The sequence below is a fragment of the Vigna unguiculata genome, chromosome 7 (genome assembly GCF_037176805.1).
Source record: "Vigna unguiculata cultivar grain cowpea cultivar isolate G323 ecotype 2 chromosome 7, ASM3717680v1, whole genome shotgun sequence".
In the NCBI taxonomy this organism is placed as follows: domain Eukaryota; kingdom Viridiplantae; phylum Streptophyta; class Magnoliopsida; order Fabales; family Fabaceae; genus Vigna; species Vigna unguiculata.
The window spans coordinates 6,019,787-6,074,647 of NC_140798.1; the positions used below are offsets into that span (position 1 = coordinate 6,019,787).

The following is a 54,861-nucleotide window of genomic DNA, read 5'->3' on the forward strand; positions in this document are numbered from 1 at the left end:
GAATTGTTAAATATTTAAAATTATTTTTAAAATATTTATTTTAAAATTAGTAATTATTATTAATGTTTAGTATCAATATTTTAAATTAAAAAAATGCTTTAAAATAAAATTAATTACTTTATCTAAGGAAATTGAAATGTTAACTATTTAAACTAAGTAAAATCTTTAAAAATAATAATAATACTCAATTGCAAGTACTTTAAGTATTATCATTTTTAATTTATATTTAAATCCAATTTTATTCCCTGTAAGTGTGAACTTTTAATATTTATAAACACATTCAATAATTCAGTTTCTCAAAATTAAGTGATTTTAATTATTTGATTGTTAATATATCATTTAATAGTTAGAGTTGTTACTCATAATATAATAGGTGGCCCATTACTAGAGTTTATTGATAAACTTGCAATAAATATGGTTAGGTTGACACACACACACACACACACATATATATATATATATATATATATATATATATATATATATATATATATATATATATATATATATTAGTTTCGATTAGTAATTGCATGAACATATATCAATAAAAGATCCTATAATTAAAACTTTATAAAAAGATTAAAATTACATATGAAATAAAAGTTAATTTGAAATGTTTATTTATTGAATGGTTAAAATTTCCAGTTATTTTTTTATTAGGATGGAAAAAATATCCTGGCTTAAAACTTTTTGCCTCAGCCCTCTCCATCATTTGATCACATGCATATCTCCTAAGAATATCATTGTGGTTCAATTTCCTGCATTTGGAAATATTTTGTTTGTTTTTATTTAATTTAATAACTTTCTTATTCTTTAAACGCTTAATAGTTTCACTGTTTTTAATATACCACTAAATGTTGGTTTGACTATGAAACTGTGATATAATTTAAGTAGACTTTTAAAAATAAATATCAAATCCAATAACACTACATCTGCCTTTTTATTTTCTCTTAAAAATTAGAAATCAAAGTAAAAAGGTTTTGCAAAAAAAAATATAATGTGTTTGATAACTTTATTAGTTAACTTTTTTTATTTTATTCACGCGATTGGTTAGTTTTTTAAGAAGTATTTTTTTTTCAATATTACAAAATATATAATGTGTTTGATAATTTTAATTGACTTTTTTACAAATTCAATTATTAATATTTTGATGTTACTTTTTCCCATAGATCTTATCTAATTTCTAATAAAAAAAAACGAAAACACAGGCTAAGCTTAAGAATGTTAAGAATCTCTAAGATGTGTTAATTTAAACCGATTTTTTTTTTTTTTTGCGAATAATATTTAATTAAAATATTTTTGGTATTTTCTTCTTAATGTGATTGTTGACCTATGTACGATTACAATGATTGATTATTATTTTTTTCTTTAAAAGTCATATTTTCTAAATCATATTCTTTTATATTAACAATATCAAGAAAGAAAGAACAGATAACAAAAAAATTATCATAGATCTTGATAAAAAGAAAAGAAAAAAAAAGAATATATATATATATATATATATAATCTTACACGTTTCTGCCAACATAAACGCAAGCTGGCATGCATGTGAATTATGAAGCATGTCAAGTTTAGAATGATAATTTTGAACCACTTTGGGAGACATACCATTTCTAAGAATATTTGCTGTTTGTGAGGCAATAAATAAAGGAATGGGAAATAACTTTTTTTATGTACATCATAATTAATATTAGTATTTCAATTTGTTATTCACAAATGGTAGTTATTAATATGCATGATTGGTCTGTTATCGCAATATAAAAATCAGAACTAAAATGATAAACATAAAACTCTACAAAAATTATATATTAAGCTTCACAAATAGCTTTAGCTCATGAGGACTTTATATTGTTTCTTGGAAGAATATGAGTTGAGTAGATTATTGTTTACACTTTGAAGAAACTAATGATGATCCTAAGAAGAAGTAATAGTCAAAAGAGAATCTCCAAGAGTTAATACAAGTAATGCATTTTAAGTCACAAAAGCACTTTTAGTTTAATGTGAGTGCATATGAAAACACCTTATACCGGGAACTTTTTAATTCAGTTTAATTTTGAATTAATATCATTTAAAATGTTTGTTTTGGGATAATATTATTTAAATTTGGTGAATTTAAATTTTATTATTTGGATAAAGTATTCTAATTATTTAAATATTAAATAAATGTTACAAATTAAATAATATTAATGTTGATGTTTTTGTATAATTGATTGATTGATATTATTTTTTATCAAGGTTTTTAATATTCTTTTATTTTATATTTGTACATTTTTTTCTTAATTTATGTCAAACAAAATAGTAAAATGATTTTAAAGTTATGAAATGTTAAATCGGACTAGATCCAAGAAAGATAACATCATGTTAGACTTTCGTAAGGCTAAACCGTGTCAATTCAAGTTAAAGTCAAGGCAAGTTGATTTGAGTTCAGGTCGAGTCAAGTCAATATGTGTCCAGTTTGAGCCAAGTAGACTCATGTCCTGGTTGTGTTGAGTTGGCTTAGACCCAAGTTAAGTTAAGTATGTTTGGGTCTAGATTGAGTTGAGTTGGCTTAAGGATGTGTTGAATTGAGTTGGCTCGTGCCCAGGTTGAGCCAAGTTTGTTTGGGCCTAGATCAAGTTAATTAAGCCAGTCCAACCCAAGTAAGTTGAGTCAGTTCAAATTCAGGTTTATCTGAGACTAGGTTAAGTTGAGTTGAGCCATCCCACATTCAGTCAAGTTAGGACGAGTCTAACTGCATTCAAGTTAGGTTGATCCCACATCTAGTCAATTGTGGCTAGGCCTAGGTCTATTATAGTTCAATCAATACCAAGTCCAACCTAACCTAATAAAGACCAAGTTAAGTCGAGCATGCTTGATCCCAAGTTGAGTCAAGTTCATCCAAGCGAGCTTAGTTAAGCCAAGTCAGCTCAAACCTAGGTTAAGTAGAGTTGATGTGGGCCTAAATTAACTTAGGTCAGGGTGGGTCCACATCCATTCGAATCAGGGCCAACCTATATTCATTAGATTTGGACTAGGTTTGGATGGGTCCTAGTTTGAACAAGCACTAGTGTGGTTTTGACTATTTAACTCGCGTTATAGGCCTTGGTTATCAGGAAACCGAAGCATATAATGGCGCAATGAAATTTTTGCAATTCTCGCCACTTTTCGGCCTCAGTTCCCTCAATACCCGAAGCGGAATATACTTTCCTGTCTCGGTTGCGGTAGACCCGCTACCATAAAGCCCTTTAGGCTTCGGTTTCCCTGACTTAAAGCAAAAAATTAATTGGGAGAGGGACATTTGGCCTCGGTTAAAATTGAACCGAAGTCAAAAATCACTATTTTACCTTAGTTAAAATTGAATCGAGGCCAAAAATCACTATTTTACCTCGGTTAAAAATTGAACCGAGGCCATATACCAAATTAGGGATTCAAAACGCGAAGCACTGTTCTTCGTCTCCCACAACGCAACATTCGCGTTTTCTCTCCTCTATCGTGCCTCCTCAGTCCACAACCATCGTCGTCCAGCCTCTATTCACGTTGTCAACCACCGTCGAGCCTCCTTCCACGTTGTTGCAATCATTTGGGTTCCACAATAGCCGCTGGTTCGTCCCATGCAGTCATTGGTTCGTCCCATGCAGTCATTGGTTCATCTCATGCAGCCACCGCGCCAGCCTCCGTCGTGCCACCATTCTATGTCGTCAACAACTCTTTGTTTTCCCCAAACAAAGCTTCTCCACCGTTGCTCCCGTTCCGGCAAGCCACTGTCGCGCTCTGCCACATTCTCCCTACGTGTGGTGGTTAGTTGAAATTCAAAAAATTACGTGATTTCCTTTTTTTTATTTTGTGTTTTATATAATTGTTTTTGCAATTTAGGTTGTTGTTTTTGCATTTTGTTGGGATTTTCTTGGTTTCTATTTTTTTCTCCTATTTTTTTGTATTGTTCCTTGTGTTTTTATGGTTGTGTTCTTTATCAAGTATTGTTGCATTGTGGTGGGACTGTGTAGCTTTCAGGAACGTGAGTACTTTTGCATCCTCCCATTGTTATTCGCTTCACTTTTCATGCTCTCAGGTTCTTATTTTTGTAATATGAGTCTATGAATTTGTAGTATATTGTGTATTAGTTTTATTGTATGTATATGTGATTAATTACTTGTTTAAGTTAATGTCTTATTTTGCAGACATTCAAGAGTACTACACCAATTCCCGCAAAGTCCATCAAGTTTGGTAGGATAACATGTGCAAAATTTATAATTTAGTTGTACAATAATATTGATTAGGATATTAACTTGTGGTTACAAGACACTTTTAAATGTATTTGGATTGTCGATGATGTTATGTTTCATAAAATGTATAGTTTTGTTTTTGGTTTGATATGGTCTGGTTTTCTGAAAAAATATGCAGGTTAAAAAATGTGGGAATAACAAAAAACAAAAAAATTATTTAAAAAGTTAACAGGACATACAGTCTCGGTTCTCATTAGAACCGAGGCAAAAAGTGGGAGTATATGGCCTCGGTTCTCATTAGAACCGAGACATAAAGGTGAGTTTCTGCCTCAGGTAATACCTGAAGCCAAAAGTTGACCCTTTTTGGCCTCGACCTTATATGCCTCAGTTTTGAAACCGAGGTAGAATAGCAAAAATAATTGCTGCTAAATACTCTTTCTGCACTGGTGAAGATCATGTTGGACCTAGCTTGATTAAGTTCAAGTCAAGTTGAGCCAATGTTAGGTTGAGTTGGCCTGGGTCTAGGTCAATCATGTTTGATTAAGTTGAGTTGGAATAAGACACATGTTATGGACATGTCAAACTAAGTTGGGACAGTCTCATGTGAGGTCGAACCAAGTCTATTTGAGCTAAGTCAAGCTGAATTGACCCGAACCTAAATTGACAAAACTAAAAGACCAAATTATGAATTTGAGAATTCAAAAATTTTAGTTCTTACTTTTGTTTAATTGAAATTTGAATTTTTTTAATATTAAATAATTCAATTACTCTAATGAAATTATAAAAATTTCAATTCTTTTAGAACTATTTATCCAAAAACATATTTTTTTTCATAATTTATTTCAAATTCTTTAAAAAAATAAATTACCTTCTTAAATACCTTATCCATATACAAGGTAAGAGTATGACAACAACCTGATGATGTAAATTAAGAGAACATGACAATAATTGGCTTAGAAAAATCACTCTATAGTATATAATAAGTTTAATGTGTGTTAAGTAAATCAACAAGCTTTATGTGGGATGAAGGTTCAAATATAGGATCGTTAAACTCTTTATATTATAGAAATATTATTACGGATCCTAATAGTTCAAGAATTTTTTCATGTGATGACACCATTAACATTTATTCACGTGAATTGTTTATATATTTAGTTTGAAGCCTAAATCCAAGAGCTGAAAATGATATTCCAATTCAAATTAACTACGTTGAAGTCAAATTCAAATGGTGCATATAAACGTGAAACATGTGCTTTGAATAAATGCATTTGGTGTAATCATGAACATGTGTGTGAAACGAACTCATTCATGGATAAAGTTTTGAATCAACAAATTGTTGCCGGATAAATTGCACCATTAATTGGTTATATATAAATATCTACATTTAACAAGGTCTAATTAAAATTGAGTCTTTTGTACTATATTTGTTTTTTTCTTTTGCATATTTTAACTTTGAATTTAAGTTATGTTGTCATTATTTTTTCTTAATTTTAATTCATTATTTTGTATAAGTTATGTTGTCATTATTTATAAAATATAGTATTATGAGATAAATCATAAAAATAATCCTACTCTTTTGAGATAAATTTTCAATTATATAATATAGGTATGTATTTGTTTTTGTGTTTGCTTGTATGTAATAAATAGTTAAATTCTCTTTAGGGTATTAAATAAACTTTTGATTCTTATATTTTAATTTATAATTAAGTTGACAATTTTTTCTCTTATGATTGTGATGTCTTCGTCTCTTTTGATTCTCCCACATTTTTTATGTTTCTAACTATTCAATTGAACTTTTCAAAAATTTTGATCTTCCTAATCTTTGGTATTTAATAAATATAGTTTCTAAATATTTTGTTATGTTGTTTTAGGTGAAAACAAGGGGTAATGTTCAAACAAGTAGAAATCTTACAGATGATTTGATCATAAGTTTTAATAACACTTAAGATCTTATATTGTGTGTTAAAATTATATTTCTTAGTTGTGTTACATACTATAAATGTGTGAATTTAAGTTAAATAAAACGAAACTTATATAACCTCAAGTGATTTGCAAAAAATGTTTTAAAAAGATTTTATAAAGAAATTCAAGAATATGTTAATTGATTATATTGTGTAATAATCAATTATCATCAGGAAAGTAATTGATTATCATTAATATTAATTATTTAATTACTCTTCGATCAAAACAATATACTTTAAAGTCATTGTAAATAATCCATTATCTTTCTAATTAATCTATAAAATGTTTATTTGTTCTATTTCTAAAAAGTTATTGGTTGCATGTTTAATCAATTATCACTTAACATAATTGATTATTTTTTATGAATTGTTTTGTCATGCTTATGTAGATACCTGATTGGGAGGAATGTAATCAATTAGATTTTTTCAATTGTGTTTCAAAGATCAACTAAAAACAAAATAATGAATTATCACTGAACATAATCAATTAAGTCAAAAACTAAAATGTCTTTATGAGAATTCATTAAAAAATTATTTCAAAAGGTTGTCTATCCAACATTTTGTGGTGAAGTATTGACTAATTCAATCCCTAGTATCCATCATAAACAAATGATATATATTTTTATTTCTTTTGTCGATTTTTGTTTAACCTTGTATTGGTGTGTTTATAATAAGATTTTACAAAAGAAAAAAAGGTATGCACTATCTCTTAAGGGTTGTTCTAGGGGTTCTTAGTTGCATTATTTGAAATTGTGATTGCATGTTTCACAAGAGTGTTGTAGTTGTAATTTAAGCATTACTAAATAGTAAAAATAGTTATTATAAGGTTGAGTGATTTATATTGAATGTATAATTGAGAGATTCAAACAAGTTTAAAAGGTATTCTGCAATATCTTTAACCCCCTTCACCTTTATATTTATTGCTTTTTTAAGTTGTAGAAAAATCTACTCTCTTATCAAGTGTTTAACAAAATATTTTGTTAATAGCTAAAAATTAAGAGATACATGTTTTGTTTGTTGATTTGTTGATTAAGTTTCTTTGTTTGTTTTTTATTTATATGTTGTTGTGAGTTAAATTCATTAATGTTTTTGTTTCTACTATTTTTATGCTTTTATATTAAATCATGATTGTAATAACTTTTTGAATGTTAATGAAATGAAAGTTTTACTTTTTTCTAATGCCTAAAGAGGGAGAAGTGTGCATTTTTTTTTTATGTTCACAAAATGTAGAATTTTAATTAAACGACATTAATTAGACCTAAGAGAAACAAATAGGATTAGAAAAATGTTGTCATAAAAATGAAAGAGATTATTCAAAATAGGGAGAGATGCTTAATCAAGTTGAAGCCTGAAAGAGATTTTGATGATGAGTCTCTTATCATAGAAAAAAGAGAGAGTTTGTTGAAAATAGAGAAAGATGCTCAAGCAAGTTGAAGTCTTCAAGATGTTTTTACGATGAGTTTGTAATACATATAAAAAAGATTGTTCAAAATAGGGGAGAAATGATTAACAAGTTGAAGTCCTAAAAATATTTTAATAATGAGCCTTGATGACACTGAGGATTTTATAAGGCGTATTAGAATTACATTTCTTCATTGTATGTTTGTGTTGCATATAGAAAAAAAAATGGATTTAAGATCGAAGAAGCAAAACTTATACAACCTCCGTAGATTTGTAAAAAAGTTTTTGCAAAGTGTTTCACGGATATTTTAAACAAATATATTCACTAGTGCAAAATTGCAGTTTTACCTCGTCTTATAGGTCTCGGTTGGTAAGGAACCGAAGCATATAACGGCACGGTGACATTTTTGCAATTCCAGGCAACTTTTATGCCTCGGTTCAAGAAAAGCCCGAAGCCAAAAGGGGTTATAGGCTTCGGTTCAAAAAAAACCGGTGCCAAAAGGTCCTTATATGCTTCGGTTGAATAGACCCGAAGCCAAAAAGGTGGCTAGAAATTTCAAAAATGCCACTAGCGGTTACGTCTTTGGCCTCGGGTGGCACTGAACCGGGACCAAATAGGGCTATATGCCTCGGTTATTAATTGAACCGAGACCATATAATTTAATTAGGGCACGAACTCGTCTACTTCTTCCTCGCGCGCCGCTGCTCCATCTCTCTCTACGACAACACTCTCCTCACTCTTCCCCTCTGCGCGCACTCTCTATCTCTGAAACTTTTTGTTTTTTTGCCATTGGATTTTTATTGACGAGTTCCACCACCACCCCACACTCGCGTTGCTCGAGAGGCGTGCCGACGGAAGAACTAGTTTACGAAGAGGAGAACAACGCAACATAGAGTCTCCGTCACCCTCGGAACCGTCGCCGCTACAGTCTTCACGAAGTGTTTGAGGGACTCCAAGATCGACAAGAGTCACGTCCACGACGTTGTCATCGTTGGTGGATCCACCAAGATCCCAAAAGTGCAACAACTGTTGCAGGATTTCTTCAACGGGAAAGAGCTTTGCAAGAGCATTAACCCCAACGAGGCTGTGGCATACGGTGCTGTAGTGCAGGCTGCTATTTTGAGCGGCGAGGGGAACGAGAAGGTTAAGGACTTGCTTCTTCTTGATGTTACTCCTCTTAGCCTCGGCATTGAAACTGCAGGGGGCGTGATGACAGTGTTGATTCCGAGGAACACGACAATTGGTCCGCGAGCACCAAGGAAACCAGCCCTCCGGCCGCCGCGACAACGACCGCTCCTGTCCGAGACTCCGACTCTCTGTTTCTCTATTTCTGATTTGTTCTTGGGTGTGAACGTTTGGGGAAGATGAAATGTGAGAGCTTTGTGCTGGGACGGGGGTTCTGATTCGGTGTGATGTTGTATTGCAGGGAAGCTCTTGCAGTTGGTGACAGACTTTTCCGGCGAAGAGGAAAAGGAGGGGGAGGCGGAGGAGGAGGAAGAAGATAAGGAGAATGAGGCGGATGATGGTGGTGACGCGGAGGTCCGTTAAACCTATCATCAAGAACGTGCAGAGGGACATGTCTCGCGAAAAATTTAATTAAAAAAAAATATTTTTACCTATGGCTTCGGTTCATTTAAAACCGAGGCATAAAAGAGACTTTATGGTTTCGGGTAACAACCGAGGCCAAAAGAGGTACATTTTGGCCTCACCCCAATATGCCTCGGTTCCAGACCCGAGGCAAAATGAGGAAAATGACCGGGACAAAAAGCCCTTACTCCACTGGTGATTGTTTAATAATTGATGATAATCAATTATCATTATTAACAATAAATTATTCTTTGATCAACATAGTATACTTCAATAGCCTGTTTTCTCAAATAATAAACTATTTTTCTAGATAGTTGGTTACGTATTAACTTACTCTTTCTCATAAAAGGTTATTTGTTGTGCATTTAATAGATTATCCTTTATTTGTTCTTTCGTGGTGGTGCACATAAACATTAATTGAGTAAATTGTTCTTAAATATGTTTCTAAAAACTACTAAAAACAAAATAATTGATTACCACTTAACATCATTGATTAAGTCAAAATTGAAATGACGTTACAAACACTTCTCAAGATTGTCTTTAAGTGAGAAATATTTTAAGAAGTTCATACTCGTTAACATGTTTATTATCCTTACATAGTACTGAGATGGTTTTTCAATTATATTTGTCAATCACCAAAATTATTTTGCAATTTACTAAACAATGCCTAAAACGTGAGTTATCTAAGAGGTTTACTTATAAAAGGTTTTCTAAAGCTTAAATTAGTGTATCTTGTGTTATTGGGTAATCAATGCTACAACAAAAAGTTATGAAACTTGTGTAATGTCAATGTATTTGTGGGCTTTGAATAGGCTTTCACATGATGGGTCTTTAGTAGCACAATCATATTACATAAATGGGTGATTATTGTTTAATTTGTTTAATTAATGAGTACAGTCAATGTAACATCATTTATTAACATACTTAACCAAGCTTTTTATATTTCATTGGTGGAACATGTCTAACACCTTGATTCTTTTTATACCCCTTCGATTTATGGTGTCCAAGATAATATCGACTTCATGTAGTACATTTATAGACATTGTTGAGAAATGTTCCAAGAACATCATTTTATAATAATTCATTAAAAAAAAATACTTTAGAGGGTTGTCTACTCAATATTTTGCTAAGTATTGACCAACTCAATCCTTAATATCCATCACAAACAAGTGATATATATCTTGATTATTTTGTTTATTTTTATTCAACATTGTATTAATGCGTATGCAAATAGATTTTATGAAAATGTTTGTAATATTTCTTGAGGGTAGTTAAGGGGTTGTTAATTGTATTATTTATAACTGTGATTGCATGTTTAAAAAGACCGTTGTGGTTGTGATATAAACATTTATAAATAACCTTAAAATTTATACTCAATATAGAATTAGTGAGATTCAAACTAGTCTAAAATAAAATATATTATGTAATCTGTTATCCTTGACTTTTATTATTTTTATGTATTCAAATGATAAAAAAAACCCACAAACTCATTAAGTGTTTGAAAAAATATCTATAAAAAAATTTCTTAATAATTAAAAATATTTCAAGGAACTAATTCATCCTCTCTGTCAATTACTAATTTAGTGTTATCTTTTAACAACTTTTAGCAGACATTTTTAAATATTGTTGACAAAACTATCTTTCTTCATTAATATTATTATCTCTTATTTATTTTAATATTATCTAATTTTTGATTAAAAACAAAGAAGAATAATAATATAAGAAATGTTAGTTTTATAAACATAGTTCAAGAAAGGCGACTTGAATTATCACATATTTAAAAAAAAAAAAACTAGAATGAGAATATTATTAAATATATTAATTTTAGAATATTGTTACTTCTAATTAATGCATACAAAGAAATAGGACAAATAAAAAATCCAAGACATAAACAAAGAGAAAAAAAATTGAAACAACATATTTTCATATTGATTCACTATATAAAGTCATACCTAGTTATTCAACCACACCAATTAAGATCACACTATGATTTCAAAATTTTTACAAAACAAACAACCAAATAGTGAAAATAAAAGTAAACAACTAAAACAAACCAAATATTCAATTCTACACAACTTATTACTCTCTTAGTAATACCTATTACTACATTACACTTGGAAACCCTATTCAAGAACATATAAAGGCTAAAATTTAATTGAGAGATAAGAACAATATCACCTAGAACTAAGTCATCACATCAATGAAGAAAAAACTTAGCTAAATCTCCATGTTTTCAAATCAAGATAGTGATTACACAAATGCACAAAAAAAAAAAAGTCTAAAAAACAATTTCCAACATAGTTTGGATTCTTTCTGTAAGTGATTTTAAAAAGAATAATTTTGATTTCATGTGAATTGATTTTAAAATAAGAGATTATATAAAATTCAATTTGTCAAATGGATTAAAATTACAATTCATTTTATTAGTTTTACTTATTAGTTAAAATGTTAAAATTACAATTCATTCTATTAACTTGTCATTTTAATTAGAACATAAGTGTACAAAATAAATGTTTAATATATTAAAAACCCGTTTTAATAGATTAAAAAAAATAGATTTGCATATGATTTTTAATGATTCAAATAGATTAAAATATTACCTAATCAATGACAATACTTCATAAATCCAAACCAACAAAATTTTAATAAATTAAAAACACCTCTAAAACGATTAAAAAAAAAAAACTACCTATCACTAATAAAAACTCCAATAAATAAAAAAAAAGTTGTACAGGTGTAACGAATGATCAAATAATTAAAAAGTAAACTTACATTAAGTCCTAATAATAAAAACAACTTAAAATACTTCTAAGTATTCAAGAATTTTCAAAAAAGTTATGTGAATGGTTGGATTCGTTAAATATACAAATTATAACTCTAAGACGAAAAATCCTTTTAATATTTGATTTTTTATTATTATTATTGGCAAATATAAAAGAAAAGATATTATAATGCAAATCTTGACAAACTAGTATTCTTATCATCCTTATCGATTTTTGTTGTCTTAGAAAAAAAAATAATTGTAAGGATTTATGTGAATTATCATATTTTTTCATTGACATAATTATTTTTCAAACAATTTTTTATTTAAAAAATATCAATAAAACAACTTACTAAAATAAACAATAAGTTTTGTAAACATCAAAGTTGGAAAAAAAAATATTTACGATGAAAACAGTATGTAAACATTTATTTGGGATAAAAAGAACTACCTTATCACTTACAATAAGCTACGAATGAATCGTATTATTTAATGTACATCAATAACAGAACATAGTAGAAATTACTTTTTTATTAAATACTACAATAATAAAAAAATTAATTAAGGTTCATATGTAAAATATAATTTTTGAGGAACAAAAAGTTATTTTAGACAAAATAATAATACAAAAGTAGTGAGAGATTCGCTTCCGCGCTCATCGGATATCCGTTACCTGTTTCATTTTCCTTTTACAATTATTTATTTATTTTTCTATTTTATTTTACTTAATTTTTATTTTTTGTTTTTTTTCTCTCTCCTCTCTTTCTATCTCTGCGATTAAAACCCTAATTTTGCTCTCTCTTAACTTCTTCTTCTCTCGAATTCGAAGCTCTCTCTTTTTCTCTCATGGCGCCGGCGCATGAAGAGAACCCTTACGAAGGCGGCGGCGGGGGGTTTGGCAAGTTCCGTAAAAGACCCTTACGCAAAACTCAAACGACGCCGTATGATCGTCCACCGACAGCGCTGCGAAACCCTAACCGAAACAACGGTTGGTTCTCAAAGCTCGTCGATCCCGCGCAGAGACTAATCGCTTCCAGCGCTCACAAACTCTTCGGCTCGCTTTTCCTCAAACGCCTTCCCGCACCACCAGGACCAGCAGCAGCAGCACCAACACCACAAGGTTTCTCTCTGAACACATTATCAATTAATTTAAATTGATACCTTATAATTTAGGTTTTTCTTTTGCATGTGTTTTTTATTTATTTCACTATAATATTATCTCTTTCGGCGTTGTTAGTGCTGACAATTAATAATGTCAATGTGTTCAATTTTTAAAGCATTTAAGGCGGGATTTGGATAATTATTATCACTATTATTGTGTGTACATTTCTGAACTAATTGAATTTTAGTTCATGGAATCTTAATTGTCTAAAAGCATGAGAATTTTGCGCTATGTTACGTGTTTCTGAACATTTGTGAAAAAATCCTGTTGTGTGATACTGTGTATCCTGTTACTAAATTATAAAACTTGTCTTATATAACAAGATGGTGCTGTAATTTAATGTGATGGAAATGCGGGTTTTAAATTGAGTTTGGTGTATTGAGGATGTGGGTGAAAGGATAGAATGAAACTGGGTGTGTGTAAACGAAGGAAACTCTCTTCTTCACTTAGAATGTTGGCATGGAGCACAAGGTCGGGATTTTTGTTTTTTGAGTTTACAGGAAGTGGTTGCTTTCTAGAGAAAAGTGCATGTGGGGGTTTGGGAACTAGATTCTGCATCCCTGAACCGATTTGGCTTGGCTTTGGGTTGGTTGTAGAGTTGTAGATTCTCTCAGTGGTTTCCATCATTTGTAACGTGGAATTAGTTTGTAAACAGTATCTATAAGAATGTAAGTAGTGTGGTATAATTTGTGCTATTAAGCCTTTGTTTGCTTGGGAAGAAAGAAATCCGCCGGAAGGAAAGAGGAGAAATGTGTCAGAAATAAGTGGAAGATGGGTTTGTTTGGTTGAAGTGAAATAGGGTGGAAAGAGGGAGGAAATTAATGAGAATGTAAAGGTGTATGTATGTGTTTGATTTGAAAGAAACTAAAGAAGAAAGATAAAATAAGTTATTATTATTAATAATAATTTCATTATTAATATATTTTTAATATTAGCATTTATCATTTTATTATCAATATTATTTTTGTCATTAACTATGAATATTGATTATTTTTTTGAATGTTATATGTTATATTTATTATTTAGTATTTTAAAATGATATTATTTCTATTATAATAAATAAATTAATAGAACAGGTAAAGTTTCTGCAAAGGAGGAGAGGGGGTTTGGTGTTTTGTCTGCACAAGAGACAAAGGCGACGGGATGGGTGACGTAATGTTAAATTGTGCAGGGAAGGGGTTGGATGTATATATAAAGATACAATGAGAAATGCAGTTGGTTCAACAGTGTGTAATATTGAAAGTTTTGATTATTGGACCCATTGGAATTTACACATTCCATTTATTTCTGGTTTTCTAAAGCATCTTATTCCATCATTTTCTTTCCTTTTCTTTCATCTCATCATCTTTCTACACATACAAACATGCTGCAAATGGTTTGTGTTGCTTATCTAATTTCAAAGTTGAGAGTAGGAAAGTGTAAATGAGAAATGGGAATCAATGCTATGAAATTTTTCTCTGGGCTTTCTGCTTTCCCTATTTTTCATTTTGGGAACCAATGCCCATGTAACTTGTTAGTTGTAAATTTTATGTGAATTTTCATTTTTTTAATTTCCTTTTTATTTTGTTTGCTGTTCTCTGATATTTGAGTGAGAAATATGATTCCTTTTTTTATTTATGGTATATATATTTTGGCACAGAAGTAGTACAGGAAGTGAGGGACCATCACCAGGAAACAGCTCTCATTGTAAGTAGACATGCTTTACATCTTATATGTGTTCGCTTCTCCTTATGAATAGTATTTTGGGTGTTGATAAGCATGCATTTCTACTGTGCTGCTAGTAATTCGTTGGCTTCTTCATTATTAAATTACAGCATAAAATTACCCAGTTATGAAGATTGAGTAATAGTGAAGCTTTACTTTTTTCTCTTGATTATTGATACACTATTTTTTTTTTGTTGACAAATCATTATTGAGAGCTCAGACTCTTCGATGATTATTTTGTCTCTCTTTCAAAGGAATATAATTTTGAATGTATAATATGCCAAGATGGATAGTTTTCACTGGAAATTCAAAACATGTTCAATTGATTTGGTTGAATAACTCTGCTCCTTGTTTGTTAAATTAATTGGGGTGCCTACCGAACTTCATATCGTAGCTCTGCCCCAAAGAGCCGATTCTAGAGGACTTTCACTAAATGACACCTCACTTAGCAGCACTTTCCGAGACATCAACAATTAGCTCTAATATTAATTGATAAGTAGTACCCATGCACTTGGGGAAGCTACCCTCAAAAGCTAGCTACTTAGGTGGGATAACCAAACTCTTAAATGCTCCATGAGCATCTCATACTACTTGAAGTGGGACTTAGGCAACCTAAAATACCCACGTTGCTATTATTGCTACTAATATTTGATTCTTGTCTTTTATGCCATGTTTATTGATATTAGTTCCTGTTATTGTTGTTGTGATTATCATTTTGTTTTTCTGTTTGAGGAATAGGTTGGAAATGAATACTCGGGCAAGCAAAAAGGAGTAGTAGGTGAAACTAGTATTCAAAGTTCTGATGGAGATGGATTAACTGAACTTGAGAAACTGCTGAAGCAAAAAACTTTCACCAGGTATTTTTCTATGACGTGCATGACTGCCTGTAGCACCGCTGATTCTGGTGTTGGGTTGATCTGTCTGTGTCTAGTACTTCCTTCCAACATATAACTTAGTTGTATCTTTATGATGTGGATTGGTGGTACGATCCTTTGGTTCTTAACAGAGCCAATGTTGCCCCTTGATCATGTAGTTGAGCCCACTTCATTCATAGTATGTGTAGTGATTGGTGGTTGTTTGTGATTTGCACAAGCTGCAATATTTATTGAATTTATGGACTTCTTGTTTTGAAACTTGCACTTTGCATCTTCTGTATTCCATTGCAAATTTGTTTCATTTTGTAGTATTACAACATTCCTTTTAGGACAAGTTTGAATGTAATAAAATTATATTATTCCACAGATCAGAGATAGAGCATTTGACCGAAGTTATGCGATCAAGAACTGTTGGTTCTTCTGTTGAGGAAGAAAGGAAGAGCAGAGAAGTGATTCCGTCAGATCCAATTTTACCTCGTGCACAAAGGGAAGAATATCCCAAAACTCCAGCAGTAGAAAATGTGATGGATCTTGTTTCAACCCCATACGTTGCGAAGGTTACTTCAAATGTATGATCATTTGCTTCATACCTATCTTTCATACATGTTTCATTGTAATTGTAAAATTATTAATTACCTGTTTTGTTTCATCTGTCTTCTTATATTATGCCTACAGGTTTCTGTTGATGATATTGCTTCCCCTGCTGAGCTTGCCAAGGCTTACATGGGTAGCAGGTCTTCAAAGTTATCACCATCAATGTTAGGCTTGCGAAGTTCTCCCAGGGAGGATCCTACACTACTGAAAAGTCAAAATTTTGCTCAAAAATCACCTATTATGTCAATTGTGCCAAGGACTACTACCCTTACCAGGGTTCATGAAAATGGTTTTGTGACTCCAAGATCTCGTGGCAGATCAGCAATATATAATATGGCTCGAACACCTTATTCAAGGGTTCATCCAGGCTCTCTACCCAAGGTTTGCCCGTTTACTGAATGATATTTTTTATCATTATGTATCTGGTGTTGAAATTTATTTGGTTTCTCTTACAGGGTACCAGTGTTGCTGTTGAAGGTGAGCCATCATCTTCAGCTCAGCATGTAACTGATCATCATATGCTTTCTGGATCTAAACAAGGGGTACTGATTCATATGATTGCAAGTCCTATTGTTTTTAGTTCATTTGTTTAAGATCTCTCGGGGATATTTTATTGGATTTTTCCTTATTTTCCCTCCTTTTTTTTTTGCAGCTATTAAAACGTAGAAGTTCTGTATTAGATAATGATATAGGATCTTTTGGTCCTATACGCAGAATCCGTCACAAGTCTAATCTTCTATCTTCTAATAGATTGACCTCATCTCATTTGGGAAACCCTCATTCTATAGATAGGAGTGTAGTTGGTACTGATGCTGCTCAACAACCCTCATCTTCCATGCAGAAGCCTAATCTGCTGGGTGAAGTTAGGCATACACATTCAAAATTGTCTGCAGAAACTGTAGATAACACCATGCCTAGTACCAGCATTCCTCCTTTACCCTCAAAGTCTAGTGAGATGGCTTCAAAAATACTTCAGCAGCTTGATAAGTTGGTTTCTCCTAAAGAAAAATCCCCAACAAAGTTGTCTTCATCCATGCTACGAGGGCAAGCTCTTCGAAGTATGGAGACAGTAGATTCATCAAAATTCCTGGATAACATTAGGGATAATGAATTGGATGGCACACTTAAAAATATGTCTGCTGGTGCTCCAAGGTTAAAATCAAAAATAGATGAAACTGAAAATGGTTCTTCAAAACTGGTTGCTTCTACTGATGCTACTGTTGATGCAAATGCAACAGTCCCAAGGAAACAAGATATTTCTATTTTAAAATCTGGAGATTCCTCTGGAAAAAAAGCAGGGTATCATTCTCCACAGAAAAACAAGGCATTCCATATGAGTGCACCCGAGGTTTGTGATTTTGCTTTTTTAATTTCTTTGCGATGATTTTATTTTATTCCCCCCCCCCCCCAATAATGATTATTGAAGCAGTTGCCAGGAAGTGTTCTTAAATACTTAAGATTTTTTATTTGACAAACTAAACTGAATGGCTTTTCAAATGAAAAAGGCGATTCAATATGTCACCATGATTATTCACTGTTGTTTTTGTACTCTATCTCTTGTAAAGGATTATCTGGAGCTGGATGAAGATGCCAGTCCTAATGGAGCTGTGTCTCCTTTCTCTACATCGGGGAAGGAAACTGCCGTCTCCACTGCTTTGGCTGATAAAACTGCCTCTTCTATTGAACCAACTGTACTGGAGAAAACCCCGGGTTCATCTGTGCTGGTGCCGTCCAAAATTTTTACTGTAGATGGTAAACCTCACGTTAGGACAGCTGATGGGTCTACTGTTGAAGAGAAGGTTGATGTATCACCCTATATAACTTCATCTGTCTCTGATCCTATTGTTAAGCCAACTACAGGTGCAATTACAGCAGCTTCTAACACAAGTTTAGGCTCCAACAAGTCTACTACACCTAATGGATCAGTTGCTAATTCTCCCCTGTTTAACTTTGGGAATAAAGTTGTTCCATCAACTGAGCTGACAGCTGCTGTTGCTCCATCAAAGGACTCTACTAAGCCTAGTCCACTATTTGGTTTAGAGAAGGTTGCATCGTCAAAAGAGCCAGGTACTGAGGCTCCTTTGGTTAATTCTGGCTTCAACAAAGTTGTTGACAAGGTTCCCCAAGTACCGTTTACTTTCTCCTCATCTGGTGGTGAATCTACTGTGTTTAAATTTGGCTCTTCTTCTGACTCAAAGCCAAAAAGCTTGATCAGGTTAGCATATGTAATTTTGGCTTGCATTTAAATCTCAATAGATCTTTTACTCGCATAGGGTATTTTTATTGTGGCTTAAATTATACTTTCATATTTAGAGTGAAATTTGAACTTGTGTCTGCGTTTTGCAAATTGACCCGGATCTTTGTTATTTATATGTTTTTCTTGATTCACTGTTCAATTGAAATTGGAATGATATATGAAGGCATTTACATTATATTCAGTGAAGTACCTCAACAATCAGTTGACTAAATGTCTTCTTCATTTGCAGCTCAAGTCCTGTTGATTCAATGCCAAAACTTGAACTAGAAAATGCTGGTGCTAAGTCTAATACTATATTCACTGGTTTCACAGCCAAGTCGTCTGAACCAGCTGTTTCTTCAGCATTGATGCCATCATCTACAAATATATTTACTTTTGGAAACAGTTCAAATCTAAACGCTGTACCTGCTGCTTCAAGCCCCTCTCCATTTTCCTCTGTTGTTACAAACAATTTTACAGATCAGAATATATTTAGTAGCTCATCACTTGCAGCAAGCAACGGCAGCAATAGTGCCACTGTAACCTCCACTAGCCCTTGCACTACAAGTAGCACCCCTGCCATAGTTGCAGTGACTAATAACAGTTCCTCCTCCCAAGTGCCATCTTTATCTCCCACAACTTCAGTTTTCAAATTTGGATCTACTCCTTTACCATCAACAAGTTTACCTGTATCATCATCTTCTGGCTCAGAACCACTGGAAAACAAGAACAGCATTTTTGGGAGCTCTTCTGCTTCAGTTGGAATCACAGGGAGTGGCATTGTTGGCTTTAATTCCTCAGTAGCGACTACTGGAAGTAGCCAGTCTCTGGGTTCTATCATGGGCACTACAAGTGGGTCTGTTCCTGGTAGTCTGGCATCTTCTGTTACCAGTGTGTTTCCAACTTCTTCTGAGACTCAGTCAGTACCATTTAGTTCATCTGCATCAGCCCCATTATTTGGGTTGACTGGGAGCACAGGTTTTGCTTCAGGCAGTTCATTGTTTTCCTCTAGTTCCGCCACAAACGTTTTCAACGCGGGTACAACTTCAGGGCAGAGTACCCCTGCCGCTTCTTCAGAAGCCAATGCTGTTAGTTCCAGTAGTGGCACAACTTCTTCTGTGTTTGGGGTTTCAAGTTGGCAGCCCAACAAGTCTGTATTTGGGTCTTCATTTACTTCAGCATCTACACCTTCCTCTGGGTTTTCCTTTGGTTCATCTTTTAATTCATCATCTTCATCTACCCCTGGGTTTTCCTTTGGATCATCCACACCTAATGTTACTTCTACCAGTTCTCCCATGATGTTTGGATCCTCTGCTGTTGCATCAACTCCTCAGTTTTCATTCACTTCTGCTACAGCTACTACCAACACCCAGCCTGCTTTTGGAAGTTCTAGTCCTGTATTCTCATTTGGTTCAGCTCCTGTTAATAACGATCAGATGAACATGGAGGACAGTATGGCCGAGGACATAGTTCAAGCAACTCCACCAGCAAATCCACCCACAACTCCTGTGTTTGGCCAACAACCTGCACCTGCCCCACTTCAATCAAATTTTGCATTTGGAGCATCAGCTCCAACAGCGGCGGCTACTCCTTTCCAGTTTGGGAGTCAACAGAACATCGCACCTCAGAATCCATCTCCATTTCAAGCTTCTGGCAGTCTTGAATTTAATGCTGGAGGGAGTTTCTCATTGGGCACTGGTGGCGGTGACAAGTCTGGTCGAAAATTTGTGAAAGTTAAGCATAGGCAGCGGAAGAAGTAAGACTATTTGTTGATGAAAATGGTTTTTTCCGTCGCTGCTGCAGGCTTTATTAATGCTACAAATTAATAAGCTCTAAGGCGAGTGATCTCTGAATTTCTGTCCGGATAAGTGACGCTATTGAAAGTAAATCAGGTGCAATGTTGTCAATCTCGTTTGTCTTGCTTCTTGCTGGGTGCAAGACAATTTTTCACAATTTTGTATTACTATGATATGGTTGAACATAATCTGTGCTCTACTTGTAATGGTTTTAGGTCATAGTACTAAATCAAAGATTTGGTCAGTTATGTTCACAAAATCCCTGTATTCTCGTTACTTGTATCATAGCCAGAAATAGGCATGAATTTATGGCTTAGCTGGTTCTGAAATAACTTACAATTCAAGTGAGTAAGCTTTGAATGATTATTAGCTAGCTAGTAGGTCTTTTATTTTTTCCATTTATTTTAGCATCAAGTTTTGTTTGTTCACTGACAACGAGGTGGTGGTTTATTTTGGGCTATTCCATCAATGGTGGCATTTTCTTGTCAAATTTTGGTGTTTCGTTTAAAGCTAGATATATCTTTCAGCTATTCCTAATCGCGAGAGTTTATAGTAGGAATCAATACTGTGGTGTTCTAGTTTACATATGATAAACAGTTTAGTTCCTAAATTTATTTCCTTTGTTATTTTTACTATTTATTATTGAAAAGATACATGTTCAGTTTATACCAGGTATAAATTACATTTTTAGTAAATTTTTATAGAATGTACATTTATCAAATCTAAATGTTAAATGTAATATTCTTGTTAATTATTTTATGCATATGATAGATAATTTTTAAATTATCTGGAAGTTTTTTTTCCAGCTTAAATGGCCTATTTGGTCTTTTGTAAATTTGTTCATTTAGGAATTCCATAATTAATTTTTATTTTTGATTCTATGAATTATATCAGTTAAGGGAAATTTATTTGTATAAAATGACATTTTTTTCTCAATATTTTTCTCTATTCAGGTTTGACACTCTTTTCCTAGCAACATTGGTGAAACTCCCTTTATCCATGATGAGTGTGCAGGTTTAATATATCATTAATCATTTCAAAAGAATTTGAATTTTTTAAAATCCATTTTAACATGGTAAAGCCTGATCATCAATACATCTCTTTCGATTGAATATACTTCACATTATTTATCATTTTCCCTTAAGGAAGAAGACTAATATTTTCTAATAATATTATAAATAGTAATATGATATAGAAATTTCGTGTGAAATTTAATTTTATTAACTATTAATATTTTAAGAAAATTATAAATTTTTGGGTAACGTTTTCATCGTACGTTTGAAGTGAATTTATCATCTAACAACGAAATTCCCACATGAATTGCAAAATCTGTGGTAACAGTTAAGGAAAACTTAGAATTGCTCATTTTTCAGTTTTGATTCTAGACCAAGTTTAACTCGAACTAATATATTTCGATCTTTCGGACACACTAGGTTACAGACATGAATCCATAACCAAAACTTAGTAGGATATGGAAGCAAAACTGATCAAAACAAAATTCGAAGATGAACTTGAACAAAAAAATTGGAAAATCACATGAACTCAACATGAACATGGGTAAGAACGAAAATGAATAAGAGAATTTAATCTATGGAAACTGAAAAGAAACATGAATTGAAACACAATACCGAATGTAGAACACAATCCTTGGAGTTCTTCAGCCTATCTCACTTAGTTTCTTGAGCTCCAAGCCAAAAATGAGAGAAAAATGGAGAGAAAACTAAGAAATTGTTTATGTTCTCTGCATAATGTGAGTTGTATCAAAAGTTGACGTTTTTGCTTCTAAACTAAGCTATATACAATGCTTTAACTCCCCTAAATTCTCCTAACCAGCTGTAGTTAACTGGTCTAACTTCTAAAACTAATAAAACTGAAAATTCCTCCCTAAAACTAAACTATCTCTTATATTGAGCTTAATTAACTCTGGTACAACTGGCAGTGGTTAAGTGAACTCCAATGGTCATTTTTGCCTTCAACACATCACATGATAGGCCTCTTAGAGTCTCCAACAGCCTGGACATGGATTGGAGCTTCAATTATGAAAGTCAACTCTAAAGTCAAAATTCAGCATATGAATATACTCCAATTTAATTTCAGATTCTGCACTTGCTGTAATTTGTGGTTGATCTTCCTTTAATCAGCATTAAACCACTGGATTAAATGTATTAACCTGTACCAAAGCCACAAAATTTAAATTAGCATATTAGTTCTCTAGGAAAATATCACACTAGACTAAACTAGCTAGACTAATTAACTAAACTATGAGATGCTTGATTGAGTCAACTTCTAGTCCTCTTTCCAAGGTTCTCCAGATCCCAACAAGTGTATTTTGATGTCCCATGAAGTTTCCCACAGCTAGTTCAAGTCTAGGAATTGATTTGCAAAAGGTCAACCCAAAGTCAACATTTCAGAATTTTGACCAAAAAGCTGTCACGCCCAGCTTAAGCTCCTGGTTTTTCCATTTCTTTGCTCTTGATCAACCTCAAATAACTCCTTTTAGCTGTCCTTGGTTTACTTTTGCTGCACTAAATCAAGTTACACAAGTTAGCTGTTCAAAACCAATGAAAAACAACTAAACTAAGCTAGTGAACTAGTATATTTCAAACTAAAAGTATGACACAACTCGACTACTACTATTCTAACTACTCTAAGCTGTCTATATTTTCTAACTATGGTGCTAATTAAAGGAAACTAATACCAGCAACAATACTATGTACTAAACGGATACTACACTACTAAACCAATGAATAAATATAATTAAACTAGAACTTATGCGCCTAACATTAGATTACTTACGTTTTTACTAACTAAAACTCAAAGTCCTAAACTTCAAATTACAAAGCTAAACTACTGAAAACTAATCCATTAACACTAATTCTAAAATAAAAGAGAAATTAACAAATAATATAAGCTAATTAACTAGAATAATTCCTAAGAAAGACACAATTAACTATTAAAAACATCACAAAATATCTACTTAACACACCCCCACACTTAACCCTTTTGGACTCCTTGCCAAAACAAAAAACAGAACACACATCCCAACAACTTAATCACACTCCATTCCCTGTGAAAAAATCTGCATAATTCAGCTGTATTAAACTAGCTAAAACTGTCAAATGGCCATCAAACCTCCAAATCCAAGTTTCATGAATTCCAACAAGTCAAAACATCATCATTCAATACAATTTCAGTAGAAAACAATCAAGATTAGTAGCAATGTCAGTTTGACCTCTCAAGGCTAGTGTTTACACTTAAAAGCTCAAAGTGTATAGGCTTATTTTTATCACTCAGCACAACATGTAAAAGCACAATTTCATGAATTTGAAAAGCTTCCCATTAGCATCACTCTATCCAAAGCACACTCCAAATCACTAGGACTTTATCTTGGCTTGTAATGTGGTCAGGTTTTTGGGTAGGATTTAGAAAGGGATTCAAAGCTATGAACCTGTGAGCATGAGAAAAGCAAGGTGACAGCATGAAATTCAAGTGCAGTTTTAGTTCAATGAATTTGTCATCAAGTTCCTCTTTCAATTCAGCTTTGTTTCCCACCCTTTTATTTCTTTCTTCTCTTTTGTAATTCAGACCACCTTTTCTTTTTCTTTTCCCATTTTTTTCTTTTTCCAGCTTTTGTTTCATCACTCAACCAATTCTGTTTTTTCTTTTTTTTTTTCTCAAATCAGATTTCCCACGCTCACACTTGAAATTCCCAATGCACCTTGACCTTCTCATACTCACAAATTAGGTAAATCATGGTTTTTCAGGTCTTCTTGGCTTGTAACAGGGTACTATTGAAGCTTAAAGATTCATGTGCAATGGCAAAAGATCTAGGTAAGTCACATTTGACTAAGTGGCTGGAATAAACAAGGCCTAGATCATGTTTAGAGTGTATCTAAGGTCAAGTAACACCAAAAGGAATATGTTGGAATAATTATTAAATTTATGTATGTTAGAGTAATTATTAAGTCTAAAATAGGGAGTGCTGTGTTTGGAACTACTTCCAGTTGTACTTATGAGTCTAGTGCACTCTATGAGTTGTACCTAGGTATTTAGGGTAGTCTTTTGATTTTTCATCTTCCATCTTCCATCGTATCAGTTTTTATCATTATAAATAGAAGGTTATGAGAGGGATCTATTAAGACCTTCCAATTGTGTAATTTCTTTTTATTTTCACAGAATCAATGCAAATTCTGAAATGCTACTCTACATGAATGCAAGCACACAGTCAAGAATTAAGGCTCAAAATCTCTTCAGGATTAATTTTTGTCAAAACTGAAATGCTACATCTCTATCATGCAAAAACTACTTAAATCAATTGAACCAAAATGCAAAAACTACAAGAAATCATCCACTCAAATTTAGAATCTAATGACACACTTAGCAATAAAAAACTAGAATTAACTCTACTATCATCATGCAAATCTATAAAAAGTGCAACAAAACTACCGAAACAAGTTTTAAAAGACACAAACACTAAAAAAATTACTTACTTCCCAAAACTAAACCTCAAAACAGAATTTCACTATCTAGAACTAAGACAACTCTCTAAAACTACTCTAAAAAGCTAAAAATCTAAACTGCACTAAAACAATATAGAAAAGTTTAAGGAAACTCTCTAGATAAGTTTAAAATGGTAAAAAGAAACTCAAAAACAACTCGATTACCAAAACCTACCAAAAACTCAAAAATTGACTATCTAGAACCTAAAACTTCCACTAAACTAGGTCCAACTAGGCTAAAATGCAAAACTGTACCAAACTAGTAAATGTAACTATCATGCAACTACTTCATCACATTCTAAATGATATATGAAGGATAAAAACTGAGTTAAAAATCAGGAACGGCAAGAACCATGAAAAATGATATGTGCAGGCCTAAACTACTCTAAAACAGCAAAGTAGTCCTATCATTATACTACAATGACTAAAAATAGATGCTTAAGCTATCTATACATAAATCACTATCTAAGCAAGTTCTAAATGATAAAAGACTATTAAAAACTAAGCTATCTACCTAAAACAGAAAAGAATGCAAAACCTGACATTAAACACCCAATATTAGCACTATTTGACAGCAAAACAGAACATCAGCATAGACTAAGCCTAAAACAGCATCTATGATTTACCTTATTGATTCCTACAAGTTTAGAACAGTAAAACAAAACTAAAATCAAGGTTAATTACTGAAAATTATAAAGGAACCAAAATCTAGCATGTGCACTACTTTTATCTTAAAAAAACAGGACAAAGAAAAACCAGCTGTCAAAATTGAATTCTACAAACTGTCTGGTATTTTCGAATTTAAACTGCACCTACCACAGAACTCCAAAAATGACATTCTTGTACTTAAATCAAATATAATTGAGGCAGGTATCGATAGCAAAAAGAATCCATTCAATTGGATCATTGTGGATAAAGTTATAGGCCAGACAAGCAGTAGAGGTCAAAGCTGTCAGCATTTATTTTTTTATGCAACCTAATCTTAATTTTCATGCTAAACGTATTCCAACAGAAAAGTAACTATGTGAGCAGGTGTAAATTCATGAAAGCATACTATTATATCTACTAATTACTCTACAACTCAAGAACATCAGAATTTGACTCTACAACTCATGAAAAGCATACTATTCATGAAAGCTGTAAATTCATGTAAATTATTCTATATAGTAAACTGAATTTAAACTAGCTACACAAATGTAAATCAGCAAGATAAAACGACAATTAAACTAAACTACCGATTTTTGAAGAAGAATAAAAATAGCACAATTGAAACTAACTAAATCTACCTAAAACAGAATTTAAAACTGGACAGAATTTAAAAAAACAGAAAAATTGGCAGAACTGAAGTATTTAGATGAAACAAAAGTAGAACCAAATTGTTGGGCCATCTTCAAGCTATTAGGACTAAATGCCAGTAAGTACAGTACCTGAAACACGAAAAACAAAAAACAAACTAAAACCAGAAAAACAAAACTGTTAGTGCTGTTAGTTAAGAAAACTCGAAAAAATTAAAGCCTCCCCCCACACTTAAACTGCACATTGACCTCAATATGGCAAGGGAGTCAAACTCAAAACAGAAAAAAGAAGAGAAAGGGACCTAATCTATCCTAGACTAATGAAAAAGAAAAGAAAGCTACATTACTCCTAAAACTACAACAAACTGGCCCAATTCAGATTGGCCACAAATCAAAGTTGATCTTTTTTAGTTTTAGGTAAAATACACTATTTTCTACTTCACTATTTACTATGCTAGAGAGGAATACCCCAAATAGCATGCAAAATCTAATACTACTATATTTACATACAAAAGTCAGAAAATAACTCTTCACTATGGATCCTATGTGCTCATCCAGTCTATGCAATGTATCCAAATCAGCTCCAATTTGTTTTTCCAGAGAATTTTTATGCAGCTGCAGCAGCAGATCTGCATCCAAAATCACTGGTCCCTTCACACTTGCAGCAGCTTTTTCAGCATAAGCATCAAGGTAAAAATCAGCTTCAATAAGTGAATCAGCTGCATTGAGACTAATTAACACAACACTGAAAATGTCAGCCTTAATCTCAAAACTGGAATCAGAAATTTTATCACTAAGTTTAACACTAGCTGCCTCTTCATTGAATTCATCATGATCAAGAACAGGATTATGCATTTCAGCAGTGAACTCCTCATCAAAGAGAGGTGGTGCCTCAAAATCCACTGTAACAGCTGAATCATTCAATTCAGAATTTCGTGTCGAGATACATTTCTCAAATTTTGTTCCAATTCTCTCTATTCGGTCTCTGGCTTATTAGTGAAGTTGTTCAGACTTCAGATTCAAGAAAATGGTCATCTTCGTTGAGATAACAGCGTAATTGGTTTGAAGAGCTTAGAAAGTATAGAGTTGCTAATGATACCAACTAAAGAGGGGGAGAAAGAGAAGGTCAACTGCTGTCCGTTTGATCCCCGCATAGAAGCAACTTAGTGTGAGATCTTACCTGCGTACATGTTACTTATCAGTGCCCTTCCAGAGTTGCCTTCTCCATAATCTTTTCGGGTTAAAATAAGAAAGGGCTTTCTGTCCTCTACAATGTTGTGGGAATACAGTTCAAAAACAAGAAAGGTAAATAAACATTGATTTTGTATCTAAGTTTTCTTTTGCTTGTAAATACATAGAAGATTAGTGTTGGCTTTTGCTAGCAGATACAAATAAAAAATTACCTGGATAATACGTGTGATCATCCTAGGTCCACCCTGAAGTTACTTTCAGAAAATCATAAAGAAAAAAGTGAAATAATTGCAGCAACAATACAAATATACTATACCACCCAAAATAGCACTTCCAAACTAAAACGGCATCAATCAATGAGTTATGACTTTTACTTACAAAAAGAAGTTAGAACCTTTAAAGACAAACATGAGGGACAAACATGAGGGTCACTGAATTATCCAAAGTGGTTGATTCAAATCTGATGACTTCAGCCTAGCCATAGGACCAATCAAAGGCCAATCACGATGCTTCTTTCTTGGGCCTAAAGGACTCCAAATGCTTCTCCCATGGGCCAAGGAAGACATCAAGCTTCCTAAAAGTTCATCAGAATATATTTATTTTTGGCCAATTATTTAGGCCATGCTTTGAAAATAAATTGTAAAATTACTAGAAGTAATTTTGGATCATAATCCATCTAGCTTTTGCAATTGGGTCCATTCAAGCCCAATTACAAAAGTCTAGACCAAGTTTACATCGAGCATTAGCCATGAGTTGCACATTTAGCACATGTGTTAAATGAGGAAAGTGTGACATGCCACATGGCATGTTATCCACTTTTTGTGGATCTTAGATCTAGATACACATTTTGCACATGTCTAGTTACATTTGCATGCCATTTCATGTCTCATTTGAGTTACATTTAGGAGCTCACTCTCTACTATAAATGAGTCTACACACCTTGTGAAGGTTACTATTGAATGAATGCAAAGTTACTATGTCGAGATCACTCTATAAACCTTGCCTTTGAGAGTCCTTAGCTAAAGTATTCTCCTAGAATTCTCCTTTAACCTTCCTCCTCTAAGTTGGCCTAACCTCTTAGAGATCTTCCACCACCAACCATTCTGCAACCTTCAAACACTTCCAAATACCTTTGCTTCCGCTCAATCCAGTCATGGAGGCTCCTTCTCTCATCAAGCAAGGAGCTTCATCAAGGATGATGACTTGGGCCAATCAAAGGCCTAGTCACTAGAAACATGCTAAGGAAGATACAAGAGGGCATGGATCTTCAAAGGCCCAATGGGCTTCAAATCTTATTCTCTTGGGACAAAGAAGATATCAAGATATGATGGGCTTATTCTAGATCATTAGAGAGCTTTCAATTGGGCCAATTGTTTAGGCCTTGCTTTCTAAAATAAATTGTAAAGCACATTGCATCTAGCTTTGCAATTGGGTCAAATCAAGCCCAATTACAAAGTCTAGGCCACGAGTTGCATCTAGAGTAAGTCATGCTTTGCACATTAAGCACATGTGGTAAAACAAGGGAGACGTGACTAGACACATGGCACTTGATCCATAATTTTCAAATCTTAGATCTAGATCTAGACACACATTTAGCACATGCTTAACTACATTGCATGCCATTTCACGTCACATTTGAGTTGGATTTAGGAGCTCACTCTCTACTATAAATGAGAGTCTCCACACCTTGTAAAGACTACTCTTGAAAGAATGCAAAGTTATTATGTCGAGATCACTCCATAAACCTGACTCTGATACCACTTGATGAAGCTCCTTCGATGTGCTTGATGAGAGAAGTGTTTGGGGAATGGTTGGGGATGGAAAATCTCTAAGAGGTTAGGCCAACTTAGAGGAGAATTCTAGGAGAATACTTTAGCTAAGGACTCTCAATTGCAAGGTTTATGGAGTGATATTGACATAGTAACTTTGCATTCACTCAAGAGTAACATTTACAAGATGTGAAGACTCTCATTTATAGTATAGAAAGTGAGCTCCTAAATGCAACTCAAATGAGACGTGAAATGGCATGCAAATGTAACTATACATGTGCAAAATGTGCATCTAGATCTAGATCTAAGATCCACAAAAAGTGGATCACATGCCATGTGGCATGTCACACTTTCCTTATTTAACACATGTGCTAAATGTGCAACTCATGGCTAATGATAGATGTAAACTTGGTCTAGACTTTTGTAATTGGACTTAAATGGACCTGACTACAAAAGCTAGATGAATTACGATCTAAAACTACCTATAGTAATTTTACGACTTATTTTCAAAGCATGACCTAAACAATTGGCCAAAAATAAATATATTCTGATGGACTTTTAGGAAGCTTGATGTCTTCATTGGCCCATGGGAGAAACATTTGGAGTCCTTTAGGCCCATTGTGATCTTGAAGCTATTAGGCCCAAGAAAGAAGCATCGTGATTGGCCTTTGATTAGGCCTATGGCTAGGCCCAAGTCATCAAAATCCTAAGTTGCTGAAAATGTACACTTTGGTTTGAGACTTCTTGAGAAATCTTGATTGTCTCAGCCGTAAATATTCCTTTCTTGTCAAAACTAGAAAATGCAGAACGTATGTATTGTGGCTTCTGGCCAGTCCCACACCAAGTAGGTGCAGACACAGATCCAAACATGTGGATAGAAAGTAATGGGACATTTATGCTTTCAGATGAATGTGATAGTATACCACTGGTCAAATTGTAGTCTACACCAAATGTAATTTGTTTCTTCTACCAGTAATCCTGACGAGCAAGAACCATCCTTGAAATGATGAAATCGAGTTGCATCTCTAACTACGATTTCTCTTTCCACAAGCTTAGAGATGTATTTAATAGCAGTATGACAGTCATTACAAACTCTAAGGTTCTTCATGATCCTCAGTGTAGAATGCTCTGGAGTATTTATTAATGCAAATGCAATGGCAAGTTTTTCACTGTGATGTCTAAGGATTTGTTCTTTCACTTCTTGCTCCAAGTCATGAAACACAGAATTGGTGTCAGGAATAAAGCCCATTTTCTTTATCTCATTCCATATTTTTGAAATCATACGGTAGATTGCATCTCTTTGGGGATGAACAACCCCAAAAGTGTGGACTTTGTTCTCGATTTGAACCCAACTGAATCCTTGTTCTTTCTTTACTGCTCTGTCCTTCATTGACTTCCTAACCATAGCAGCATCCTCCCATTTACCACATGCTGAAAGTGTATTAGCAAGTGCTGAGTACGCCCCACTATTATTGGGGTCAACAAGAAGCAACTTTTTAGCTGCTACTTTAGCCAAATCAACATTTTTATAAACCCTACAAGAAGACAAAAGTGAACCCCAGGCTACCACATCTGGTTCGATGGGCATATTTGTAATAAAATGATATGCTTCTTCAAGCAATCCAGCACGCCCAAGAAGGTCAATCATGCATGCGTAGTGGCTAGAGGTAGGTTCAATGTTATGAACATTTTTCATCAAATTAAAGTAACGTTTACCCTGTTCTACCAATCCAACATGCGTGCAAGCAGACAACACACTAACATAAGTAATGTGATCGGGCTTTAGGTTAATTTTCAACATCTTTTCAAACAGTTCTATGGCCACATTTCCAAGTCCATGTTGAGCTAGAGCCAAAATCATGGAAGTCCAAGTCAAGGTATCCCTGTAGGAGCAGATCTGATTGAATACTTTCCTAGCATCAAAGATGCTACCAGATCTTGAGTACGTTGTAATTAAAGCATTACCCACAGAAATTGATGATGCTTCTTCCAATCTCATAGCAACTGCATGAATCTGCTTACCGTGATCCAGAGAAGCCAAGCTTGAGAAGACACTTAATAGTGCTGCCAAAGTATAACTGTTTGGCTTTGGACCTTCTCTTATCATCGACCTAAAGAGAGCCAAAGCATTACTACTTATGCCATTCTGTGCATAACCAACAATCATGGCAGTCCATGCAACTACATCAGGACACTTCAGTGAATCAAATATCTCTCTCGCAGGCTTTATATCCCCAATTTAGACATAGCCATCTAAAAGTGATGTGAATGCTATAACATTAAGACTCGAAGTTCCAGTTAGCTGTATAATCCTTCGAGCAATTTCAACAGCACCCGACTTTGAATACATTGAAATCAGAGCATTCCCCACAGCCCCGGCAATGTCAATATAGATTCTTACAATATATGCATGAATTTGTTTCCCAAGTTTCATGCTTTCGAGATTTGCACAAGCTGACAGAACACTTGCCAAAGTGAACTTATCCGGAGACAGAGATGAACTCTTAAGCATAGAAGAAAACGTTTCCAGGGCTTTGCTGTCATATCCCTGATGACAGTACCCTGTGATGATGGAATTCCAAGAGACAATATCCGGATCACTCATTTGATCAAAGAGTGAAAGCGCAAGGTCAAGTCGACCGAACTGCATGTGCATTGAAATCATAGTATTCCAAGTTGATTTGTCCTTCAGCCTCATTCGCTCAAACACAACCTTTGCCATAACAGAATCACCACACTTTGAATACATGTTAAGCAGTGAATTTGCCACAGGAACAACCCCAGATAGCCCAGTTTAACAACAAAGGAATGAACCTTATTTCCAATATTCAGGGTCTTCTTTGCAGAACATGAGGCAATAACATTGGTAAATGTGAATTGGGTAGGCGAAATTCCAGAGGAAACCATGCGGAGAACGTGTTAATAGCGTATTGAAAAGACCCAAGTGATTATACCCCACTATCATGGTGGTCCAAGACACGGAATCTGGGTGGGGAATTTCATCAAACAGTTGACGTGCAGAGTCCAAGTGGCCGCCCTTAACATGCATGGAGAGAATGGTGTTCCATGAGAAGGTAGTCTTGAGGGGCATTTCATGGAACAAGCAGTGGGCATCGGAGAAGAACCCAGTTTTGGCATAGAAATTGAGGAGGTTGTTCATCAAGAAGACTCCGAGGCAAAGGCCCTGTTTGATGATTGGAGCGTGAATGCATCTTCCCAACAATGGGTTTCGGGATTTGATTGCGGATTGAAGAAGGAGAGCCCATTTGTCGGAAAGAGAGGAAGGGTTTGGGTTTTGCATCGACACAAGCACAGTGTCCAAAAACCCACTTAATTAAATGAAACTTTGAGACTCAACAAAATCAAAACGTAAAACCTATAAGCCATGGAAAATAGATCAATGATTTTGAGCTACCAAAACCCAATGTGTGTGTACTGTGTTGCTAAAATCAATTCATGCAAAAGATTCATTAAAACAATAAATTTATGTATTTTATTTATGTTGTTCAATTTTTGTTTTTATTCAAATGTAAACTCATATTTAGATTCTACTCATTAGATTAGAACATATTTCATAATAAATTATAGAAATAACAATAGTTTTGGTATTTAAACTATAACTATAAAGTGATTTTGATTTTGATTTCTATACAAATTGTATAGGGTCAAAATTTGATATAGAGATGAAAAACAAAATCATATTTAACTTTATTTTATTTGTGGCTGCTTAAATGAAAATGAAACTCAAACAATTCCTTTACGTCCATTGTTTTTTGACCAGCAAAAATTTACAGGGAGGGTGCTTATTTAGTAGGAAATAGTATTTTGTCAGAGCCACCTTTAAATTAGAAAATTTAAATAAAAATAATATAAAGAAAGAATAAAAAATAAAACGAGGAAAGGAGAGTTTTTTTAGAAGAGACTAGTGTACGTACAGGCGTTATCGCATATGTGTATACATATTTTTTAAATATAAATGATAGTATCTTAGTAGGTGATGATAATGTAATGTTATTAAGTTGATATATAAAATAAATTTATATTTATTAAAAATGAAGTGAAATGTTAAAAATAAAGTGAAATAAATAGAAAGATTAATTGTTGATGAATAAAAAATAATTAAGATAAACAATTTTATAGAAAATAGGTAAAAATAACCATTCATTTTAAAAATAATAAATAAGTATATTATAAAGGGTAGAATTGGTATTATGAAATGTGGACACAAAAGAGGGAATTTTCTTTATTATTACTAGTGTAACACAGGCGCTATCACACATGTGTGTATCCATTTTTTAAATATGCGTGATATTATATTAATAGGTGATAATATTATAATGTTATTAAGTTAATATATATTAAAATTATATTTATTAAAAATAAAGTGAAATATATCAAAACAAATAAAAGAATAATCATTGATAAATAAAGAAGAAGAGAAAAAGCAGATATCTGATTTTATAAAAGGTTTAATAATGGTTAATTTTTTAAAATTTAATAAATTATTATATTTAAAGGGTAAAATCGATATTTTAAAAAGTGGACAAAAAGAGAAATCTTTTATATATTGTTATAGATTATATAGATTGAGTTTATTATTTAAATTATTCATTAAAATATTAACTGATGCGTCATTTCATATTAATACACCAATGATAGTTTAACAAAATTCATTTTGACAAACTACTAATTTAGATAAAAAGAAAATACTACTTTATTATTTTATTTTGATTAAAAAATAAAATATTATTTTATTTTAATTCTATTATAACAACTTTGTTAAATTTATAAAATAAAATTTGTCAAAAGATAATTTTCCTAATACACCATTATGTTTTTCTTTAAATATTTTAGTAATCCCATTGTACTTTTTCTTTTTCTTCGCACCCTTATTTCTTTTTGCACCTACTTACCCTACCTTCAGAACCCTCCATTTATAATATGCCACGTGCCATTCATGCTTTCCTCATGTTTTAGCAGACACTCCTTTCTTACCCGTAATCCTGAAAATAATCTTTTAACAAAGTCTTGGAAAATAATTCTTTAACAATTAAATTTTAGCAATTTTATTTTATAAAAATAAATTTTTTAAATAATTTTTTATTTTTTACTTTTCTATATTTTTAAAAGATGTTACCTCATGTCTTCACTCATATTTTATTCACACATCACTCTAAAATAAAAACTCTCCAATCCTCACTTGCCAAGTCTCACAGTATCAAGGATCCTATCTGCACACTGATCTATCCAATTTCATTCTCAATCTTCATTCTCTACGCATCCACACTCGCACAAGTCATCATCATTGCGAGGAAAATAAAAAATCAGAAAGAAGAGCGAGAAGAGTTCTGTAGAGAGAAAATTGAGCTCTGGAAATCGACGCTTCAACGGAGGTTTTTGTTTTCTTGTGATTTGCTTTTCGTTTGTTTTGTTACCGATTTGGCTGTTTGAATAAATTATATGTCCGATTGACTTGTACCGCTAAGTTGCTTTAATTTCTTCATTTGCGCCATATTCTCATATAATCAATCCAGAAACAGCATTAACAATTACAGAGACAAATAAAATCCAGAAATTTTCTTATTGGAATGAAAAATAAAAAATAAAAAAAGAGAACAGAGAATTAGATGAAATTTTAAATAAAGCGAGAAAAAAAAATTGTCGATGGCGGTTACTAGTGGTGTCGTAGGCAAGTTTAAATGAGCGGAGTTTGGCTGTATTGGCACTGGCGTACTCGGAGGTAGCCGCTAGCAACGGAGGCGCGGCAATGAGGTAGCAAGGTAGAGTTAGGGTTTGGCGTGCTTAAGTTTTGCGGAGGACGAGGAAGAAAAGGAGAGTGAACCCACGCGCTAACGCTGAAACCGGTGACGACATTGATACCGGCGGCGACTTTCGCACAACAGCGACATGGCGGTGGCTTGGTCAAAAAGTGGAGATGCGTCGCTAGAGGAGCTAGGTTTGGTGTTTTACGAATTGAAGAGGGGAAACAGGTGTTTCCACCGATGAAATTACCGGTGATGATAGCCGCAGGCGATTAGGTGGTCAGTGAATCCAGCGGCTTGGGTGAGATAATGTTTTAGCTATGGTTCGTGTTACGAAGAGGAAGATGTCTCTGTTACGTTTCAAAAAAAAAAAAAAAAAGGCTAGACTAAAAAGTTAATTATAGAAAAAAATAGAATGAATAAAAGAAATAGTAAAAAATATAATAATAAAAAGAATTAGAAACTGGTTATGGATCCAGCCCAGTCCAGTTTTCTTTTTACGCTCCCAATTTTAGTTTCCTAATAATTGGTCTCTACCCATATTACTTGCCGCACCCCTCACATTACTCTCTACACATGCCTCTTTGTTTAGACTTCATGTACTGTTTGCACCCTTCATTTCCACTACTTTCATCTGTTGTATCTTTTTATGTTTTGGACTAGACTTTTATACTGCACATTGCAGATTTTATTATAGTTATTGGTGTGTGTTTGTGTGATCGTATGTACAAGTACAATTGTCAGTTCAATTGAAGAACAAACTATCCATGCTAGACAAAATTTATGATTAACTGGGTGGAATGATGGTTATATTATATTGCTTTGTGTATTTAGTGAATGTAGCTCTGCTTTGTGGAAATTTGCAAACGGAGGATGGCAATTATCATTGCAGCAAATATGTGTTCCATAACAAATTCCAAGACGGTTGAAGGGATCAAAAGATTTGTTAATGAAGGTATGACCTAGAATTTCAAAATGCTTTTTTTAGGGATGTTGGTGACACCTTTTGTGGTTTTTCTACCTTGGATGGAAGCTACTAGTTGTAGCTTTTGCATCATATAACCATTTTGACGTGTTTTGTTCCGGGTGAACATGTTTCCAATAATAGCTTAGTATTTTTTATGTTTGTTGTTTCTGTATTACTATTCTTCTTTTAGGTTCCTATTTCACTATTTATCATGCTGAAGGGCATAATTCTTTTGGATTGCTATTTTCTGATTGATTATATAGAAAAAATGACTTATTTTGATGAAGAAGGAAACAGAAAGTAGAATCAATAAGAATATTATACATAATTTGTGTAGAAGAACATGATATATGAGTACAGTAGGTCCTTCATTTATTGACAACTTCTGCAACATAACAGATAAACTGCAATCCAGGTCTAATATTGCATTGCCTCATCTGGAAGCTTCATCAAGTCGCAGACATCTTTTAGTGAGTGTTGGCCCTTCATTGGCTACCTTGGCTTGTGGTTTGTCACCATCAGTGGTATGGGCTGAAGAGAGTTATGGTGACAAACAGGAAGAAGAAGATAAAGGGGTTATTGGGGCTATCAAATCATTATTTGATCCTACTGAGAAAACAAAGTCTGGGAAGGTGTTGCCTAAGGCTTACCTAAAGTCAGCAAGAGAAGTAGTGAAAACACTGCGTGAATCTTTAAATGAAACCAGTGATGACATTGCCAAATTTAGAAGGACTGCAGATTCCGCAAAGGAGTCAATTCGGGAATATTTGGGCAGTTGGAGGGGAAATCAAACTGTTGTGCAAGAAGTATGGATTTCTTCTTGAAACTCTTAATGCAATGAAAATTCAATGCCTTGTGTGAAAATTTTGTTGCAAATTAACAGCGGCATACCTACGTATACACGTGGGTGGACAAACACATTCTCTGGTTTTGTTCAAATTATTATTATGTACATGAAAAAAAATTATTTTATCTCTCTTAATTTTATATATTTGTTCTCCTCAACATAACATATTGTTCCTACTGATCTAAGATCTTAGATCCGATATTGTAAATTACCCTTCATTGATCATATTTTGAATGTCTTGCAGGAATCATATGTTATTTTGGAGAAAGTAATAAGATCTTTGGCAAACTTTTACTCGAAGGCAGGGCCATCAGCTACACTGTCGCAGGAAGTTAAGTCTGAAATATTAGATTACCTAAATACAGCTGAACAATTTTTGTAGAAAAGGTGTTGCAGAAATGACACCATTTTAACTCCCTCGAGTTATTAAGCACAATTATTCTTCAATCAAATTAATTTAATTCCAAAAAATTGATCCAACTTTTCTTGTTCTTCATCTAAATTTTGAATGTTTGTTTTGATTGATGATTATCCTCCCCTCCCCATCTCTCCCGTGTCCAAAACTAGAGAAGACTGGGAAAATTGAGTCACTTGATGGGTTATAACGTATTTTTATCTAAGTCATGTATTACAAGCGCAAGATATATTGTTATCTTGTTTTATTTCCATAATAAGATTTGCATGAAGATAAATTAAATTGCCATAGCAATAATATTAATAAATATATATGATAGTTATTTTGAAAACTAGTTAAGTTATACCCGCAGCAAAACAAACTCATTGTTTACACACGCTTCTCAAAAGTGCATTTCATCCCATCACCACTAAAATAGTATGACATGCTGGTCAATTACGTGCCTCTGGTGCAGCATACATTTTTAACCTTTATATATTTATTGATGAAATAATTAAATGTAGAGATTTTGAAATAATGAATTAAATAAAATATAATTTAAATAATAAAAGAAGGTGTTAAACATGTTTTTATCTTTATGCGCAAAATTAAAATTGGTCTTTTAGTAAAACCTTAAACTATTTTGGTTCTCATGTTTTCAAAGGTAATGGTTTTAGTGTTTGATTTTAGACGGCGTTAACATTTGCCTACATGACATTACATGTTAGGTATCTTTGTCATTTCATGAAAATTTTATTAAAAAAAAAGAAAAACATAGATATGTTATTAATCTATGATAAAATTACATTATACATATAGGCAAGAAAAAATTATTATAAAAAAATCTATGATTTTTTTTACAAAAATCATTCAATACTTTGAACTCCATATATACGAAAAGAGACAAATTCTTCAACATGTTATAAAATTTGTCATTAGTCAATCTTTTACATTAAAAAAAAAAAGCCTTTTATTTGTAGAAGTTTTTATGTTGTAGGATTTAATATTAACTTTATTTGGCCTACCCCTATTAAGTTTCCTTGTAGTTTGATTCGTCTCATCATTCTCTTTGGTATTAGAATCTTCTCTATCATCGGTTCCTTTAAAAAATGAGTCTCCTTGAACATTAGATGATTAGGAATTGTCGCTGAACTACTATAACTACTATGAGTTGAATCTAATTATTATAAACCTTGCAAACTATTGATAATGGGAGTACATCCTTCAAATAAGACATATCAGCTAAGGAATCAAGTTCCATTGACACACCACCATCAAGATTCTTAATAAGAAAATATTAACTCACACACACAATTATTAGGCTTTTTCATACTTTTTGTGTTCCTTTAAAGTAAAAGTTGTAAAAATAGGTCCGTTGAATTTTTTTTTTGTAAAATAGGAACAAGTCGTTATGGCAGAGGACGACATCATAAGGAAAGTCGTCATCTGTTCTACCGGTTTTCTTTTTTTTTTTAAAAAAAAAAAACAAAATCGTTATGACGGGTGCTGGTTTCAGTGTATATAAAAATGTGAAGTCGTCATGTGCTCTAACGACTTCACTTTTCGCTTTCTTTTTTCTCAAAAGTTGTAGTTTTGAAAAGTTGCAATAAATGTTGCAACGTTGCAGTTTTACTAAGAAGCGGTTGGCCAATTTGCTCTTTTTGAGAACCAATACAACTTTTTCACAGACCCAATGAATGTTTGACAGTGTAAACGTCAACAAATGCATTTAAGTTGGGGTTAAATATGTTTTTGATCCCTCAAGTTTCACTGAATTTTGGAATTAGTCCCTCATCAAAACTTTATACCAATTTAGTCCTTCATCTTTCAAAATGCGTAAATTTAGTCCTTTTAACCAAATTTTGTTACGTTTATCTGATGTTTCAAGCACATTTCATGATAGTCTTTAAGTTAACATTGAAGCAAAAATGTGTCAAACAGTGTAAATAATTTAAATACTATCATGAAATATGCTCGAAACGTCAAATAAACTTAACAAAATTTGGTTAAAAGGATTGAATTCACGCAGTTTGAAAGATGAAGGACTAAATTGGTCAAAAGTTTTGATGAGGGACTAATTCCAAATTTCGCTGAAACTTGAGGGACCAAAAACATATTTAACCCTTTAAGTTGGCCACTGTGGATCCATCTCATTGGAATTGAAAAAGAGAGAAGTTTTTTTTTATTTGCAATAAAATATCTGAAGTGAAGTCGTTATAGGGAACTATGACTTCACTTTATACATTACTGAAATCGTCTTGATAAAGGACGACTTTACTTTTAAAAAATAAAAAAATAAAAATCGGCAAGATACATGACGACTTCTTATGTAATATCGTTATGCATCCTACCGACTTGTCCTTGTTTTACAAATAAAAATCAAATGGACCCATTTTTACAATTTTAAGGTCAAATTGACCCAAAAATACAAAAAAGCCCAATTATTATCATGATTAACCAACCCTAACTTAAATTGTGATTGAGCAATAAGTTATACCACAAAAGGTTGCACCATAAAAGATTGAACCACAAACTCCACCACTAGCTTCACTACTAGATCCACCATAGGTTTCACCACATGCTTTACTACTTCAACTAAAAAGCCTTTATTCTCACTCTGTGCACCAACCACCTTAGGATTGATAATGTTGTTGTATTTGTGCGCTATGATGCCTAGACACGGATACGGATACGGACACGACACGAACACGGATACGGAGATACGGTAAAATTAAAATAGTATAAGACACGGACACGGCTATATATATATATATATATATATATATATATATATATATATATATATATATAATCTTAAACAAATATACTAAGTGAATTTTATAAAAAATATATATAATCTAATAATTATATTTCATAATAAAAAAAATAAAATAAACATTTAAAATATCAAATCTTATATATTTTATAGATTTTATTTTTGTTGCTAATCTTTATTTTATTTTGATAGAAGATAAGAAAGATTATATTTTTTATCCTTTAATTTCCTTTTCAATTTAAAATTTTTTAGTTTCCCTTTATTCTCTCAAAAATACAATCTTTTTGATACATATATAATATATAATAAATATCTTAAACGTGAATAGACGTGGAAATGTTCCACTCGTGAAATTTTCACTCTGAAATTTGGGATTCGCGAAATTTTTTCCCAAATTACGTATCTGATGTGATATCCAAATAAATGGAGACGTATCTGATGCAGTGTCCAAATTGATGGCCGCGTCTCATCCATGAGCAAGCTCCGGACACCGCGTCGTGCAGGTGTCTGCTCCGCCTCCGCGTCGGTGTCCGCTTCGGGAGCGGGAAGCGTGTTCCAAATGGCGTGTCGGAGCATCACAGTTTGTGCGTCAACTACTTTCTCTTCACCATAAATAACATTAGTATCCTGTTGTAACCATCTACAATTAGATAGATAATGATCAATTATTTTACAATTTAAATAAAATAGAGATAATTGTTCATACTCCAAATCAATGATAAATGCAGTCAAACAATATGATTTTGATACATTTTGAATAAATGTTTTTATTTGGTATGCTTTATATAAATTGATTATGTTATTTCAAAATTGTTATCTACATTAGCTTTTTATGAAATAAAATGTTATATGAGATGAAGTACTAATGACAAATAAATTATACTTCAAAGCATTTTATTGAACTTTAGTTATATTACTAAAACTAAAAATCAAGACAACGGTGAAAAATTATTTAGTAGTAAAGTGTTTTTTAGAGGTGATTTAGGAAACCTTTTGTATGTTAGAGATTAAGATGTAATGTGATCAAGTCATCGATAAATTATGGAAAAATTGCAAACTTTTACAACTTTGAGAAAGCATGAGATTAAACATTGTGGAAAAAGAAATTAAAGTGTAAGACATATAAAAGAATTTGTAGATTGGAATTTTTCAATATTAAACATGGAGACATGGATTTAAGTGAAGATGGCGAAAACAATATTAACATACCATAAGATTTTTAGTTCAAAACATTAATCACTATTATTCTCACTGGTTGAATATGTTTTTTATATCAAAAATGGATTTGATTAGTTCTGATTTAAGATTACTTTTCAAGCTTAACATTGTGTTTGTTTCCACATGTAGCACTGTTCACAAGTGAGTATCATAGTATTTGTATCTATGGATATCCATACATGTTATATTCTAACTTAAATTAAAAAAAAATGATTAAAATATTAACATATTGATTTTGAATGAGTTATTTTTTATCAATTAATTTTCTTAAAAAAATCTCTTTGTAAATTATCATTCAACACTATTTAAATGAGTTATTTGAACTTTGTTTAAGATTTATGAATGTTATGTATTGTATTTTATTTGAATTTATGATTAAAATAAGGTGTTAAATATTTATTTTTAATTTTTTGTAAATACCATCAGGTACCCGTGAATATTACAAAATTATGTAGATATCCGCATAACGGATACCCGACGGATATGGGTACGAATACGAGACGAATATTTATCCAGCGGGTAGAGTACAGAAAAACTATTACCCGTACCTTATTCGCCCTCATTGACATTCCGATTCATGCATAGTAAAAAGACAAAAATAGCTCTCCTTTATTTTGAATTAAAATTTGACAACATCATGCACGACAGACAGAAAAATTGTATTTAAATTTACTAATTTTAATTTTATCTTCCCAAATTTAACTTTATTTTTAGAAATATGAATTTTCATTTAAATTTCATATCATTTGAACTATTTAATTTAAATTTATATCACATTTGTGACCAAAGGTAAAAGGATAATCACATACTTCTATCTATTAAAATAATTTTTTTAATCTATCATAACCATCAAAATAACATATTAACTTTTACAAACTTTCATCTCAAGTTTACTCAAATCAGACAATTTATCCTTTAATCCAAACAACAACATAATCATCTCAAATCCATCTATTTATTCTACCTCACATCACTCCCCGATCTAAATATATTCTAAAAGAATAAAACTCCCTATTTATTTATGTTGCAATGACAAAAAAAAAAAAATCATTTTGGACTTTATCTTTAGCGTTTAATATGCACCAATTAATTATACGTAGTTGTTTATGGATTAAAAACAAAAATGGACAATTTTTTGTTATATATAAGTTGCTTTATTAATGTACCAACCCATGTTATTTTGTTATTTTTTCCAAGTCTCTTATCAAAACACTTAAATCAAGTTCATGGTCAGGTAAGAACATTATAAATTATAAATGTCAAAACCTCTTCAAAAGTGTGTATGAGTCATTCAATTATAATTTAAGTTGATTTTTTTCTACCGAGAAATAATTAGAAAGATAACTATTATAGTTATATAATTGTTTATTCATTCACGAAAGACACGACTCTTATTACAAACCATAATCATAAACACACACACACTAAATTTATTTTAAGTTTGTAAAACTTATTTTATTTTAATACACTTTCATATAATATTTGATTGAAGGTTCTCTAATCTGAAATTATTAACTAAGGTGATTTACAATTATTATACATTGTTTGAAATAAGTCTATAATAGAGTGCATTTTATTAATAAAGTTTATAAATAACTTAAATGCAATAAAGTAGTATTACAAAATTTTACAAAAAATAGATTTTAGTCATATTTTCATAAACTTAAATAAATATATTGTATTTAAAACAATATAAAGTATTAGTTTCTTACAATCTAGAATATGTTAGTAAAATTTTAATTTTTTGGGGGTGAAATATCTATAGGCAGCAAATCTCCGCTTCCCAAATTGTTCCTCTTTTTGTATTTTAAGTACTGCAAGGCAAGCTCTTCATTTTCAAACTAACTGAAACGACATATGCAGAATCAAGGGTTTCGTTTCTTCTATCGCATCTATTCATTCCTTATGCTTGCACTAACAACCGCCAAAATCTCTATGAATTAATCTTCTCTCGTTTCAAATTTTCGAATCCTCGCTTTAGCTGGTTCTTTCTCTTTCTCTCTCTCTCTCTGCGATTTTCAGTAGCGCATCTTAGTTCCTTAATTTTATGCATGCCTTGTTTAGAACACGTTCGCACATTTAATCTTTGGATTCTATTTTATTGTTTAATCGCTTGAATACTTAGGAAACCCAAGAGCTGAAGTGATTGCTCCTTTGTCTTAATATTTTTTATTTATTTTTATTTTTTAAATTGAAGCAGTGTTGAATTTCTAGATTGCTCTTGAAAAGTTAACAGTTCCACTTGTTATACGTTTTTTTTGTTGTTGTTAAACTGGATACCTTTGATGTCAGTAGGACTAGCCTTGGTTGAAGAGGTTGGCGTTAATTTTTTCACGGGTCTGTTTAATAGGCACAGTCACTGCTAATTAGGCCCTTAATTTTGGTCTGTTTCTGAAAATTTTCACAAGTCTTTTACCTTGTTTTGGTTGTTCAATTCACTGAGATTCTTTTATATTTTTTTGCATCCTAATCTGACCAAGTGTGTTGGTGCAATTACAGGCTTGGCATGACGGATTCAAACTCACCGTTGCTGCCTCATGGCAATTCTGATGCAAAAAACGCATTTCGCAAGCCTTCTGGTGATGCAGCTAGTAGGAATTATCGGCGTCGTTCACCTGTTGATGGATCACCCTCACCTGATGGTTGGGATCTTTTACGCTCTTGGTCTTATTTCTTTTAGAAGTTTCAATGGTATTGTGATGAGTTTTCAATCAATATTAGTAATGTGGTATTTGAAACTTTTTCATTTCTGGTGTTCATGCATGGTTCTTCTTGTGGCGGAGATTAGATAGGTGCAGTGTTGTATGTTTGTGATTAGCACAAGGTGGGGTTGTGATCGTGGTTTAGAAAAATTTAAAACTTGCTCTATTTTACTTCGTTGCTCTTTTGCCTGTCTGTGTGGTCAGTGTTATAGAGAAGATTTTAGTTAGTATGTTATGAATGTTAATTCCACTATAGGTGGAATGATTTTTTCTCTTATTAAGGTAGGGATATGCAGTTAAACAACCCATTGTTATGAGTTTTTTATTGTGATGTAGAATTTGGAAAATAGTTAATTACATTTGCACATGGAGTAGGTTTCCAGTTTTGAAGCTTATGTGCTGATGTGATCTTATAAAAGCCACGGTGACAATTTTTAGAACTTGTTGATGTCTTTTATCTGGTTAATGTTGTCTCTCTTTTGGTTATCTGTTGTTATTTCTTATTCCTCCTCTTTGAGCAAAAGTTTTATCACTTGTGTCATGGATATTGCTGTTTGATTCCCGGAATTTTTTTGAGTTCTTAGAATTTGCATGTAGAACCATAAATCCTAACGGGAATTGTGCCTCCTAATCTTATGTGATGCTGTCGCATTACCTCTGGTTCTAAATTTGAAGGAATGAACTTCGTTTATCCTTAATTGAAAATCTTCTAGTATGATGGAATAGACATCTCGTATGTTTTCTTAACTTGATTTGGTGATTAGACTATTTTTAAGAAGATGCCTACATTATCCATTTGGAAGCCTATAAATTTTATATTTTAGCTTAAAAAAAACCTGAATGGTATTTAACTATATTTCAAATGTTATAGGATATGAATGATTAGGTAATCCAGTACGAAGTAGTTAATAGTCTGTCTGCTGTGGTGGCTTTGAGATTGGAGTGCCACACCATAATAGCCCTTGGTTGTGTCTCAAATAGCTATAACACATTTCAGGCTAGAAGCCATTGTTACTGGCCCGAATTCATTCTCATCTGGCTGTGACAAAGCTTCTTTTGTTGCTCTTCGATGAAGAATCTGCCAACTGTTCTGAACCTGAAGTCTTGTTTCCAGCCTTACCCTAGTCCTTTCACGTTTTGTTTTGGTGTTATCACAACTTTTGGAGCCATACTTTTTTTTATATACTTTTTGTTTTGTTTCGGGTGCAATTTGTTCTTGTTTTTCTATCACTTTAATAAATAAGATGGAGAAAACACAATGTGTCATGGACGCGAAAGATCTACATTAGGGAAGGATGAATAGTTGCCTTACGGACAATAGTACTGACTTTCAACCATTGAGGACGACGATCTTTTTCATCAATGGAGGCTATTGTTTGGGTAAGATCATCACCATGATCTTGTTCCTTAATCCAATGCTTGACATCTGAGGTCTAGAAAGTTAATGACCTGGAAAAGAAAAAAATAAGATAGTGTCTCATTTTTTTGTATAAGCTGAATTTTGAGCCCTTGGTCAAGGTTTGTGTGAAGGGCTCTGGATGAAGATTATACTTGATGACCTTAAAATAATGGTTGACATCCCTATGCGCCATCTTGTGTTAACAAGTTAACCATGAGCATCCCTATAGCATACATTTTCACTAAAGGGCTTCCTCAGGGAAATTGTAGGATCATGTAGGCAAGTTGGGTTTGATTGATATTCATTTACCCACTTGAGGGGAGTGTTGTAAATAGGAGATTATTAGTTCTCAATATCTACATAATAATTAGGAAAAAGTATCTTTAGAATGTTTCTATTCATTTCGGCATATTTTTATTTCCATTTTTATAGGTTTCAATTATTGCAAATAGAGATGATGAGAATGTAATTGGTATCAGTTAAGTAATTGTTTATTTTATTGCGTTTAAACCAAACCCTTAAAAATTGCTTATTTTTAAGAAAGTAGTTGTTTGACCTGAGCTGTTCCTGTGCACAACCAGTCTGATTCAGCAAATTATTCAAGGTAAAAAACATGATTCAGCTAATGATTCAAGGTCAAAACCCTGTTTAAGTGATATGTTAGAACTATGAAGATATTTGTATCAAATCATGATACAAGTAATGAAATTTTCAATTCTAACTACATTGGTGCCTATTGTGTCTTTTTATCTTTTTGTTTTTGTAATGAAAAGCTAAAAGCAAATGTCTATTATCTTCCTAGTCACTTAAATGTTTTACTATTCATATCAGTTAATTGTTTTAGTGTGTGTAGTCAATTACCTTCAGTTACGCAGAAACTGAGTGGTTTCTTGAGTAAAACATGCATGAAATACTACGGAACAAGAAAACAAACATTCTGTCACTTGTTCTTGCCTCATGCATCGAGAACCATTCATTACACATTATGGCATTACTTATTGTTTTTTTAAGCTGTTCGCTTTTGGGTATGTTCTAATATCATTGACCCTGTGCTGCAATCCACCATTAACTATTTTTTCTGGAAGCATCTCCATAAAAGTGTTTTGCATAATATATTCCATTGCAATACTGATCTTAGTGTTGTAAAATTCATTGCTGAACTAAACATAGTCTGTGACTTCAATAAGTAAATTTATGCTCTTTATATGCAGATAATCCTAGGCATGGACATAGCTCAAGTCCAAATCCAGTGAGAGAAAATTCCTCAAGAGTCTCTCACCATTATTCAAGGAAGTATGATGACCGGGAACAGGACCAACAATATGGAAGGAATCACTACGGCAGAAGCAGTGACTCTCTTAGAAATCCTGATAGACAGTCATCCAAGAGTTCCCATGGTCACTCTCGGCGTGACAAATATGCAAACGAAGATAGATATCGTGAGAGGCTAATCTCTCGTTCTGGACATGAGTCAAGGGATGATCGTCTGAGAGAAGAGAGTGATATCAGGTCAAAAAACTACCATCGCAGTGTAGACAAGTATTCACATGACAAATATGACAGGCCTGATCATAGAAGCAAAGAAAAACGAAGAGAAACATACTTGGATCATAAAAAGTATAAAGAGATTGATTCTTATGAAAAATCTGCATCTAGCAAGAAGCATGATGAGGTGGAGAGGGATGGACTTTCATTGGACTGGGATGGACGAAATGAAAGAAGAGAATTGCGCAGAAGCTCAGGGGACTACAACAGAAATGACCATTCAGAGGCTAGGAACCAAAGAGAGGACTCAAGCCCACACAGAGACAATGGTAAATTCAGTCTAAAAGAGAAGGAGTCAAATGATCAAAACATTCCATGGAAAGATAAACGAAAACATGACACTGAGGTTGGGAAGGGAAAAGACTGGAAAACTAGAAAAGAAGGCGAGCAGTGTGCTATTGAAGATAAAGAAACTTCCGGAAAGAAACTAAAGTTGTTTGATACTGACAGGGATGAAAATAATAGAAAAGATGGTATTGTTTGCATACTTTTTGTACTGATTTTTTTTATATATGTTCCATTATATGAACTTACTGTGTTGCTTCATTTCAGGTACTGAAGCCCATGAAAGTAAAACTTCAAGTTCAAAGCTTTCTCACGAGAGCAAGGCAGATTCATTGGCTGCTAAGTCCAGTGGCTTTGATGGTGACAATGATCTAGATGCTGCAAAAATTGCAGCCATGAGAGCTGCTGAATTAGGTATGCACTAGTTATCCTGAAAATTTCCCTACTTTTGGGTTATGGACATACGTGTGCTTTTCTATATGATTGATTGGAGTTTGATAGATTTAAAGTTCACAATTTCAACTTTCACATATGCTTAAGGTGAACTGATGCGGGTTTAGATGTATATGCCGTGGATATCTGCCCTTAAGTCCGCAGATTTATTTTCATTATGGAGTGGGTTTTCTCTCTCTGCTAATGATTTGAGTCCACGTCATCAACCATAAAATAATATTAGCCAAGCATCTAGAAATTTACAGTCTGAAATAGGAACTTGATTATAGATCACATGCATGTTGTATTCATTTTGAAATTTTGGTGCATAACAGTTAATAGGAACTTAGTTGGTGCTGGTTGCTTGACTACTGACCAAAAGAAGAAACTGTTGTGGGGCAGCAAGAAGAGTACACCAACCGAAGAGGTATTTTGCATCTTTCGTTTTTTGGATGTGTTCTTTCCTTTTGCAAACAGAATGGTATATAAGACAGTAACTTTTCTTTCGGATTAATATACTTGAGGAATGATCATGAAGTTGAAATGAACTGAATTAGTATAATTCACATTTCTAGGTTTTTGTTTCCTAGGAACTAGTGCTTTGCAATTTAGATGGTTGAGATGAGAGGTTGAAATTGTTCAGTTAATGATGACCAATTTTAAAACACAATTCTGTTAGGGTTATGGTTTTCTAACTCGAGAGTCTACATAGATTTTAAGAGTTTACTTAGCATGAAGAGAAAAATATACCACATGTAAATACCATACCAATTCAACAATTAAACACCATAATTAGTCAAAGTAGTAAACAATAAATCCATAATTCTAAAATAACTAAGTAGTGCATGACTACTATACTATATAAATTCAAACCAAACCAATTAGATAGATTTATGCAATTACAAAACATAAGTTTTTTAAGTGATAATGATTAAATAACTAAGAAGGGACAAATTGTGTGCTCCCCTTTTTTCACATACACTTAACTACTTTGCATGACCTCCCACAACTAATTTTACACCACTCGTTCTAATTTGGCCAATTAACTAACCAGGTCACCCTTATCTGACCATCATCGATGTTCTCTGCATAGTCCTGGGTTAGCTTGCCCTAAGGAGGAAGGTGATCGGAAGGATTGTACCTTCAGCCTCATCTAGGTTGAAGCCAAAAGGCTAATTTGTTTGTAACACTTCCCCTTCTTCAAATCCAGTTTTTGACACATCTCCGAATAAAAAAAACCTTAGGTGGGATTTTTAGTTACCAAATTTCGGATCAAATGGTACATACTATCTGTATGCTCCAACTTGAGGGTGTTGTTAGAATTGCTTAACTTATGGGAAAGGGGTAGACTAGGTTATCTCATCTTTGGTATTACATATCTGACTCCTATGTCTAGATCACAATATCTTTTTGGTTTTTCTACTAACGTAAGAATCCATGTAGTTGAATGAAACAACTAAGAGATCATAGAATAGAACTCTCTTAGATATTTTTTCATATTTTCCGGTCTCAAGTCATAATAAGAGGGAAGTTTATAGCCAAAAGTGTCTCCAATCGTCTCTCACATTTTTGTAGAAGCTGGATTTCTAATTACATTGAATGGAATGACACTTGTGTTGGAAAATTGAGCAGCTTGAGCTTCAACTTTATTTGTCTCCTTTTTTTCACAATTGATTTAATGGAGCTTGAACACTTTCACTAGATTTTTCGTTTCCTTTATTTTTAAGCTTACTATTGCTACTTTAAATGGTATTTGTATCCACACTTTAACTCTTTCAGAATCAAAATATTCAATGCTATTTGTCGAAATAAAAGAAAGAGAAGCATAGGATGAACCCTAATGCGTATTGAGCACATAGAGTTATGCATTTATAAATAGAAAAATATAAAGAGATAGGCCTAAGCCCATTACAACTAACTCTTCCTCTCAAGCTAGTGCGTATAAATCGTATGTACCAAGTTTGTTATAAATATAATCAATTCTAGGTGCTCATAAATACTTAGTGAAAATATTTTTTAATTGATTACTTGAGTTAACAAACTCATTCTTTGTCTCTAGATATAATTTTTTCTCGAATAAAATGATAGTCAATCTCAATGTGCTTGGTCTTTTCATGAAAGACAGGGTTAGAGCTAATCTGAAGAACAATTTGATTGTCACATACAAGTATCATTTAAGTGACATATCCATATTCCGATTCTTTAACTAATTGTAACAAGTTCACAAGTGGCTGGGGCCATAGCTCTATATTCTGCTTTTTGCACTAGATTTTACCACAACACTTTTGTTTCTTACTCTTCCAAGAAATCAAGTTACCTGCAGCGGAAAGACACGGGGAATTGGGAAATTGACTCACCACATTGATTGCAAAGGAAATGTTAGGACGAGTAATAGTAAGATAGTTCAATTTTCCAACTAATCTTTTGTATTTCTCAGGATATGAGAAAGACTCTCCCTGATTAGGTAGGAGTTTGGTATTGTTGAGGCTTGTAAGGTGAGGTTCACACTTATGTAATGTAAACTCGTCTTATCTCTAGTTGATGTGGGATCTCCAACACACCCCTCACATCAAGGCATATGCATCTCAAGCGTGAGACTAGACATTAATGGGTGGTTCAATAACGGCATCATAACAGGTGAGATAACAAATAACAAATTTCGTTAGGATAGACTCTGATCCATGACTTTTATACCATGTTGAAATATAAGAGAGAGAAACATAAGATGGATAATGTGTATTGAGCACATAGGGTTATGGATTTATAAATAGAAAAGTATAAAGAGATAGGTCTAAGCCCGTTACATCTATTCAACCTTCTTTTCTTCATTTATAGTTCCTTACCTTTTCTTCTTTTCTTCTTTTCTTCATTGAACCAGTTCCACTTTCAGACATTTTAAACTTTCTACAACTAAACATTAAATGAAAAGGAAAAAAAAAAGCTTTAAAAACAGAACATAACCAAGGAATAGACAAAACCAACATAAAGAAGAAACGAAAAAGATCAAAACAGATCTAGACTTGGAAAAGACTAACAAAATGAAAGAGCATAGGAATGAAACTAAAAGACAGAAGCTCACCTCTTTGAAGAAACACTAGGCAGTGGCGATTCAAGAAGACACTGTTGTGCAAAGCCTAGATCGTGAAGCATGACGTAGTGGTAGTCAATGAAGATGTAAGGCAGTGTCCCAACAAGATGCGAGGCAGTGGTCCGAGAAGTCGAGATTTGCAAAGCATGAGATCACCAGTTTTATCTAACAGTAGAGCTACTTATTCCAAAAACACAAGCCAAACACTATGGGAGCCTAACCCGTCTTATTTTGAAACATTGTATTTCAAATGCAACACATGTTCTTTTGTGCCAAATGGCATGTCTCGTTGACCCAAACTTGAACTATTAATGAATTAACGCTGTCTTATGTTCTATTAATGAGTGCAAATGTTGGGATTTGTTGCTTCAAGTGGTCCTGTAGCATTGACCTGAAATGTCGCATACCTATCGATAATTGTTCATAAAAATATAAGATTACATATTGCTCAAAACTGTACCTTTGGTTGAGTTTGTACGTAATAAGTAACTGAGTAGTGATGTAGAGAGTGACCTCTCCGCGATATGTTCATGATTTTGTTATTGTGCGTGTTCCTGTTTTATGACATGGGTAATTTTTACATTTTGGATAATTTGGTACTGACAATGCAATCATTGCTTTATGAATGCTCTCGCCAAATATTGTAGTCTGGCCATCGTTGGGATACAGCTATGTTTTCTGACCGTGACCGGCAAGAGAAATTCAACAAACTCATGGTAAGTGTTTATTTAGACCCAAAAATTGCATGAAGGCGAATGAATGTTACTTTGAATGATTCAGTCCATTGGAGTTTGTTCAGCTACTAACTCAGTTTGAGTCTAAGGTTGTGCTCTTGCCTATGGCAAATTGTAGGGTATGAAAGGCGAAGCAAAAGTAGAGCAGAATAGCAACAACCAAAGCAGTAACGATATTCTCCGTGCTGAGAAGCAGAAGGAACTTCAGATTGATCTTGAGAAACAATATACTGCAGGTCTTCGACGAAGAGATGGTCGCACTGTTGGTTTAGGCCTTTAAGCATTCTCTCTTTGGTTTGGAAATTTTTCATCTTTTCACATTTACTCCTTTGTTTAGACATGTTTGAGATTTTATGTATCATCACTTGGCACCTGATTCAGACAACGCATGCTATTTCTATGAAATTCTTGTCGTCGTTGTAACTAAATATGTATTTTCGCATACTTCATATGAGACTGGTCTAGACAATTTGGTTTTGTTATAAGGGTCACAAAATCATCTTATTCATTAATCATTCCCTCTACACAAAACTAAATTTATCTAGTTCTTTATTGCAAAATACAAGAAAAATTAATGTGGACATCTATTAGTTTATTTTTCGAATTTATCTAGTCATTAATCATTCTTTATTGTTTCATTTTTAGATGTTTCAATTTGACTCATGGTGTATAGTTTAATTTTCAATCTACACGAATTTCTGAAATATTTTAAGTAATAAATTAATTTTAAATATTTTATATTAATTATAAATTAGTTTTTAATTTTAATTATTTGAATTTAACAAAGAAGTTAGGTTTTAATTCAACATGTTCCATTAGGTCGATCTAACCCAACCCGTACATACACAGTTGTATATCTTGATCAATTGTATCTCAACTTAGCATTACATGATCCTATAGATCTTTAAACATTATGTTTCTAATTTAGAAAAAAATTACTAGGTTCTTTACTTCATTCTTGGATTAAGGGAGATTATACCATACTGAATATAATTTTTCTATCTGATATAGTTAAGAACTAATCAAAGAACATAGTGACAATAAATAGTAGATGTTACAGAAAAGTTTTATGAAATTCTTAATCACCTGAAAAAAATTCCAAACAAGTGTATTCTACAGTATAAGTACGACAGTGTTTTTTCTTAAAAAAAAAATAAATCATAGTTTGCACACTCTCTTTGTGTCTCTCTTTTCACAGATATAATATATAACTTTTATATAACTCGTATATAATTATATTTTTATAAACTCAAATTAATATAATAAAAATATTATAACTTTTAAAAATCGCGTACGTACTAACTATAACATGTTAATGTTTTAAATACTTTTATATGGAAGTTGGACCTTTAACCTAAGTAAATAGACCATTAAACTAAAAGTTTTGTAATTTTACTTAAGAGATGAATTATAAATATAGGTTAAATTTATTTTGAATAATTAATAATAGTAATATTTTATTTTTATTTATAATAAAATTAGATTAAAGTTAATAAATTGTAGAATTATATATTTATTATATAGAAAATTCTGAACAAGAAACTAAATCATTTTTGAAAATAATGTATATAATATTAATAAATATATGTTTTAAACTAGAAGTAAAATTAATTAATATATTAAATAATATTTACTAATATTTTATTATTCAAAATGCAAACTAATACTCTTAATTAATAAAATGAAAGTTAATTACTTGAATTTCAAAAGATAACAAACATTAAATTTTTTGTTATGAAACTAGACTTAAATAAATAAGATAACTTAAATAAATAAGATATGACTTTATAGTAATCATTGAGTCAGATTATTAGACCAACCAACCAGATCGATTTAATCCAACTCATTTTAAATTAATTGTGTTAGATATTATTTATGATTAGACCAAACTTAAACTAACCTATTTTTATATGGATTAAGTTATGAGTTTAGTACAAGTGATTGGATTAGAGATGACAACGAATTGGACATTCAATCCAACCCAATTCAATTGTGTTAAAGAAGATCCATTTGTTTCTTATACGTTTTTCGCAAATCTTTTAAAATTCGCGACTACTCGTGGATACTACGAACATTTCAAAAAATTATAAATTTTTAAAATAAAATTTAAGTAAAATTACAAAAAAATATAAAGTAAAATATAAATTAAATTTTAATTTTAATTTAATTTAATCTAATAAAATATACATTAAATTTTAATTTTAATTAAAATTAACTTAATAAAATGTAAATTAAATTTTGCTTTAAATTTTTTGTGGGTAACATATATCTACAGGTATAGATAGTATGATACCCACACCCGATCCATTTATAAACATGTATTAAAATACCCGTTACCTGTAGATAATAAATACTCGCAGATATATGATACCCACACCCAATCTATTTATAAACATGTATTAAAATACCCGTTACCACATGTTTTATCTAGATCTCTAGATTCAATATCTAATTTTGAAACTCACTTTTATACTTATGGTATGAACATATTATGTTATAATTTTCTTTTTATGTCTAAATTATATTGGATAAGTTTGTTATGAGACTTATTATCTTACTTGAAGTCTTGAATTATTTTTTGTAAGGATTGTGATTCTTTAATTAGGTTGATAATAGAAAGTTACAAATTTTAACAAAAAAATGTTTGATTTATGTTTATCTTTGACATGTTGTAAAAATTTGCAAACATAAAAAAAAGTTCTACTTTATATGCAATATTTACATTATTGCTTTCATAGAGCGGATATTATTCTAGTCCATTTCATTCAATTCTTTTTATTATTAATTGAAGTTCGTAGCTAGTTATGTTATTTTTCTTACTGGTTTATAAATTTTTCTATATTCTCAAACATTATTTGTTCAATTCTTTCAATTTTATTCATCAATTGAGTCACATCTCTTGAAGGTAAATTTACCAATTTCTTTCTTATAAAAAAGTGTAACCTTGTTGCAGCCATGCCAACCAACTCATGTTAAGTGAATTGAGTATAACATTTACATTTTACTTATATAAATCAAATTAGATAATAATCGATATTCTGACTGTTATAAATATTCATCAAATCAATTAAACTTACTCGAGTTTCTTGTCTAAAAATTTACTGACCAAAATTTCTTTCCAATTAAGCTCAAGTATGAAATTTGGTTGTAAATTGGTAAACCAAGTAAAAAAAAAAATGTTGACGAACTCATAAATACTTCACCCGTATATTTTTGTTAAATGTTATATCTCCACGTTATATTTAATATTGAGCTATACACTCATTTGTGTACTCTCTCATTTTCCTATACTATACTAGAAATTTTTATATATTTGAACACTTGGGAACGAAGATACAAAATATGTTTGGTTGGATTGCATACAGATATGTGATGGTAAACATGTTATAATTATAACATTTTGGTTGTCAATGATAAATTAATCTAAAGATAGGTTTGCTGTTTCATATGCTTTATTATCAATGTTTGATCATTACAATAAGATATCCCTAATAATTAATATTATTCTTCAAAGACTTGATAGATAATGCATTAGGTGTCTTGAGATAGGTTAAAACATTATTTGAATATATATATATATATATATATATATATATATATATATATATATATATATATTATTTTTTGTGGGCCATTCACTACACCTTCATTGAATGGTCAACAATATTTTATATCATT

General features: G+C 32.4%; 3 protein-coding genes and 1 pseudogene across 9 annotated transcripts; 3 read left to right on the top strand and 1 right to left on the bottom strand.

Moving 5' to 3' along the window:
• The first annotated feature begins 12,680 nt into the window (after window positions 1-12,680).
• LOC114192306 (nuclear pore complex protein NUP1-like) lies at window positions 12,681-20,653 on the top strand. 2 transcript variants are annotated; one of them, XM_028081993.2, is made up of 9 exons: window positions 12,681-13,033; window positions 14,715-14,761; window positions 15,518-15,636; window positions 16,022-16,223; window positions 16,330-16,629; window positions 16,704-16,790; window positions 16,901-17,596; window positions 17,814-18,463; window positions 18,735-20,653. In XM_028081993.2, exons 1-9 carry the CDS (start codon window positions 12,760-12,762, stop codon window positions 20,242-20,244), a joined length of 3,885 nt encoding a protein of 1,294 aa, XP_027937794.2. In that variant the 5' UTR covers window positions 12,681-12,759; the 3' UTR covers window positions 20,245-20,653. The 2 variants fall into 2 exon arrangements, with proteins under 2 accessions (XP_027937794.2, XP_027937795.2); XM_028081994.2 differs by having other exon boundaries at window positions 14,718-14,761.
• Window positions 20,654-21,989: 1,336 nt separating this feature from the next.
• Window positions 21,990-32,474, bottom strand: LOC114192782 (pentatricopeptide repeat-containing protein At2g22070 pseudogene; annotated as a pseudogene).
• A 1,714-nt stretch (window positions 32,475-34,188) lies between these two features.
• LOC114190117 (photosystem II D1 precursor processing protein PSB27-H2, chloroplastic-like) lies at window positions 34,189-37,090 on the top strand. Of its 2 annotated transcripts, XM_028078886.2 has the most exons (4): window positions 34,189-34,427; window positions 35,631-35,751; window positions 36,163-36,569; window positions 36,855-37,090. In XM_028078886.2, exons 2-4 carry the CDS (start codon window positions 35,670-35,672, stop codon window positions 36,990-36,992), a joined length of 627 nt encoding a protein of 208 aa, XP_027934687.1. In that variant the 5' UTR covers window positions 34,189-34,427; window positions 35,631-35,669; the 3' UTR covers window positions 36,993-37,090. The 2 variants fall into 2 exon arrangements, with proteins under 2 accessions (XP_027934687.1, XP_085531673.1); XM_085675547.1 differs by lacking the exon at window positions 34,189-34,427 and having other exon boundaries at window positions 34,434-35,751.
• A 5,674-nt stretch (window positions 37,091-42,764) lies between these two features.
• On the top strand, window positions 42,765-51,611 carry LOC114190848 (pre-mRNA-splicing factor). 5 transcript variants are annotated; one of them, XM_085676160.1, is made up of 7 exons: window positions 42,765-42,982; window positions 43,498-43,689; window positions 46,311-47,117; window positions 47,197-47,343; window positions 47,697-47,788; window positions 51,097-51,165; window positions 51,267-51,611. In XM_085676160.1, exons 2-7 carry the CDS (start codon window positions 43,536-43,538, stop codon window positions 51,306-51,308), a joined length of 1,311 nt encoding a protein of 436 aa, XP_085532286.1. In that variant the 5' UTR covers window positions 42,765-42,982; window positions 43,498-43,535; the 3' UTR covers window positions 51,309-51,611. The 5 variants fall into 5 exon arrangements, with proteins under 5 accessions (XP_085532286.1, XP_027935698.2, XP_027935696.2 ...); XM_028079897.2 differs by having other exon boundaries at window positions 51,273-51,611; XM_028079895.2 differs by having other exon boundaries at window positions 51,302-51,611.
• The last annotated feature ends 3,250 nt before the right edge of the window (window positions 51,612-54,861 follow it).

Bases quoted from the DNA above. Each gene is read 5' to 3' on its own strand.
- LOC114192306 (XM_028081993.2), top strand. From the start codon at position 12,760: ATGGCGCCGGCGCATGAAGAGAACCCTTACGAAGGCGGCGGCGGGGGG. The intron at 13,034-14,714 runs GTTTCTCTCTGA...ATTTTGGCACAG, and splicing joins AGCAGCACCAACACCACAAG to AAGTAGTACAGGAAGTGAGG. The intron at 16,791-16,900 runs GTACTGATTCAT...TTTTTTTTGCAG, and splicing joins TTTCTGGATCTAAACAAGGG to CTATTAAAACGTAGAAGTTC.
- LOC114190117 (XM_028078886.2), top strand. From the start codon at position 35,670: ATGGCAATTATCATTGCAGCAAATATGTGTTCCATAACAAATTCCAAG. The intron at 35,752-36,162 runs GTATGACCTAGA...GCAACATAACAG, and splicing joins CAAAAGATTTGTTAATGAAG to ATAAACTGCAATCCAGGTCT. The intron at 36,570-36,854 runs GTATGGATTTCT...AATGTCTTGCAG, and splicing joins ATCAAACTGTTGTGCAAGAA to GAATCATATGTTATTTTGGA.
- LOC114190848 (XM_028079895.2), top strand. From the start codon at position 43,536: ATGGCAATTCTGATGCAAAAAACGCATTTCGCAAGCCTTCTGGTGATG. The intron at 43,690-46,310 runs GTATTGTGATGA...CTTTATATGCAG, and splicing joins TTCTTTTAGAAGTTTCAATG to ATAATCCTAGGCATGGACAT. The intron at 51,166-51,301 runs GTAAGTGTTTAT...GGCAAATTGTAG, and splicing joins AGAAATTCAACAAACTCATG to GGTATGAAAGGCGAAGCAAA.